At 44.8% G+C, this 71,611-nt stretch overlaps 1 protein-coding gene across 1 annotated transcript; it reads left to right on the top strand.

Moving 5' to 3' along the window:
- The first annotated feature begins 17,071 nt into the window (after nucleotides 1-17,071).
- On the top strand, nucleotides 17,072-67,825 carry Chd1l (chromodomain helicase DNA binding protein 1 like). Its single transcript, XM_041638077.1, has 23 exons — nucleotides 17,072-17,203; nucleotides 22,543-22,655; nucleotides 25,971-26,077; nucleotides 26,586-26,700; nucleotides 27,518-27,549; nucleotides 31,653-31,734; nucleotides 36,480-36,642; nucleotides 39,269-39,424; nucleotides 39,994-40,086; nucleotides 42,001-42,097; nucleotides 44,590-44,663; nucleotides 45,715-45,825; nucleotides 48,947-49,061; nucleotides 49,887-50,040; nucleotides 51,486-51,654; nucleotides 58,215-58,363; nucleotides 59,916-60,079; nucleotides 60,721-60,926; nucleotides 61,924-62,022; nucleotides 63,097-63,167; nucleotides 65,221-65,335; nucleotides 65,892-66,000; nucleotides 67,497-67,825. Exons 1-23 carry the CDS (start codon nucleotides 17,095-17,097, stop codon nucleotides 67,573-67,575), a joined length of 2,682 nt encoding a protein of 893 aa, XP_041494011.1. The 5' UTR covers nucleotides 17,072-17,094; the 3' UTR covers nucleotides 67,576-67,825.
- The last annotated feature ends 3,786 nt before the right edge of the window (nucleotides 67,826-71,611 follow it).

Genomic DNA, 71,611 nt, shown 5'->3' with positions numbered 1-71,611 from the left:
ACACATCTTTAATCCCAGGATTTGGGAGACAAGGGTCAGATGGATCTCTGTGAGTTCAAGACCGCCCTGGGCTATGCAAGATCAAAGCAGAAACAAATCCAGGTGTTGGAGGCTCACACCTTTAATTGCAGTACTAGGAAGTCACACGCCTTTAATCCCAGCACTAGAGAGAATATAAAACAGGAGGAGAGAGAGGCTTAGTCTGTTCAGACTGCGGCTGCCCAGCCTTGGTAGAGATCAAACTTCTCTAGTGGCTTGGCTGCTTTGCTTTTCTGGTTTTTGGGTTAAACCCCAATTTCTATCTCTGGTTTTTAATTATTTGTGCTACAGGATGCTCTGCTACTAGCTTTGTAGAGACAGGAAAGTTGTAGGAACCAAAGCAATGCAAAAGCCGGAACAAACCAGGGAACGCACCAGTCCTGTAGCTGCTGACAAAGAAGCGAGTCCCCAAGATGCTGACCGAGGCAGTAGTATGGTTTAAGTTTGAGAGAATGTAAGACTTTAAGACAATCCTGAAGCCATTTTTGACAATTCTAAATCCTCTCGGCCTCTGTGCCATAGCGCTTCCCCTGGGAACCAAGGACCTAACAGCTACACTCGCACGTACTCAGTTCCTGAACAATTACCCATATACGTATGCTTTGGTTCGGTCCCCTGGGAAACGGAGTCAAAATGACCTCTTACCTCATCTGATCTGGCAACAGCTCTCCAGTCAATTATTGGTAATAGCCCTTTCGAATAAGCCAATCAGAATAGTCAAAGGACAACCCCACTTGCTTCTGTGGCCCCTTTAAAAGTAGACTGTACCAGCTATTCGAGGTCCTTTGGCTTCCCGAATGCTGGGGGACCCTGTCATGACAGAATTAATAAAATCCTCATGCTTTTGCATCGGCTGTGGTGTGTGAGATGGTCTCTGGGGGTGACTCTTTCTCGGTGTTTGGACGCCAGAGTCCAACAAGAACAGTAGGACGATGACTGTATATACTCCTATAATTAAAAAGATAAACCCAAAGTATATGTAACAGGATCAATAAAGAGGCAGAGGGGCTGGAGGGAAAGCTCGGAGGTTAAGAGCACGTGCTGCTCTTGGCCTCTTCTGGCCTCCACTGATTCTAAGCGTGCATGTGATGCACATACACACATGCAGGCGAAACATTCATGCACATAAAAATAAAATAAAATAAAATAAAAAGAGGCAGAATATAAAAGTGACAGTTTTGCATGGTCCAGAGAATGATTTACGAAAGTGATACTTTTGTTTTTGGATGAGTGAATACGTCAAGTACAAAGTAAACCAAAGTCAAAGAACACATCATGAGAGGTGGATAAATAGAAAAACACCATCAAAGTGATTGCTCAAAATAGCTAACAGAACTCGACTGGCAAAAACCCACTGAGACAGCCAGCTGGAGCTGCCAACCGAGAGTTCACAGTGTTCCACGTGAGCCTTCCAGCGGAACACACAGCACCGTAGAGGCAACATTATTAAACTGGGTGCTCGCACCATCTAGAATAAACCAACTGGGGAAACTGAGGCAGTTAGCTGGAGCTTTTGATTGAAGTTTTTTTTTTCTAATGGATGAGTTTTCTTCAGTTGAACTTTTCATTTTATTTAAATATATTTTTATATTACGAGATAAACAGTAATAATCTTTATTGGAAATGGTTTTTACTTTTTCATGTTGTACAGTATGCATAGTTGCCTGTGAGGGGTGTGTGTTTGTGTGTGTGGGCGTGAATGCGGAGTGGGAGAGGTTGGTCAAGTTGCCTCTCCTGATTAATGCCAGAGGAACTGGAGCAGGACAGCAGGGGAGCAGGACAGCAGGGGACCACGGCAGCAGAGCACTTGGTTGTAATTAGCACGACAAGGCTCGTTTTTATTATTTCAGCTCCTTAGTTTACAGTTCGGCAGAGAAGCCTGCTTCACAGCCCAGCATGGTCAAGGTAATATAAAGCACAATGAAGTTATTTGTCTTCAAAGAAACGTGTGAGCTACGAGAACACCATTGACCCTAGATACTCTCCAGAAATTGAAGAAGGCCACAGGCATTCCTGTGTTCCTTCCCATATGTTGAGGACATTCCAAATTCCTTTCTTGAGAAATAGAAACATCAGACGATCCCATGCCCATGTCACAAATTCAGTATATCCTCACATAATTCAAATCCCAACAGTGGAGGCCTGAGGCTGATGCTGGGAAGCACCTTGTTCTCTCTCTACCTCAGGTAAGCCAGGGTTCGCTGGTATGGCTAGTGTTGCTAGCCAGCTTGCTCTGGGCAACCCATCTCTGCCTTCTGTGAATGGAACAACAGGCAGACCATCATGCCCACATGGTATTTACATGGTTTCCAATCCTCAGATTTTTTTTTTTTTGGCAAGGACTTAACCACTAAGCCATCTCCCCAGCACCTTTAAACTGTTTTCAAGTCGCGATGTCTTTATTTTGGAGCTGGGGTTTTTGTTATTGTTGTTGTTATTACTGTTTTGTTATAGAGTTAGGGGGAGCAGTCTGTGGTTACCCCCTTTATCACCATACAGCCACTTTCCTTTTGGAGTTAATTCTCTAAATCAGATAGAGCACCTCAAAAATTCAACAATACATGTACAGATAATCTTAATTTGCTACTTTGTGCCACTATGTAATTTCGACTCAACTTTTCTTTACAAAAAAATAAATAAAAATAAAACACAGCAAGTAAGCAAGGGAGATATTGAAGGGGTAAAATACTTTAAGTAAAGGTAAATTTTATATAATAAGATTCTTGTCCCAAAAAGTAAAAGCAAAAATGGCTCCCCCAAGATGTATAAAGGTAAGTAACAGAAAATCTGAGTTATGCAAGGTTTATAGAGGATGAGACTTAGAGAATATGTGGTTAATGATTAAAGGTTATTAAAATTCCTAAGGTTATATTGATCTATTCATGCTAACATTGACAAAAACTGACTTCAAAATATAAAAATGTATGTCCAATAAAGATAATCACTTGTGTTTTTGCTAACTTTTTTAGGTGTTTAACCACTTGAGAAAACAGTTTAACAACAACAAGAAAAAAAATCAAGTTTTATTTAAACGGAGCTTTATTTATGTATTACCCAAAAGTTAAAAGTACAAACTGTTAAAACCGTCAGAGCCTTTAGCTACTGTGGCTTAGAGGCTCTCACCGATGACAATAAATCACCGCAAGGATAGCCAATATGTTGATCCTTGACTCTGGGCCCCAAGACCCAGGGGACTATGGGACCTGTAGTAAGTCACTTGTTCTCCTGACCAGGAAGGCCATAGTCTCCAAAGACTGGACTGTGAACAGCACACATTCTACAGGGAGAAACGTCAACAGAGAGGGAAATGTTCCTAACTCATCTCCACAAACGATCCGGCTAAAACGAAAGTGCCTAAGAGTACTGAAGTACTGAAGAGTAGTCTCTGAAAGTCTCGATTAGCTTTGAAAAGGGGGATCTGTGGCCATCTATATGGTCTAACCCAAATAACCAAACAACATCTGTCCTTCAGAACCACTTTTAGCCATTTAAAAGCGGCAATCTGTCAAATTCCAGAAAGTTATTAACTGGGTTTACATGCCCAAAATGAAACCCTGTTCTCCAAAATCCACTGAAAACAACAACAACAAACAAACAAACAAACAAAAAAACCAACCTACTAAAACAATAAAGCAATTAAACAGATTAAACACACTTTCTCTTCAAAGGTCAGACTTCCCCAGATCTGCTTTGCTTGAAACCCTCTGTCAATCGGAAGCTCCAAATGCTCTGGTTCCTTTGGCTTCCTCAGTTGGTTTCTACCAAATGGCTTAATTTAAATCTAATACAGCACAGTCTTCCTGCTGCCTGCTCAACAAGCTCCTGCCAACACCAAAGGCCACAATTAGCACAATCACGGTCCCACACATGACACCAACACTCATGAAACTACGACTTTCTTTCATCTACACACCAACCTGAAAATGTAAGAAAATATGGGACCCGTTGACAATAGCAAGCAAAATTAAAACTTCCTCAGGACAGTCCAGAAAGAAATAGTCAAGAGCCATACAAAGAAAACAATAAACTCTGAAACTCATAGAACATGACTCCCAAACAAGGAATTTTGATGCTGAGAAAATGTTCAAGCCTTTTATTTTTCTAACATTATTTGGTAGCTGGGTGGTGGTGGCGCACGCCTTTAATCCCTGCACTCGGGAGGCAGAGGCAGGCGGATCTCTGTGAGTTCAAGGCCAGCCTGGTCTAGTTCCAGCTAGTTCCAGGACAGGAACCAAAAGCTACGGAGAAACCCTGTCTCGAAAAATTAAAAAAAAAAAAAAAGACATTATTTGGTAATATCAAGTTAGCCTCATCAAAATTCCAGCTGGATTTTTTTAAAACATACCTTGATGATTTATCAAATTTGTACTGAAGATTTGAGAAAAAAATGTATTCATTTTTTAAAAGAAAAAAAACTGAAAAAATAAATTCTCAAAACAAACCACACCATTATAATGCTTGAAGTGGTGTGCCACTGGGGAGAAAGTCAGACAGATAATAAAATTGTTAGTGACATACTCAAATATAAGGGAATTTAGTCAGCAGTAAAGGTGCTGTTTCAAATCCCCAAGATAAAAGATATCTGCTCCCTATTTGGGAAAATAAATTAAAGTTAGATTCTGACTTCATAAAGAATAAAAAACATACCCCAGAGACAAATATTTAAAAGAAACATAGATAAATAACTAATAAAATATTTAAAAGAAACATAGATAAATAACTAATAAAATATTTAAAAGAAACATAGATAAATAACTAATAAAATATTTAAAAGAAACATAGATAAATAACTAATAAAATATTTTAAAAAAACATAGGGGCTGGAGAGATGGCTCAGAGGTGAAGAGAACTGACTGCTGTTCCAGAGGTCCTGAGTTCAATTCTCAGCAACCACATGATTGCTCACACCCATCTATAATGAGATCTGGTGCCCAGAACACTATATACGTAAAATAAATAAATTAAAAAAAACATAGATAAATAACTAATAAAATATTTAAAAGAAACATAGATAAATAACTAATAAAATATTTAAAAGAAACATAGATAAATAACTAATAAAATACTGGTGTAATTGAAGAGCTTCTCTTACTAAAAAACAAAAATCCAAAACTATGAAAACAATTTTACACCTGGAAATTCAAACTTCTATAGACAAGGCATATTTAACAAGCTATAAATCAAACCAATATCATTATTTTCTACATGAAAAACATACTCATAACATATTCAACAAAAGATTCAGATCTAAAATATTTGATCTGTAACGAAAGAGTGCAACAGAAAAACCCAAGTATTTTTTTATTGAAAAAAGATTGGCCAACCAGTTTTTAAAATGATATTCAATTAGGTCAATAGCCAAAGAAATGTTAGATTATGAGATATTTTTCAGTCGTATGATTGGAAAACAAAAGATTGGTTCTATTTAGAAGCAGAGATGTGAGCACAGGCATGCTCACTCATTGTCAGTGGAGAGAAATCCTGTGCTTTCCTAGGGAACAACTTGCCAGCTTTGATCCACAGTGTAAGCTCCATTAGTCCATCAGTGCCCTTGAAAGATTCCTGCAGAAGCAGCTACACATATTCATGAGCAAAACTGTGCTTCTCAGCCTGCGAGTGAGCTACAGTTTCGGTGCAAACATAAGGCTATGTGGAATCTACCTTCAGGTAGATTTCAGGAGGTAAACATTTTTGCACTAATTTCATCACCTCTGAAGTGAGAAATAAGAGCTCATCAAGATGGCTCAGTAGATAAAGGCTCTCACTGTCAAGCCTGGCAACCTGAGTACAACCCCTGGGACCCACACGGTAGAAAGAGAGAACCAGTTCTTGCAGGTTGTCCTCTGACCTCTACAACATGCACCATGACGTGTGCAGGTGCACACAAAGCAAATAAATAAATAAATAAATGTAAAAACAAAACCAAACCTTATCAGTGAGGACTAGGATATTGCCTACTAGAAGCTAATACATGGGCTGGCACATAGTTTGGCATTAGTAGAGAAATTTTTGATTTGGTTCCACGCATATATTCAATATATGAAAGAACTGTATTATTGTGGGATACCCATAGTAACTACACACACACACACACACACACACACACACACACACCTTTTTAATGAGATAAACTGGCACATGAAAGATTTTTCTGCAATTAAACTACTCATATAAGTTTTTATCATAGGATACAAGTATTTGGAGGACTTCAAGACATTGATAGATGATTAGGTTCCCTCCTTTTTAAAAAATTTTTATTTTAAATTTTCTATTTATTTTTCATATCAACCATAGTTCACCCTCTGCTGTGGGACAATGATCTTGTATCCTGTCACTTGTGTTATTTTAATAAAACGCTGATTGGCCAGTAGTCAGGCAGGAAGTATAGGTGGGGCAACAAGAACAGGAGAATTCTGGGAAGAGGAAACGGTAAGTCTGCTGTCATCATCCAGACATAGAGAAAGCAAGATGAGAATGTCTTGTTGATAAAAGGTACCAAGCCATATGACTAACAAGACAAGAATTATGGGTTAATGTAAGTTTTATGAGTTAATAAGAAGTTTGAGCTAATATGCCAACCAGTTTATAATTAATGTAGACCTCTGTGTGTTTCTTTGGGACTGAACAGCTGCGGGCCAGGGTGGGGCAGAAATCTGTCAACAACCTCCATCCCCTTCTCCTGCTAACCTTCCCCCCACCCCCATTCATTCTTCAGAAAGGGCAAGGCCTCCTGTGGGGAGTCAATAAAGCATGGTATATCAAGTTGGGGGCAGGACCAATTCCCTCCCTTCTGCATCAAGGGTGAACAAGGCATTCCACCACAGGGAATGGGCTCCAGAAAGCCAAATGATACACCAGGGGTAGATCCTGGTTCTACTTCCAGGGACCCCACCAACAGACCAAGCCACAAAACTGTTACCCACATGCAGAAGGCCTAGTTTGGTCCTATGTAGCTTCCCCAGCTGAGGGCCCAGAGTCTATGAGCTCCTACTAGCTCGGATCAGCTGTCTCTGCGGGTTTCCCCATCATGATCTTGACCTCCACCCATACCCGCCCTGCCCTTTGTTCATATAATCCCTCTTCCCTGTCTTTGAACCGAGTCCTGTAGCCGACCCAGTGTGTGGCTGTGGATCTCTGTATTTGTATCCATCAGTCACTGGATGAAGCTTCTATGATGACAATTAGGGTGGTCACTAATTTGATTACAGGGAAAGGCCAGTTCAGGCACCCTCTACTCTATTGCTAGGAGTCTGAGCAGGGGTTATCCTTGTGGATTCCTGGGGATTTCCCTAGCACCAGGTCTCTCCCCTACTCTATAATGGTGCCTTCCATCAAGATAATGTTCATTACTCTCCCTCTCTGTCCCTCCCCCAACTTAACCATACCATTCCCTCTACTTGTCCACCCCTACCCCCAATTTATCCAGGAGAGTTCATCTATTTCTCCTTCTAGGATGATCCATAAATCCCTCTTAGGGTCCTCCTTGTTACTTAGCTTCTCTGGGACTGTGGACTGAAGCCTGGTTATCCTTTGCTTTACATCTAGTATTTACTTGTGAGTGAGTACATACCGTATTGGTCTTTCTGGGTCTAGGTTACCTCACTCAGGATAACTGTTTTCTAGTTCCATCCATTTGCCTGCAAATTTCATTATGTCATTGTTTTTCGTTTTTTTTTTTTTTTTAACAGCTGAGTAACAGGCCATTGTGAAAATGTACCACATTTTGTTTATGCGTTGTTCGGTTGAGGAACATCTAGGTTGTTTCCAGGTTCTGACTATTATGAATAATGCTGCTAAGAGCATAGTTGAGCAATTGTCCTTGTGGTATGATTGGGCATCCTTTGGGTATATGCCCAGGAATGGTAATCCTAGGTCTTGAGGTAGATTGATTCCCATTTTTCTGAGAAACCACCATACAGATTTCCAAAGTGCCTGTACAAATTCACACTCCCATCAGCAGTAGAGGAGTGTTCCTCTTACTCCATATCCTCTTCAACATAAACTGTCATTAGTGATCTTAGTCATTCTGACAGGAATAAGATGACATCTCAGAGTTGTTTTGATTTGTATTTCCCTGACGATTAAGGATGTTGAGTAATTTCTTAAAAGTCTTTCGGCCATTGAGATTCTTCTGTTGAGAATTCTCTGTTTAGATCTGTACCCCATTTTAAAATTAGATTATTTGGTATTTTGGTGCCTAGTTTCTTAAGTTCTTTATATAGTTTGGAGATCAGCCCTCTATCCGATGTGGGATTGGTAAAGACTTTTTCCCATTCTGTGGGCTGCCATTTTGTCTTTTTTTTACCATGTCCTTTGCTTTACAGAAGCTTTTCAGTTTCAGGAGGTCCCACTTGGGCACAGGAAGTTTTAACTAACAAAGCCCTTATCAGATTTAGGTAGTTTTCACAGCAGAGGGTAGGGATGATCTAAGCATATTCAAAACTTCAACTCATGCTGCATTCAGTATGGCTCCAGGGATGGACCTGAATGGGGACAATACAGGAATGAGGAAATGACAGACAAGTGGACACAGAAGAGCTGGATTTGAGTAACTGGGCTATCTCATGGAGAAACCACAGTATCAGAAACTCAGCGTGTTTATTATACAGAGTTGAATAGAGAGTTTCTTGCATACAGCGGCACAAGGAGGCAGGGCTCACGGTATGCAGCTGGATCAAGCAGATGGTGTAGCTAATCTTGGTAGGAACAGGCTATGTGCAGAGCAGTTGTCAGACCATGAATATCTAGAGGGAGAAAGCTACTGTGGACATTTTCTGCACACACTGCTAACATCTGCACATGGACCATAACGGAAGGTCTATCTTCCCATGGGTCTAAGGCTAGGAGCCCTTGATATGTGCCTATGCCAACAGCACACATTCACTCAGGACTTCACTCATTCACTTCATTCCTCTGCTGCCCCCACACAACATATTCGTCCATTTGCATTACAAAAAACAAATCTATGGGCTCTCCTCACTGGAAAACACTTGAGTAAGTCACAGGAGTAAGGACTTGAACACTCCATCATATTATAGAGAAGAATATGAATGCTGAAAATACGTAATAGGCAAAAAGGCCATGAAAAAAGAGAACTTACTATTTCTATGGACCTCCCCACAGCTAGTGAGGTGCCACTGAACCTCAACAATGTGGGATACCTGGTACTTGAAAATTGCCTGTATTCTGTCAATCATGTTTTGAATAAACGCTGATTGGCCAGGCAGGAAGTATAGGCGGGTCAACCAGACAGGAAGTAGAGGTGGGGCGATGAGAACAGGAATATTCTGGGAAGAAGGAAGCTCTTCCTGCACTCCTGCCCAGACCACCAAAGAAGCAGCATGTAATCTACCCGGCTGAGAAAGGCACCGAGCCATATGGCTAACATAGATAAGAATAATGGGTTAATATAAACTATAACAGCTAATAAGAAGCCTGAGCTAATGGGCCAATCAGTTTATAAGTAATGCAGACTCTCTGTGTGATTTTCTTTGGAGCTTAATGACTGCAGGAACCAGGCAGGACAGAAACCCCAACAAGACCGCTCCTCATGTTATAGATACTTTTTTTTTCTAGACAGGGTTTCGCTGTGTAGCCCTGGCTGTCCTGGAACTTGCTCTGTAGACCAGGTTGGCCTTGAATTCACAGGGATTCACCTGCCTCTGCCTCTCTGAGTGCTGGGATTAAAGGCATGCACCACCTACCGCCAGCGTGAGAGATAACTCTTGATTTCATTGTAGTCACTGGTGAAATTCAGGCACTGTGTGATTCTCAACTAAAGACATTGGGTCCTTCACAATACTCTTGGACACTCAAATTCACATTTAGTTTGTTTCTTCCTTTTTTTTTTTTTAAAAAAAAACTTAAGTAAGCATCTTTAATGGAAGTTTTATATGAGACACCTCTTCTGCATCTTCTCAATTGTTTCTCCCTTGTGTTTGTTTTTCTCCTTTCCTACAGTTGAGACTTGGCTTCCCTTCCAGGATCTTTTTTGCATTCTTTGTCCAGCTTTAGCCTGGTGCTAACCATTTTGCTGGGGTGGATGCCCACGTGGACAGTTGTGCTATTAACCTTTTCTCACTGCACTCACTCAGTATAGACGACGTATTTCTCACTGCACTCACTCAGTGTAGACGACGTATTTCTCACTGCACTCACTCAGTGTAGACGACGTATTTCTCACTGCACTCAGTGTAGATGACGTATTTCTCACTGCACTCAGTGTAGATGACGTATTTCTCACTGCACTCACTCAGTGTAGATGACGTATTTCTCACTGCACTCAGTGTAGATGACGTATTTCTCACTGCACTCAGTGTAGATGACGTATTTCTCACTGTACACTTGGACCACTTTGCCAACCTGCTGGCCTTTGTAGTTGGAAAACCTGAACTTCATCTTCCTTTCAAATGGGCAGAGATCAAAACACTGTATTTCTGCCTCGCCTCTCTGGAAAGAGGAGAAGACCGTGCACTGAAATGCTGTTTGAGGTTCTTGGTTCAGTCAGAAGTCACAAAGGGATTGAACTTCATTTTGGCCTCTGTGATCCAGTGAAGGCCACCGCGTTTAGTTTCTTATAAATCAACTTTGTAACTTATGTGATAGGTAACATTGTTTCTCCCCATCTGAAATGACTATGTCCCAAGTGCTTTCAGAGGCATTTCCTGAGCCTAAAACTGTCTGACTATAAAGATTCTAGCACAGGGAATTTTTAAATGTTTGTGAGAATGGAGAAGACCCTGGGCTCCACATTCCGCTTGTATCTTAGGAACGGGAGCACACGGGTACAAGGTGTCCAGTTTTCAAACCTAAGATGTAGACTTTATGGGGTAAACACGTAGGATACCTTTGGGCTCCTGCCAATAGGAAAAAGGAAAGGAAGGTTGGAACAATGCTTCGTGGTCTTGGTTAGAGAAACCAGTGTCCAAAGGCATTTAGGGACCATTTTGCTTTCGTTCAACCTTATTATTTAGACAACCTGCTCTTTGTGTGGAAATATATTTGAAAAGCTAAATTCCAAAGTCAACAAACTGAGACTCTTCAGAGTCACACAGACAGTTTACTGCTCTGTAGTGACCTGGACACGTGACATCGCATAGAACAAACCCAATGGCCAGGAATGAGAGTCAAAGACATTAAGTGCAAAAAGAGATCAGGCACTGCCATGGCAAATGAAAATCCCGAAGGAAAATCTCAGTTCAGAACCGCTGACAAGATCTGGGCTATTCTCATAAACAGTTACTTGGTGGCATTCCAGTGTTGGGCCCCTATAAAGAGGAGTACCAATTCTCTGAAATGACTGGGTTTTAACTTACTGTGTGCTCTTTTTCTGCAACACTGACCTTCCAGGCACGATTTGCCCAACTGGTACAATAGGGGCGTGAAGGTTGTGAACCAACTGATTGAGGACTGGATTTGAGGCCTGCTCTGCGGGAGGGAATTCACACTTGGTCAAAAGTCTGTGACTTGGGATCTCATAGACCCTAGGGGAAAATCTAGAATAATGTTGCCTTGCTAAATGGTTACATTGTTAAACTGCCTTCTAACCATCTATGTTTGGAGGTTAGTGTTCTCTCAACCTTGGCTAGAGAAGCTTCCCTCTGCAGGGCCAGCAGTCAAGGCAGAGACTCATATTCATAGTCAGAGTGTTGAGTGACTGCTGAGTACATTTGTATCACCATCTATCCACTGGTGAGGCTCAAGGGACATCACGGAAGAAGAGGTGGAAAGAATCTAAGGGCCCGAGGATGGGAAAGAGTGCTGTGTCATGCTGTCTTTTGGACATGGTATGGTTACCGCACTCAGGAGCTCACAGCAACTCTGGTTACATGAGTAAGACCAGCACCAGGTCTACGACAGGGTCACTACATCCCATCAGGCAGCACTAATGGGACTCAGTGGGTTTCAAAAAGGAGTATGGGAGGCAGGAGGGGGTGTCTTGTTGGTGTCTGGGAGGGGAGACGATTAAGATACACATTCTTACACATGTGTGAAACTGCCAATGGATAAATAAAAGACAGACTATTAAAATATATTGTATGTCTGCTGGTGTGGTGACCCACACCTGTAATTCATGAGGCAGGGGCAGGTGGGTCTCTGTGAGTTTGAGGCCAGCCTGGTCTGCATAGTGAGACCCAGGAAAACCAGGATCATGTACAGAGATGCTGTCTCAAAACAAACACCCCCCCCAATGTATTATATGTTATTTGATGCCAAAGATGTATAATAACTACATTAAAGTCTGAATGTAGTTTTTCCTTTTTTTTTTTTTTTTTTTTTTTGAGAAAGAAAACCGAAGTCTCTTTCTTTCTAGTTCACTGTAGGGTGCTGACATTATCTGAAGTCCAAACGTCTCTCTGTGGTTTGCAACCCTAACAGCCTCATGTCTGCCCCATCCTAAGTCCAAACTTCTCTCCGTGGTTGCAACCCTCACAGTCCCATGTCTGCCCCCTCTGGATACTGCCAGTGAACCCCTGTTACCCTCCAGAGCAAGGACAGAGAGGAGAGCAAACATGACCTGTGGGTGACCTGTGCTTGATCATGCTTGCTTTGGTAGCAGTGGCAAATGCTATGGTTATCAAAGGGGTGATTTTGTGACCATTAATCCCATTGAGTTGCTCGCCAGATGCTTGCCTTCCTCTGCGGAGGAAGAATTAAAATAAATATTATGGTTTCATAACCCGAGTACCAACCAGAAAAGCATTCGTTCCAGACTTTATCTGCGAGCTAAGGCTGACTCACTAGACTGATAACCCATTCTCTTAAGCTTTCTGCGCCTTAGCTGGCCTACTTAAGGTTTATCTTCTCTAATTCTCAAAGTCTTAATGAACACAGATCTTAAATGTGGAACTGCTTCCAGGCACCTGGCTCAAACATTGAACAAATACTGAGGGCTCATACTATAGGGGCAGGCACTGTCGCGTAACCATAATGCAAAAGTAACTAACAGGCTGGTCTGTTTCAATCATGCATGCCTTGGATAAGGGTCAGAACAAGGAACCTTGCGTTTCCATCACCTCAGACATCAGTGCTTTTCAGTTAGGGACATTCATAATTCTCTTGGTTGCTTCATCAGAAGTATTAATTTTTGTCAGGAACTGGTACTTTGTTGTGTAAAAGAACATTTAAGATTCCTCCTATGCCACTGTCCCCCTGTCCCTCCCTAACTGCCCTACCTCCATTCTCCATCCTCTCTCCATCTTTTCTCTACGTGATGGGTAGAATGAGACTCTCCCCCATAGGCTCATGGTTTTGAACACTTGGTTCCCAGCTGGTGGTGCTGTTTGGGGGAGGTTTAGGGGTTGGGGCCTTGTTGCAGGAAGTATGTCACCGAAAAGAGTTTTGAGAACTTAAAGACTCATTCTATTGCTCTCTTTTTGTGCTTGTGGTTCAAGATGTGAGCTCCACATGATGGTGGCGGACTCTCATCCCTCTGGAGACATAATCCCAAATAAACCTTCCCTTCCATAAGCTGTCTTGTCTTGGTGTCTTGCCACAGCAGCAGAAAGGTACTCAAAAGCCTCTAGTAGTCACTGTTCTGCTCTCTCTCTCCCCCTCTCTCTTTCATCAGCATGTTTAGTGTCTGATTCAGCTGAGAATGTCCAGTATTTGTCTTTCTGTGCCTGATTCATTTTATTTAAAGGACAGGATTTCATTCTTTTAATGACCGAGAGATAGCCCATCATGTGTGCGGTAGCACATGACTGCAATCCTGGCACTCAGAAAGCTGAAGAGGTAAGATCATGAGTTCAAAGCCAGCTTAGGCTACATAGTGAGTACACCCTAGGCTACACAGCAAGACTCTGTCTCAAAATGTGTACATATGTGTATGTATACAGATATCTTTAAGTTATACATGTATATAGACAATGCATGTATATATGCCATATTTTCTTTATGTATTTATCCATGGAAAGATACCTAGGCTGATTCCGTGTTTTGGCTATTGTGAAAAAAAAGCAGCTACAATAAACATGGGGGTGCAGATAACTGAAACTGATTCTCTCCTCTTTAGATATATAATTAGTAGGGGAACTGCTGGACCATATTGCTGTTCTATTTCTAGACCTATGAGGAACCCATCATTTTCATGATTGTGCTAATTTGTGTTCCCACCAATAGTGAATGGGAACCCCTCTAGCTTCATGCACTTCCAGCACACATGGGGACTCTTGACAGTCTCCAAACCCCTCATTTTTTCTTCTTTCCTTCACGTGACTTCTTGTGCCCTGTACTCAGACAGAGTCCCCAAAGCCAGCCTCCTTCATTGCATTTCTCTATCGGTGACTCCTACAGCCTTGGCCTGCTCAGTGTAGCGACTCCCTGCATCATGCTGACTAAACCACCATCCCCTGCCGAGGCTTCTGTAACAGCCTTTTGTCTCTCTGTTTCCACCCTGCCCTCTACAGAGTCATTTCATATAAGATCCCGAGAAAATCGCTCATGCGCACTTCCCAGTTATTTCTCTTAGCTGTGTCTTAAATGTCAGGCTCAATGTGTCAACGATCTACTTAGTTTAAAGCTAGCATCTTATCTCTGGATTATTTCAAGTTGGAAACAAATAAGAATGTTTTTAATTAAGTGGCAAGTGGTTGACAGTGTCACTTTAGCAGATTAGAATCTGGAGGATGAAGTCAGACAGGGAGGCCAGGTGCCAAGTCCTTCTAGAGGAGCCCCTGAAAGTCACACATCTGTCCCAAGGTGTTGAGGGAGCACTGACATAGAAAAGCTGTCCTACACACCCAGTCTAGCCCAACTGTGCCGTGTTGTTTGCTTTTGCCAAGCCTCGATCACTCTTTTTAAAATTATTTATTATTGAATCGAGGGAGGAACCACAGTGTGTGTGTGTGTGTGTGTTTGTAGGTCTGAAGCTAACCCACGAGAGTCAATTCTCTCCTTCCACTATGTGGGTTCCAGGGGTGGGGCAGGCCTTCAGGCATGGGTGGCAAGCCTCTTTACCCTCTGAGCCATCTCAGGGGCGCTACGTCGGACAACTAATTAAACCATGCTTAAGGCCAAAATAGGTGGCCTTTGACTTTCATCTTAAATCAATACTCCTCTCTCATCCCCAAATCTGAACTCTGTTCCTCATGAAGTCCCTTATGATTCATTTGCCCAAGAGAATGCTGTAAGAGAAATAAGATAATCCGGCCATATTTTTAAACATAATTTAAAACTCTGTTTAATCCCTGAAGATGTCTGTAAGCTAGAACTTCTGAGCAAAGTAACCCCGAAAGCCACACAAATCACAAATCACGCGGGTAGCTATTGTTGAGACACCCAGGCGAGTCTCTCCTCTTACCCAAGCTTAAGTATACACTATGTATAATCACTTTCTCAATATATCTCAAACTTGGCTTCACATAAGAAGCCAGCTCATGTGAGTGGAGAGTGTCTCAGGCTCCAGCTAGCATTGTCTGCTTGGACTGTCACTGAATTCTATTTCCCCAGCACGGGCGGAATCTGGTGCTTGACAGTCACCAGTGTTGGGTGAAATAACAAAGACGCTCACAAGCCAACCCCTTGGTGAACAGTTCAGCCAATCGGGCAACTTGGGGAGGCAAGAGAATGAATGGTCAGAGTGCTGCCATAGTCCTGATTCGGGGGGCTCTCAACAAACCAGGTCCAGCTGTTCACCTCCAAAAAAATCAAATGGAAAAATACAACAGCGAAGAAAGGAATTTGTTTAATACAGGCTCTACTGGAAAAGTGGGGCCAAGTGCGTTCAGCTTCACTGGTAAGGGACAGTTGGCACTCTATCTTCCTATAAGGGCACACTCTGCTTCGTATTGTAAAAAGGAGTCCGCATGTGCCCACCGAGAACACAGTCTTCATTTTGAGTTCATCTTTAACCCAGATGTAATCCAGGTGGTAACTTGATTCCAGAGGGACGCAGGAATTTGAGATCCCGTACAGGACACCGCCCCCTTGACCTGGTTGATAATAGCCTCAGGTTAGGCTCTGAGTGTTCCTGGAGACATGAGGTCAATTCCCTTAGCCTTTACAGGACTGGAACTACATCCGGAAACAGCTTTGGTCCTTCATAGGACGTGGCCAATAGTTTTACCACACACGGACATTCTGTCTGCAAGGCTACTCTTGGAATCTTGTTGGGGGGAAAGCTCTCTCACACCTTACTTGTGTATTTTTTTTTAAAAAAATATTTATTTCTTATTATGTATACAATATTCTGTCTATGTGTATGCCTTCAGGCCAGCAGAGGGCACCAGACCCCATTACAGATGGCTGTGAGCCACCATGTGGTTGCTGGGAATTGAACTCAGGACCTTTGGAAGAAGCAGGCAATGCTCTTAACCTCTGAGCCACCTCTCCAGCCCCTACTTATGTATTTTTTAAGACAAGGTTTTATGTATCCTAGGCTGATTTTGAACTTGCCCTGTTACTGGAGATGACCTTGTTCCTCCTGATCCCACCTCCCCAGTGCTAGGATTACAGGTGCCATTATGCCCAACTAATATGGCCCTGGGGATCAAACCCAGCGCTTGGTGCATTCGGGGCAAGCAGATGCTCACTGAGCTTTGGTAGCTATTATCTATTAACACATTCCTCCTATGTAGCTCAGGTTAGCCTGAACTCTCAATTCTCCTGCCTCACTCTTCCCTGTGTTAAGATTACAGGAATGCATCCTCAGGTTCTTTTCCTAAGTGTCTGGTCCCTAACATATCTTACGAGAGATAAAAGTTAGTCTTATGTTGGTGTTTTCAGTCCACCTTGTATTACTGGTTTTGGGGCATACACCCCTTAACAACACATGCAGAGCTGCTCAGAATCTGGCCCAAAGTTTAAAGGAGACAGATAAGAAATGAGGCGGAGGTGACCAAGCCTGGAGCCTGCTGTTAGCTACCCTAGGAGTCAGAGTTTTTAGCAATGACAGCCTCTGTGCCCTTAGTCACAGCGCACTGCTAGAGCCCTGGCCTTCCGCACCTGCGTGCTTCGGCGGCGTGGGAGCGCGCCCTCTGGCGGCGGCGGCGCGCTGCACTCGGCGCGCCCGCGCGCGGGAGGAAGGCGCGGGGCCGGGGCGGAGCCTCTCTGGGGATGGAGGGGGACTTGCCGCGCTTCCTACGGGCGCTGCCAGCCGAGAGCGGACCCGAGGCGGTGCGGACGCGGGTGCAGGAGCAGGACTTACAGCAGTGGGGCCTGACGGGTGAGCGGCCGGCGAGGCCGGGGACGGGCGGGAGCCGGGAAAACGCCGGGAGGCGCAGGCCCACGCGGGGACCGGCCCAGCAGCCTGGAACGTCCCGGCCGCTCTAACTCCTCCCAGTTCGCGGTTTCCCCGCCAACTGTGCATGCGCACTCACTTGTTGCAGCTCCATAATTAACTCTCAGAGCTGTGTAGGACGCCGAGCCTCCTAAAGTTTGTCCTGTCGTTCCCTCCAGTGTGTTCGTGTTAAGCCCGCTTGTCCTTACGAGCCCCATGTGTTCGGAGTCCAGCTGTGTAGGCTCCGGGTGTGCAGACCCCAGTTGGACCCGGAGCCCCTCTTCCCAGGGCTCCCACTCTGTTCCGCGCCCCCAGCATCCTTTCCTGGGAATGTGTGCTGGCTTAACGGAAAGTCAGAACGGCTCATCAGTCGTCACACTGTGGCCATTATTTATTTCTGTCGAGAGCAGAGCGAACTGTGAGCTGTAGGGTGCAGAGAAGCAAAATTAATACCGGTCCTCGGACCCAGTCTCTTAACTAGCGGACAAGTGCTTTTGAAAGTTATAAAGAAGCATTGACTTAACTTATTCGGTGTGCCAAGTACCACGAACATGTGAAGGGCTTGTTCTGGAAAAGCTACAGAAGGACCCTTTCTGCCAGGCGGTGGCGCACGCCTCAATCACTCGTGTGTCAGAGACTAGCCGATCTCAGTCGGGGCCAGCCTGGTCTACAGAGCGAGTTCCTGGGCAGCCAGTACTGTATAATAGACCCTGTCTTAAAAAATAAAATAAAATAAAAAGTGCCTTTCCTTCGGCTTAGAGGAAGGACAGGTGCAGATGATGAGGAGGTGGAAGAGAAAGGTGATTCCTGGAGTCCTGCATACCAGGCAGGCAGTTCATATCAGTGTTTTTCTTTTATAGTCAACTTTTAAATTTTTATTTTTGAGATTATAAATATAACAAATCTCCCCCACTCCCCCCCCCCAACGCTCCCATAAACCCTTCCTTGCTCTCTTTTAAATTCGTGGCCTCTTTTTCCCACTTAATTGTTATTTTATGCATATACATATGTATACATATAAATTCCTAAGTGTAACTTGTCTGTTTAATGTCACTTGTATGTATGTTTTCAGGGCTGACCGTGTGGCAGTGGACAACCAATTGGAGAAGACCACTTATTTTGCTCTAGCTCTCTTCAGTAGCCTAAAGTGTTTTTGTGTGGCGTTGAGGCCTCGTGGGCTTCTCTTTGTCCATTTTGGCCTGTTCATTGGTATCATTCTCATGTTTAGGCAGTCATTTTGGTGAGACTATGGCTGTAACTTCTGGTGTTACTAGGAGACCCAATTTCACAGCAAAGTCCCCGATCCACTGGCTCTAAAAATCTTTCTTCCCCCATGTTCACCATGTTCTCTGAGCCTTAGGTGTGGGAGCGTTTTGTAGATGTATTTATTGGGACTGGGTTCTATAAATCTGCAGTTTGATTGGTTCTGTATTGGTCCCAAGTCTGTTGCAAAGAGAAGTGTCCTTGACAAGGGATGAGGACTGTTCTTACCTGTGGTTAGAAGGATAAATGTTGATAGATCATTAGGGATTATGCTGGCTTAGTACATTAGTGGGTGTACATTCTCCTCCAGTAACCATGACTTCACTATCAGTGAGTAGTTATCTTGGATTCCAGGACCAGGCATGGTCGCTCTCTTGTTGAGCAGATCTTAAGTCCAGTAAGAGAGCTGCTGGTTACCACCCAGGTATGCATGCCATTACTGTGCCTCCTGATGGCATGCTGATTGTTGGTTTGGCTCATCGGCAGCATAGCTGGGTAAGACTGTTGGTTGCCTCCGACCTTTGGAAGCTTGCGTGATGCCTTCTGGTATACCATGAGAGCTAAGGGAGAGGGCATTCAGATCAGTTCCAGCCCAGGGGTGTCTGGGCCCTGTTTCTGAAGTGCGGGCAGCCAGGGAAACAGCAGTGAGCTGTATGTTTTGGGAATCTCCTGGACATCCCTGACCAACAACTAAAAAGAGGGCTTCTCATGTCTGATTTTGGAGTTTTTGTTAGGTGGTCTTGGCTCTGAGAAGGAGCATTGTCAGCCCAGAAGAGGTTTGTTAAAGCTATATATAATTAATGTGTATTATAGGTTTGTTTTGTTTTTAGAGAGTTAATAGTATGATTCTTTGTGGCTTTTTCAGATATCTGTTGACTGAGGTTTCTGTCCCTCCTGATCCCAAAGAAACACACAGAGACTTACATTAATAATAAACTGGTTGGCCTTTTAGCTCAGGTTTCTTGTTCTTATAACTTACATTAGCCCATAATTCTTGTTTGTGTTAGCCACGTGGCTTGGTACCTTTTATCAGCGAGGCAGTCTAATCTTGCTTCCTCTGTGTCTGGATGACAACTGCAGACTGAGCCTTTCCTCTTTCCAGAATTCTCCTGTTCTCTTTGTCCCGCTTCTACTTCTTGCCTGGGTACTGGCCAATCATCATTTTTATTAAACCAGTACAACTTGTAAAACTTTACAGGGTATAAGACCATTGTCCCACAGAAGATACCCTTATTGTTTTTTTCCCTCCTCTCTCCTTCTAAGTAGTTATTAGCCAGGTTTCCTGTACCAGACTTGGTTTTTCTCTGGTTGAGCAGGTCTTTCCTTCCCACTGCCCTGGCAAGACTTCCTTTCCTGTTACCTTTCCTCCATTTTGTATCTAATTTAAATCTGGCTTTGTGAACTGGTCTTTGTGTGTTCAGCATATCTTGATTCTTGATTAATGTTGTCTGTGTGCCTATTTGCTTGCCAGTGGCCTTCAGAATGTTACTTTACCTCTTCTCTCTCTCTCTCTCTCTCTCTCTCTCTCTCTCTCTCTCTCTCTCTCTCTTTTTGTATGAGTACTGTGCATGTCTGCCTGCAGGCCAGAGAGGCATCAGATCTCATTACAGATGGTTGTAAGTCACCTTGTGGTTACTGAGACTTGAACTCAGGACCTCTGGAAGAGTAGCCAGTGCTCTTGACCGCTGAGCTATCTCTCCAGCCCATGGGAATGATACTTTAAATTATGCGGAAGGCCCAGAAATAGGTGCAGATCAAATCAGGCTGCATTTAACACATCAGGAGGGGCATATATGTGTAGGTGCATTCTTGGTAAAAGGAAGTGAGCAGACAAGAAGTTGCAGGTTTGAATGCATGGGATAGAACACCAAATGCAGAAGCATGTGTTGGGGTGTGTGCTTATGAATGCTTAGCACAGGTAAAGAAGGAAATAGATAGATAGAGCCAGTACTGAATATTAAAACTTATAGTTGCTCTTTCTGTTTGCCAGAATAAATGCAATATTCTAAGTTGTCAATCCATTGAGAACATTCAGGCCTTTCCTTCCAGTATGAGTTCATGAAATAATTTATGCTCACGAAAAAGAAATTTTACTTTACAATCCTTCCAATACACCCTCTGTCTTGCCAGTATCTGGTCCTATATGCCCATGTTTAGGGAGGTCCATAACTGGGGTTCCATATGGATATGTTATTGAAACCATAATTTTGAATAATTTCATATATTGATCCATAGTTTAGGCAGCCCTTCTTTGCTATTAGATTATTTTTAATTTTTGCTTTCATAAGTAACACTTATTTTTTATAGCTGTGGATTTAATATTGTATTAGATTTATTATTTTATGTGTATGCATGTTTTGTCTCCTTATATGTCTGCAGTTGTGTTCCTGGCATCCATGGCAGTCAGAAGAGGACATTGGATCCCCTGGGACTGGAGTTACAGATAGTTGTGAGCCACCTGTGGGTGCTGGGAAACCCAGGTTCTCTGTAAAAGCAGCAAATGTTCTTACCCCCTGAGCCAGCTCTCCAGGCCACAACGTGGTTGCCTAAGTACTCTAGATAGTGTATCTACAATACAGAAGGCAAAATGTTTATATATTTCCATATATTGAGCATCAGTTTCCAGTTTGAGAATATAAAATGGCTATTTTATTGTTCACTAGAATTTTGTTTGGTTATGTTTGCTTATTCATCTTTGGGTTCAAAAGGCACCTTAGGAACTTTTTTGGTGTGATAACTATCCTGGAACTCACTCTGTAGACCTGGCTGGCCTTGAACTCAGAGATCTGCCTGTCTCTCCCTCCTGTCATTTGGTTGGCTGGTTGTTCTGTCACTTTGGTTCTCTGCCTAAGACACCCAGACCATAAAGGTTAGAAAACAATGTATTTCCCGATTCCTGTGGTTTTGCTATGACCTAGCTGTAGGAAGGCAAGCATGTGATTTGGCGCAGGACAGCCACAGGACAGCTTGGAGTGGCATGCCTTGATATGTGCTCCAGGCAGTGGTTTGTTTCCCCTCCAGCTTGCTTCCTTAAAGGGGCACCTCTCTCTCTCCTTATGTTCTGCTCCTGTAACCCACCTATTTTGCCCACCCAGCCCCCCATTTGGGAACCCCCTACCCCTGAGCTATAAAAACCTTGTCTTCCTCACATCCAGTGCTGACCTCTTGAACCCCACTGTAGGGGAGACAGCTCATGTACACAAATTAAAAAACTTGATTTAATTAATAATTTGGCCATGATGATTTGGATCAGTGTTCCTTCTCCTCCCGTCTTTGAGATTAGCGGGGAGGTGAGAGCCGTTGTCGACCAAGAGGGGCAGCCTGGGCCAAGAGACAGATCACGAGAGTAGATGAAACAACCACGTAAACCAAATGGCTGCATAATATAGGAAAGGGTGGCCGGGGGAAGGGCAGCCAAGCCCTGTGCGGGAGAAATTTAGGGTAGGGGTGGAGTATGCCAGCCAGGAGGACCCTGGAACAGGTAGGACTGAGGATCGCAGGGAGAAGTTGTCACCAGTGTCTGCTTCCATGTGTTAAATAGCAGCAGCTCAGCCCTTTGTCCCAGGTTTGAGACCTAACACTACCCAAACAGTTATCTCTTGCTGGGGACCAAGTGTTCGAATACATGGGCCATGGAGGACATGTCTCATCCAGACACTGTGGATACTCCTTCTGTAGCACTGTTCCATGTTGAAGCATGGTCTAAAGTCGTCCTGACCGCATCTTTCCTTAGCATGCACAGTCCGTGTGCCGGTTGTTTTAGTAACGCTTACTCCCAGGAGTGAATAACGGTGGGAAACTTTAGCAACAGAAGACCTCTGTCAGGTGTATCAGGTGACAATGACAGCGTGCTTTAGGAGTTTGAACAAATGATAGCTGGCCACCGAGTCTGCATCAAAAATAGCTGGGAAGTGAGCCAGTGCTTACGGGTCGGGTTTGGAGCGTGGGAGTTGAGGCCGTCTTAGAACATGGAGCCTGCTGCAAGTTCTGTTCCTTGGACCACGTCTGTCTTTCTTTTCTAGGGATTCATCTGCGCTCTTATCAACTGGAAGGAGTCAATTGGCTAGCCCAGTGCTTCCAGTGCCAAAATGGCTGTATCCTGGGAGACGAGATGGGCCTGGGGAAGACCTGCCAGGTACGCCACCATGAGGGGAGCAGAGTTCACCTCCACGGCATTCATGGCTGTCTTTACCCGCTCATCGCAGCATGTGTGCCTGACCAGGGTGTGAAGTACATAAAGCAACATGATGAGAGTTGCCTTTTCTATTTCGGGTTTTTAAAAATTGTGCCACCACGCACGCCTTTAATCCTAGCACTCGGGAGGCAGAGGCAGGCGGATCTCTGTGAGTTCGAGGCCAGCCTGGTCTACAAGAGCTAGTTCCAGGACAGGCTCCAAAACCACAGAGAAACCCTGTCTCGAAAAACCAAAAAAAAAAAAAAATTGTGCCACCACCATTGTTTGGCCTGTTTTGTTGTTTTATTTACTTATTTTTTTTTAAACGTGTCTGGGAGAAGGCGTGCTTAATTATGAGAACAGTTAAAGGGCCTGGTTCAGGGCTTTTCTCCATAGAAAAGAAATTTGCCTGCCCTGGCGTCAAGTTGACTTCGACTTCCTTAGCAGTACTTTATGTGGTACCTGCTTTCTGGGTCTCTGTCGGGATAGCATAGGGTGAATGTGGGACCTGTGGTTTCAGATTCACTCAGCCAACTGATCGAAACCTGGAGAGTCAGAATGGTGGGGTATTGTTAGGCAGCTGGAGTATTGATATTGACACTTTTGTCTGGATGATCACAGCAAAACTGCCATGGGTTGACATGTCATCTGTGGGTTTGGGTCAATAGGGAGTCCAGTTACATCATGTCTCATGGTTAATTACACGGGTTTACTAATCTATAGAATATTAAAGTCAACGTAGTCAGTATACACAGCACAGGCAAGCCAATTAAAAACCAGGGTGATAGGCATTTCCGAGTCTGGAGAGGTTTCACAAGTGACCACAGGGAACAGAAGCTAACCGCCCCCTTCTAAGACTCATGCTGTTTGTACCAACCTCGGTCTGAAGCTGTGCAGAGCCCAGCCTGGTCTTAGGTTGGAGACTACCTCACTTGAGCAGGCACACTTTGCTCATCCATCCAGGTCTTACTCAGAGAGCAGCGTGACCTCTGGAGAGGGTATCCTGGCTGCCGTTAGGACCCAAACTTAATAGACTTTTTTTTTTAAAAATATTTATTTATTTATTATGTATACAATATTCTGTCTGTGTGTATGCCTGCAGGCCAGAAGAGGGCACCAGACCCCATTACAGATGGTTGTGAGCCACCATATGGTTGCTGGGAATTGAACTCAGGACCTTTGGAAGAGCAGGCAATGCTCTTAACCTCTGAGCCATCTCTCCAGCCCCCCTTAATAGACTCTTGTGTCAGTGCAGAACCTCCCATGTGCCACCTGTCTCAGTCATTGTCCTCCTGACCTCACCCAGAATGAATCCTACTTGTCTCTGCCTTTCAGTCTTTAGCTTCCCCCAAATGTGCCACCTCCATGGTAAAGGTTTGTTTAGAATTTATGCATCTATATCATGAAGATGATATGGTCTGGCGTGCCCTCGTCGTATTTCTTTGTGGTGTTCACACAGGGTTAGTGCCAACCTCACAGAACGAGTCAGAGTGTGTTCAGTTTTCTGGAAGGATTTATGTAGAACACGTGGTCTTTCTTCATTTAGTGCTTCTCAGAACCCAGCTGGGACTCCAGACATTTTGTTGCCCTCTCTGCTGTGTGGCGATAGACATGAGCTTTCTCAAGTGGCATCTTGAAGGCAGCTGAAGGAAGCAGCTGTGACACAACCCAGTCACCCAGAGAAGCTTGCCCTGTGCAGTGTGTGCTGGGAGGTCCAATTGCACAAATAATTTTAGCAGGAAGTTATTCTACTATAAACCCATCTATTTTACAAACCAGCTACCAGCTGTCTCTCTTCAGGGCTTTCCGGCCATAGTCATAAACAGCAGTGCGCATGCACTGCAGACAGTCTGAGTTTTGTCAGTTTGATAGTGCCATCGTAACTTTGCATTTTGTGTTGTGCAATTATCCCAACTTAAATGTTTTATAGGTGAAAGACCCTTCTTGTGCTTTTGTAAATTAATCTTGATAAAATATTTTGGCATGTCGCTTTCTCAGGGTTTTGGTTTATGTTTATGACTGTCTCTCCCTCACCCCATAGAAATACCTCCGCATTTGGACACAGCATCTCCTCGTGTCTTTATTTTTACCGTGCAATGGATCACCTTTCAGCAGTGTATACAGACGTGTCCTGAAGGAAGTCTTTGGGCTTACAGAGACTTCCATTTTATCCATAACTTACTGGGATTTCCCTACTATAATATGTGTTCCAGTGTCGGACCCCATGTGGGTCCAACACAGATTCCCTAACTGGACTGGAACGGAGTCGCAAGGAATAATCCGACACAATTCACACGGTCATCATGGAAGGGCAAGATCTCTCTCCAAAGAGCTCTCATTTATTCTCCAAACAGCTTATATATCCTCACATCAATAGAGCGGGAACACATTAGGCTGTCTCTTAGGCAACCAGGTGCCTCGGGCTCAGGTCACATCTGCATCTAGCAGTCAGGTAGGCCGTGAATTAGCATCTCTATAAGACATCTTCCAAATTACAAAGGGAGGAAGCACCGAACCTCGAAACTCATAAGCCATCAGCTTTAGCCAACATCTCTTCTCAGGTGATCTACATTCTAACAAAAGAAACTAGGAGCAGCACATCCTGGCTATTGTTAGGCAGAGACAGCTTGTCTGCAGAGTTCTGGGATCAGCTCAGACCGGGCTAATGGCTCTTGTGCCATACTGAGAAATATGGGCCTACATTCCAGGAAAGCATGTTTTCTCTGCTGTTATAAAACTGGGCCTCAGAGAATGTCCAGCCAAAAGAACAGACTTCAAGTACACGTAGAAGGGAGGGAAGGTGTAGGGAAAGAGGGGAGGGGCTTAGGAAGGAGGATCCATCCTCATCGGGTGAACCCAGCCAGCACAGACAGTCACTACGTGTGGGCCATTCTTACAGTCATGTCCTGGTACTACTGGCATTTTATTTTAGAGGGTTGCTGGGCTGACCTTGTCCACCAGGAGCCGTGTTTCCCTTGATTTCTATTCTTCCCTGGCTTTTTTCTTTGCATTAGAGGTTCAGTTACATAAATATTGATCCTCACAGCTTACTAACTACTTAAGTAACTCAATGCCTAAACTCCCCTTGGCAGGTTTCCTGAGGCTTCCTTGATTCTCCCAAGGAGAAGCATATTCCTTAAGGTGGAAAAGATTATACACAATTTCACTGTAAAACAAGTTGCATGTAGGTGTGTGTGCGCGTGTGGGTTTGCGCGCATGCGTGGTGATCTTTCATGAGGAAATGGATCAGAATGGACGTCCTTTGCTGTGTTCCAGACCATTGCTTTCCTCGTTTACTTGGTGGGAAGACTGGACGACGAAGGGCCGTTTCTGATTCTTTGTCCCTTGTCTGTTTTGAGCAACTGGAAAGAAGAGCTGGAGAGGTAAAGAATAAATTAGATGAAATTTTATTCATTGCATTCCTTAAGAAAATGTGATAGAATAATAGTGTCTTACACAATTAATGAGTTTATTCTAGAAAGGCCTGAATTGAAGCAAGGTAGGTAGACACTGGGCACCCAGCACAGGAGGGTCCAGGTGTTACCGTTACTGTTTGACAGTTTAAAGTTGGTGTTCATTTTTAGTGAAGTTTGGTGAACTGAAGGGGAGCCGTCCTTCCCATATTGATGTTGGAGGTGGCTGATGTGGGAGGTTTCTTTTCTGAAGTCAGCACAAGGCCTTTTGATCTCACTCTAATGTGTGAACATTTCTGTCAGGGCCTTTCCTGAGGCTTAGCAGTGACTAGGTGTGATTGGGAGTCCCCAGGGCTCTCTGGTGCATGGCCGCCCAGGGTCTGCTCTTGGCCTATCTCGTGATGTGTGGTTTTCCAGGAAACCTGCCCTGTCCCGAGGCTCTAGCATTTGCTCTGTTCATCTCTTTTCTTTGCCCCAGATTTGCTCCAGGTCTGTCCTGTGTGACATACGTGGGTGACAAGGAGGAAAGAACCCACCTTCAGCAAGACCTACAACAGGAGTCTCGATTTCACGTGCTGCTGACTACCTATGAGGTAACCGTCTGCTTCTCTAGCAAGAACTCCTGACCTGGGCGGAAGAAGTTGTTAAAGCCACTACAGTTCTGTTTAAAGAGAGTGTACTTTTGGGGGTCTGGAGGGAGGGAAGTGACTCTCCTTTTCCTTTTTACATCACATCCTCAGAGAGGCTTTGTGACTGTAGAAGTAAAGGATTATGGGACTTCATGTGGGTTAGTTTCCTTCCCTCTCATTCCCACTGCTTCATGGGGAGGGGCCTCGGAAGTGATGCCTGAGCTGCCTCTTGGTTGATGAACAGAGGTGGTGAGGGAAAGGGGTTCTCTTTTGGTAACTGGAGCACAGGAATGGAGGACACTTAATGTCTTAGTTAGGGTTTCCCTTGCTGTGATCAACACCATGACCAAAGCAGCATGGGGAGGAAAGGGTTTATTTCATCTTACCCTTCCAGGTAATGGTCCATCACTGAGGAAAGTCAGGGCAGGAACTCAAGGCAGGAGCTGATGTAGAGACTGTGGAGAGGGCTGTTTTCTGGCTTGCTCAGAACCCAGGACCACCAGCCCAGGGATGGCTCTACCCACCATGAGCTAGCCTCATCCCCATCAATCATCAATCAAGGAGACGCCCCACAGACCTGCCCACAGGCCTCTCTGCTGGGGGTTCTGTAAGCAAGACCTTCCCCTTAGCCAGACTCCCTTTCCTTTGGACTTAGGAGGCTCAGAGCTTTGTGTCAGAGGTGAAGGAAAGGCAGGACCAACCACTGCAATCGGAGACAGTAACCACAGGAAGTAGCTTGTCAGCACTGCGATTTGTTAACTTCTTGTCCTTACTTTTTCAGATTTGCTTGAAGGATGCCTCATTTCTGAAATCGTGAGTAGGTTGAGCTGCCCCAGGGACTGCTGCATGAGCCGTAAAGTCTTGTGTTCCGTTCATACTGTGGTCGCCTGCCCCTCTCTGCATTTGTCTAACTTTGGAGTATTGGTGACTAATGTAGATGTTAGGACTTCTGATGAGTGTCTTGTTTCATTCAAGTGAGCAATATTATCTTTTTTTTTTTTTTTTTTTTTTTTTTTTTGGTTTTTCGAGACAGGGTTTTCTCTGTGGCTTTGGAGCCTGTCCTGGAACTAGCTCTTGTAGACCAGGCTGGTCTCGAACTCACAGATATCCGCCTGCCTCTGCCTCCCGAGTGCTGGGATTAAAGGCGTGCGCCACCATCGCCCGGCGAGCAATATTATCTTTTCCTCAAGAGGAATGCATGTCTTTCTCTCTTTTCCTGTCTATTTTAATATAATTTTATTTGGTGGAGGGTACTAGAGATTAAAGCCAGGGATTTGCACACTCTAGGCAAGTGTTCTGCTTGTGAGTTCCTAGTGTCCTAGCCATTTTCTTTTTATAAGTGGTTTGTCTGCCTGCTCGCCTGCCCTCGCCGTGTGTGTGTGTGTGTGTGTGTGTGTGTGTGTATGTGTGTGTATGTCTGTGTGTCTGCCTGTGTGTGCAAGCTGACTTTCTATCTCCCACTGTTTCATTGGCTTTCTCCTGTCTGCCATTGTGTGGCTTACTCCAGACCAGCTGACCCTCGAGGGTCTGTCCAGTTCTTGTCTCTGTGTCCTATGTTGCCGGAGGAGTGCTGGGACCACAAATGCACTCCCATATTGGCTTTTCCCATGGGTTGCAGGGATCCAGCTCAGGCCCCCAGGCTCGCTCATCCATTGCTTTCACCGGCTGCATCAGCTCCCTCCCCTCCTCAGTGTGTGCTCATCTGTCGGAAAGAGACTGAGAATGCCCAGCAATGCCAGGAAAACTGGTTACAGAGCAAACCTACAAAGACAAAGTCCAGTTCGGGAATGAGAAATGTCCCAAGGGGCTGAAGGGGTGGTTCAGTGGTCAGAGCGCTTGCTGCCTTTTAGCAGATCTGAAAGAGCACTCACAGGACCGGCTCCCAACCACGTGTGACTCTAATGCCACCTGCAGGCGAATTCAATGCATCTGGCATCTGCAGGCACCTGTACTCATGTGCACATGCATGTAATTAAAAAAGCTCCTGAACTTTGTCCTCTGACCTCCACAGGTGCACCATGGTGTGCATTTGCCTGCACATTGTCTCTCTCTCTTGCACATACACCTCTTCTGTGTCCTCTCTCTCTTCCTGTCTCACTGTCTCGCATGTGCTTGTACACACACACACACACACACACACACTCACGATACAAATTTAAGAGCTCATCAAGACCCTCCAAAGTGTGTGCCCTCTGCTTTGCAGATAAAGAAGATGAAGCTTAGGTAACCCACAGAGGCTCCAGTGCTGTGATAAGCACATGCCAAAAGGCAACCTGGAAAGGAAAGGGCTTATTTCGTCTTACGGCTTACAGTTCATCACAGAGGGAAACCACGGCAGGAGCTCGAAGCAGATATCATTGAGGAACTCTGCTTACTGGCCTGTTCTTCTTGACTTCTTCAGTGACTTTTTCTAATACAGCAGGCCTAGGGATGACACCACTCACCGTGGGCTGGGCCCTCCGTTATCAGTTAGCAATTAAGAAGATGCCTTGCAGACATGCATGCCCACAGTCCATTCTGATGGAGGATACCGCCTTGCAGACATGCATGCCCACAGTCCAGTCTGGTGGAGGATACTGCCTTGCAGACATGCATGCCCGCAGTCCAGTCTGGTGGAGGATACCACCTTGCAGACATGCATGCCCGCAGTCCAGTCTGATGGAGGATACCGCAGTTGAGGTTCCCTCTTCCTGGATGCATGAGTCGGCAACCAAGATTAGCTCTATAGCTAATGTTAATAAATGGCAAAGCAGGCCTCCTAAGTCAGCATTGGTGCTAGCCAGCCTCTTTTTAAGTACTGGAATGTCACATTTCTAGGGAGAAATACTGCCTTTCTATCTGAGGTAATCGGTTCTAAGCATACTGGCAGGAGGATTTAAGAACCCAAATAACCAAGGAGCATTTATAATGCTGACTCGGTATGAGTCCCATGACATAGACGTATTCTTTCACGGTTAGCTAAGATTCTGTCTCCAATTGCTGTGCCGTCCTTACTGAGGATGGCAGGGGAATGTAATGTCTGTACTGAAGAGATGCATTGTGGATATTTTAGACTATGCATGCTAGCGGTATAAACAGCCCGGAATCTTTTGGATTACAGACTCACAAAGTCTCTTCGGGGGGCCTCTTAAGAGCATCCTTTGATGATGATTTGACCTAGTGTATTTAATTTGTCCACATTCACCTTCTTGTAGCCTTGTTTCGTTTAATAAGTATTTTTGGATATTTGCATATATAAACATGTCTCCTTCAGGGAACCGGGCCACCTGTTTGTGGTAACCTTCTCTCATGACTGCTGCCCCACTGTGGAGACCTCTACATGTTATCAGTCTTACGTGCATCTGCTCCTGGTACCCTGGATTCCTTGTGCTCTCCCTGGGCTCCTTGTCCTACCCCCATCTGCAGACCTCCGTGATCCTCCTTGTTGACATGGCTCTTCTTGTCTTCTCTTTTTGTACCTTAGGAGAAGACTTCCTTTTCTTAAGTCAGCCTCTGCATAACGTCTTTCTCTGAGTTCAGAGGAATTTTCTTTCCACCCCATGGTTTCTTTTTCTGTCTGTCTGAGATAGAATCTTCTATATAGACCAAGACAGAAGATCTGAGTTCTATCCCAGAACCCACCTGGGAAAGAAAAGAATCAACTTTTGCAAGTCATCCTCTGACCACACACTGTGGCACACACGTCCCTACCCCATAAATATAAAAAATTAAAATATAATGTAATATCCTAGGATGATTACTAGTAAAACTAACAGTCTTAATATGTTCTACGTTTTACCTTATTTTTTTGTAATTTTCAAGAACATACAATATTTATAATTTGTTTGTTGTTTGTTTTGAGACAGTGTTTTGCATGTAGCCCTGGCTGACCTTGCCGTGTAACTAAGGCTGCCCTCAAAGGTGGTGTCCCTTTACCTCTGCCTCCCAAGTGCTATGAGTTCAGTTGTGTTCCCTCACACCCAGCCATCATTTGTGTTACAGTGACCGTATATGCCTTTTTATATAGTCATGTTTTATTGCCTATTATTAGATATTTAAGTTATTTTCAATTTTTGTTGTTTTTAAGTAATACATCCTAGAACATATTCACATATATCCTAGAACACACACACACACACACACACACACACACACGCTTACCATATTTGGGGAGGATTGTAACAGGTTCTCAAAAGTACCTGTTAAAAATGTGCTTCTATAGCCAAAGTGTAAAATTGGTTTATGCTGATGACATAACACTTAGGAGATTGAGGCAGGAGGATTGCAAATTTGAGGCCTGCTTGAGCGGCATAATAAGGCATAGGCAGTATAGAAATATATGTATGTGTATATCTGTATGTACTTTCATGACTGAAACTGGTAACTTGCTCTTGCTAGCCTAGCTACTGTCCAACAGATCACATTCTGAGGTCACTGCGGACCTCGGTGTCACCAAGGGGGAGACACTGGGCCTGGGCCTGTTCTGCACTTCTTACTTAAACCCGCTTCTTTTTCCGCTGGGGCGCAGCTGTCTCGACTCCCGTTTCTGCTTTTGTGAGCCTGACCAGATCACCTAACCTTTCCAAGTCTTCATCTCCCTATTAGCCCGATCCTGTCTATCCATCCTGTTCTTTTGGACTAAACACACAGAGCTACCAGTTCAGTACCTGGCACATGGTTATAAATGTTTCTCCTTTCTCTCTGGCTTTGGCTCCTCCCTCCCTCCCATCTTTTATGTCTTGGGGGAAAGCCCCTTGTGTGCACCCACTCCCGCAGCTGTTGTCCGTGCACAGGGCTGTGTCTCAGTGGGGAGGTGATTCAGGCGTGCTTCTAAGGCCAGGCCTGTGGTTAGTCTAACAGGAGCTGTGGCTTCATAACGAGGTGGTTGGGAGACGCGAATGAGTTGCACGAAGCTAAAAGTGGATTTTCTCTCGCAGCTTCTCTTGGAGTGTTCTGGCTGTGGACGAAGCTCATAGATTGAAAAACCAGAGCTCCCTGCTGCACAGGACACTTTCAGAGGTAAATCCGCAGGGTAGCCTGGGCTTTTGTCTAATTGCTTGCTGTTGGAGATCATCTTTACAGAGTGGTTTTAGTTTTACAAAAGAATTGAGCAGAAGGTACAGAGTGGCCCCTTGTCCCCACTATATCTTCCTTGTTGACCAGCACCCATCAGAGCAGTGAATTTGTCACAGGTGTCGGAACACTGTCGACATTGTCGCTCAGAAGCTGTAGCTGGCAGATTCACTTTTGATGCTGTAGACACTGCTTGGTTGGGAGAAATACGTAATGACATCTGCCCACCACTCCGGTGTCACGTGTAGTGATTTCACTGCCCTGACAATGCTCAGGAGCCCCTCTTACTCATCCCTCCCTTTAAAAACGTTAGCCAAGGCAGTGTGGTGCACGCACGTAATCCCGTAATCCCGGTACCCAGGTGGCGGAGGAGGCTGCGCATTCAGAGCCTTTTACAAGATACTTTAGGCCTGAATAGCAGAGATTTAATTGAAACTTTTCTTTTTAGTGAGATTGCTGCAGGGCTAAGTGAACATTCATGGGAGGCCACCAGAAAGTATGTACTGTCTTTTGTCTTATCCTTCGTAAGATAATGTTTGTTAAAATCTGGTTATCAAATGCGACCCCACCCCAGTAAAGTGCATTGTACTTTTGGTAATGTTTCAGTTTCCTTTGGATTGGCTTGGACCTCTTTACGGAGATAACCTCATTATAGATCAATGTGGTAGCAGGTAGATTGGGCATATTGTGCCTCTCCCCAGTTCACCTATGCAGCTCGCATGAAGACCAGCTGCAAACCATTGAGTGTCACCGTCATCCTCCTGGTCTTTGTCTCTTGTAAATATGATATGTTGTCCTCATCCTCTCTTGGCCTCTCTCGCTATTCTGAAAACATAAGAATGATTTTCTGGTTTTTTGTTTGTTTTGTTTTGGGTTGTTTTTTCTAAGATACGATAAGTGGACTGTCTTCCTCCTGGTTGAAAGGCTTGTTCATTCAAGAGACTGCACATCAGTTTTGTGGTGATTAAGTTTGGTCCCATCCCATAATAAATCCCTTACATCTAGAGGACATTTGAAAGGAGACCCTTGATCTGAGTTCTGTAGTTACTGGCCTGGAAGTTGCAGCTTTGGGAGGTGAAGGCAGATACATTCTCTGTAGATTCCTGCGCCCTCATAGGGCATCCTCTTGCTTTTTGGTGCCATCACCTTCTCTTCGGGACCCTTACTAGTATCTCCTTCCCAGGAGGCTTTTTTTTTTTTTATATTACTCCACTGGTGCTACTTTAGGGCAATACCACAGGCTGGGTCATACTGAACAGATGTTTGTTAACCTCAGCTCTGAAGGCTGGAAACCAGGTCAAGGTTGTAGGGACTGTGTGGTGGCAGAAGGGCAATAGAAAGAAGAGAAAGCTCGCTCATTGAATCTTTTAAAAGGCCCTTGATCCCCCTCAAAAGTGGCCTCATTACCTCTTGGAGGGACACCTCCTGATACTTGGCATGTTGGCAACACCTGTGCTTTGGAGGGAGCACATTCAAGCCATAGCAGTGGTCATATCTAGGTATCTCTCCTTGTAAGAGAGTTCTTAATAAACTCACATGCAAATTACTGATGTACATTGAGAGGAGAAACAGATACTGTAAAGGGACCCTAGGCTTGTGGGTTTGAAACGGGGAGCCTGAGGTTTTTTTTTTTTTTTTTTTTGGTTTTTCGAGATAGGGTTTCTCTGTGGCTTTGAGCCTGAGTTTTATAACCATCTTCAGAGCCTGCACATACTTTTCATCAGGAAGCCCAGGCTCAGAGGATGGAGCGAGGAGACTTCTCTGGACAGGTCAGCATTCCTTTCTAGGCGAGGTTTGAAGTACAGATCATTAACATTTATTTAGGTGGGCAGTGGTAGCGCAGGTCTTTAATCCCGGCACCTGGAAGGCAGAGGCAGGTAGATCTCTGTGCATTTGAGACCATCCTGGTCTACAGAGTGAATTCCAGGACAGTGAGACATGCCTCTCCTCCCCAGCCCCAAAAGAAAGCAAAAAGTCCAACAATCAAACAAAACCATTTATTTTTAGACTGCACAGTGGGAAGGGGGATTCTTTCTGTTTTTCCCCTTAATATTGTTTATGAAAGTTGAAAGTGACCTAAATATGAGAATGGAGAGTCGGTGCTGGGATTTATGTTTCATACCCACAGTGCATTTACAACCAAAGCTGCCATAAAAAGTTATGTGGAAGAATGTTTAATATTTAATAAGGAATGTGCTTATACAATATTTTATACACGGAACTTATAAAGTACTATAAAGACAGATTGTCTCTGATTTTTTTTCAGCTCTTAAGTTTTGATGCCAAACTTTGAATCAGAAACTCAACTCATATCCTAGGAAAGCTAAATATTGTGACTAGTAGTCACCTTTGTAGCCTTCTGTTCTTTGACCACTTCGGCTCTTCGCTGAAATACACTTGAAAGATTCTGGTTACTGAACTAAAAGGACTCAGTCCATGTAGTTGAAGCACTTCAGAAATGTTGAGAGGAGCAGTGGGCTTTGTTCCCGGCACCTGGCCACCTGGCCGCCCGGCTCCCACATGGCTAGCTTATGCCCTGAAATAATTACATGGAAACTGTATTCTTTTAAACACTGCCTGGCCCATTAGTTCCAGCCTCTTATTGGCTAGCTCTTACATATTGATCTAACCCATTTCTAATATTCTGTGTAGCCCCACAAGGTGGCTTACCAGAGAAGATCTTAACCTGCATCTGTGTCTGGTGGAAGAATCATGGCGACTGCCTGACTCAGCTTCTTTCTCCCAGCATTCTGTTCTGTTTACTCCACTCACCTTGGCCTATCAAATAGGCCAAGGCAATTTCTTTATTAATTAACCAATGAAAGCAACAGATTAGAAAGAAATCACTCCTACATCACAGAAACATTGTCCAGCAGGCAGAGCAGGCACAAATGGGTAGATAATGAATGAGCATTTCAGGAGGAGCAAAAGGAGATGGCTGGAACTGTTGCAATCAGTTTCATCGGTTGTATCACATTGCCCTTTCGTCCTGCAAAAGCAGTGTGTTGTCTGATGATCCCTCCCCAGCCAAAAGATAAGCAAAGACATTGCACCACTCCTGCATTAGTCCTCTCTGTAATGCTCACTGTATTTTTTATTTAAAATAACATACATATGTGGTATATGGCTCTTCTGTTTTCTTAAATTAATCTTGATGGTTATTGTTATGTCAGTTCAGAGGTCGATCATCCTTGATCTAATTTTTTAAAAAGATTTTTAATTTTTTTTTATTTATTATGTATACAGTATTCTGTCTGTGTGTATGCCTGCAGGCCAGAAGAGGGCACCAGACCTCATTACGGATGGTTGTGAGCCACCATGTGGTTGCTGGGTATTGAACTCAGGACCTTTGGAAGAGCAGGTAGTGCTCTTAACTGCTGAGCCATCTTTCCAGCCCCTCCTTGATCTAATTAATATCTCTTTCTTAAGTCAGGGTTTCTTTATGTATCGCAGGCTATCCTAGAACTTGCTCAATAGTTTGAGGCTATCCTCAAACTCAGAAATATGACTGCCCCTTTCTCCTGAGTGCTGTGATTAAAGGCATGTTCCACCATCCAGATCTAATATTTCTTGATAATGTTGTTCTTTTTTTTTGAGCAAAGCAAAAAGACTAAGAAAAATGAGAAAGAACTCCGAAGAGTACGAGGTGTCTCAAGGGAGGAGTAATCTTTTGTTACTGTTCTCCTTAACTTTTAAATTTCATTACTAATTACTAGTATGTAATCACTGATAAAGGAAATTCCTTATTTGTAGCATGAAGGGCTGGCTTGGCTTGTTGGGGTTTCTGTCCCGCCCAGTACTCCACAGCCGGCAAACCACAAAGAAAATCACACAGAGATCTCCATAAGTTATAAAACTGATTGGCCCATTAGCTCAGGTTACTTATTAGCTTATGTAGCTGATATTAATCCATTATTCTTATCTATGTTAGCCATGTGGCTCAGTACCTTTCACAGCGGGGCAGATCACATGTTGCTTCTTCAGAGTCTGGGCAGGAATGGAAGGAATGGGCTTCCTCCTCTCCAGCATTCTCCTGTTCTCATTGCCCCCCCACCTCTACTTCCTGTGTGGTTGACCCGCCTATACTTCCTGCCTGGCCAATCAGTGTTTTATTAAAATACATGATTGACAGAATACAGACAATTCTCCCGCACCACTTGTTTTTGGATTTCTCATTTGTTTCTGAAAGTTTAAAGAAGTCTCTTCTGTTTGGAGCTGTCATGTGGCACAGAGTCCAGAAGCATCCAGAAGTCTTGGTACGCCATCAAGTTTTGCAAAAGGCACTGTTTTGGTATTGATCTTGTTCTTTACCTGTAGTGGAGCATTAACATTTTGCTTCCTCAGCTCCATGTGTACATACGTCCTTGTCTCAGTTGCTTTGGTAGCTTCCCCATGTGAGGTGCATCCTGTAATTTAACTTTCCAAGGTTGAATAGCGGGAAAGGATTGACGGCTCTGTAACACTTGCTCGGGAAGTGATGTGGCCTGCATCCTTACAGCACTGTCTTCTTGGAGGACCCTTTTCTGCTCCTTACAGCTGAACCAAGAGTCGTTTTCCTTCATCAAGTAAAACACACAGCCTGCACCCGAGCCTCCCGGTGTTCTGTGCTGTGGCCATGTTGCTCTTTGTTGGGCAACCCAGTCTTTCCTCCCGTGGTGGCAGACTTCTGATCTTGTTGGTCTGTGTTTAAGTTCTCAGTGGTCTTCCGTCTCCTGCTCACCGGAACACCCATCCAGAACAGCCTCCAGGAGCTCTACTCCCTCCTCAGTGTCGTGGAGCCTGATCTCTTCTGCAGGGAGCAGGTGGAAGACTTTGTCCAGCGGTACCAGGACATTGAGAAAGAGTCCAAATCAGGCAGGTTCCTCTCTTCCTGATCATCCCCAGGAGGGCGTGGCACAGAAACTGCCTTCGTGTCTAACAGACATAGATAGAGGAGATGACCACAAGACCAGGGAGCTAAGGAACCAGAAGCCAAAGGGCCAGTGCTAGGTGCCTCATTGGCTTTGCTTGTCTGCCTGTGCTCTGCCGTCTGGACTTAGAGTTCATTCTGGAAGAGGTAGGAGGGTGCTCACTACAGGCCCCGCTGTCAGTGTTCCGTGGCACGGGTGCCTCTTTTAAATCGTGCGCCAAAGCCAAGAGTTTAACAGAGATGGGATGGAGACGTGTGTGTGTGTGTGTGTGTGTGTGTGTGTGTGTGGCGGGCAGGGAGGGCTTCATCATCCTTTATGGCGGTGGCAGCTTTCTCTTGTACCTTTGCCCCTCTGTCTCTCAGAATTATCTGAATATCTGGATATTTCTGATATTACCCTAGGATGCTTATACGGTGTTTTTATTTTGTATGTATTGGGTAAGAATGAGTTGGAAGAGGTTTCCCAGTAGAACACCCTAGGCTAAAGATTTCTCCCACAGAACTCCCATGGTTAGAGTTGCTAGGTAAGTTTCAGATATCCAGGCAAGTATTACATAAACATACTGTATGATAATATTGTTCGTTGTTACGTGGAATTCCAGTTCAGCTGGCTACTTGTTTTGCGTGTTTTATTTTCTGTGTCTGGCAGTCTTAAAATATAGTGTAATTCTGATTTAGGATGGTTTTAGAAGTTCCATATACCTGGTGAGGGAACAAGCGATTTGATGTCAAAAGAGCCAAATTTGAATGCTGACAGCCTTGGTGGTCAGCTCTGTGGCTTATGTCCGAGGCTTGACTCGTGCGCTGCACCTGACTTTGCTATTGCAATGGGCAGTTACACCTTTCTAAGCCGCATTGCTGAGCAATAAGAATAAGTGCAAAATCACTCCGGGATTAGGAGAGCCTCCGAGAAACAGGACTGTTAGTAAGAAGAGAGTTTGTTAAGTGTCCCTGGTTCCTGGGTTCAGAGCTGTGACAGGTGGAGAGGGAAGAACAAGTGACTTGGCTGAAATGCACATTCAGAGAAAATGTGTGTGAACTTTGACCTGCTCTTGACACCTAGCGTTTGCACAGTTATGAGGTGCAGTGCAGTGTTTCAAATTGAGTCTTAATTGCATTGGGTAATGATCAGCTCAGGTAGTTGGCATATTGTCAGTTGAACTTTTATCATTTCTTGACGATGAGCGCTTTCAAATGCTTTTTCTCTACCAGAGCACACTGCAAATGTGCACGAAGTTGTCAAAGAAGAAAATCAGTAAAGGCTTATTTTGAGCTATACAGCACAGTATTATTATTAAATATATATGTATATGTAAGTGCTCAGTATTGGTAGTTGTTAGGGAAATGTGAATCAAAGCCACAGTGAGGACTGGAAGTTGGACTCTGGGTAAAATCACTCACTGCTCTTTCAGAGGACCTGGGTTGGGTTCCCAGCACCCACATAGCAGCTCGCAGCATCTATAGCTCCCGTTCCAGGGAAACCTGCTGCTCTCATCCAACCTCTGTATGTATTTCACACATGGTGTCGTTAAAGACACGCCAGCAAAACACTAATACACGTAATAGTAAATAAATGCATGTAAAAATATAAAAAAGACAATGAGGTACTATTCACCCCAGTGGGATGGCTATTATTTAAAAGACCCCTCCCCCAAAACCCCTACAAATGCCAGCAAGGATGTGGAGAAAGGGAACCCCACTGATGATGGGGTGAATATAAACTAGTGTAAACAATACAGTACCAAGGTACCTCAGAAACCTAAAAATGCAACTGCCATTCAGTATAGCAGTCCAAATTGGGTCCAAAGGAAACTAAACCATACCCACGTCACTCTCTTCATAGTAGCCAAGGCAGAACTAACTGTCTACCATAGATGACTAGATAAAGATCACAAGGCACAAAGCTGTAAGGTACTGCCTAGCGGTTAAAGCCCGTGAAGGTTCTCTTTCCCTCGGGGAGGTGATGTAAGATTGCCTCTTGTCCTGCTGGGCAGCATCAGCACTCACAGGTTTCCAGGCAGCCATGAGAGTGAGACTTGACAGTGCCCTGTGCTGCCAGACCTGCTTGAATAGAGCGGCCAGTGAATGATAAGAATTAGTCAGCTTTTGAGTGATATCGTTTATATTTAATCTCTCTCTCTCTGTGTATGTACTATAGCACATGTGTGGAGGTCAGAGGACAACTCGTGGGAGTCGGTTTTCTCCTCCTACTGTGTAGGTTCTAGGGATCAAGCTCTCTTACCACACGTGACAGCAAACACCTTTGCCCATTGACTGGCTTGCTGGCTCTCAGCACTGTATTTATTTATTTTATTTTAGTAAGTTGGGTTTATTTTGCCCCACTGAAGACTAGTGAAGTGTTCAGAGCATTTTTAAGGTAGACTAGGATAAGCCATGATGTTTGGTAGATTAAGTATGTTAAACACATTTTTCAACTTGGGAGGAATTAGCAGGGACCTAAGCCCTGCTGTGCGTCCAGGAGTGTCTGGAATATGAAAGATCACTGTCCCGACTCAGAATTCAGATTGCTGAATACCTCGATTGCAAACTCCAGTTTTTCTTCTTATGCAGCAAGTGAGCTACACAGACTCTTGCAGCCATTTCTCCTAAGACGGGTGAAAGCCCAGGTAGCCACGGAGCTTCCCAAGAAGACAGAGGTGGTGATATACCATGGCATGTCAGCACTACAGAAGAAGTACTACAAGGCCATCTTGATGAAAGACCTAGGTATGGGGATGCGTCTGTTCGGAAGCCGAATGAGTGTGGTTTTCACGTAGGAAGTGTGCAATAATCAGGCGCTCTCCCCTCTACAGCAAGGAGGGAGTGGAGATGCTGGGTGATTCTCAGGTCTACCGCAGTGGGTGTGGCAGTGTCTCAGACTCTGGCCCCATTCCCCTTGCTGCCTTGAAGCAAGCACTTCTAAGTGCCCTAGTCCTGCCCTCTATCTTTCCGGCCCATTGGAGACTTAACGAGCTGCAAAATGCTGTTGGCTCAGATTCACTGAGAAGGGAGAGGCAACAGCATGATCTCTTGATTCCCATTTTATAGTTGTCCCTTGCCTCTGTATCAGTTACAGTGGGAAGATCAGATGTCTGAAAAAAGGATACTTAAGTTCACTACATCCAACTTATGGTTTATTCTTCCTTCTTAAAAGAAAGAGATGGCTAAGCAGTTTCACACAGGTGTCCAGTTTAGTCTGAGCAGTTACACAGGGTTTGAGGTCCCGTGTGAGGCTCTGGACTTGGGAGGGTGGGTTGCTCTGTAATCCATCTTTCTTGTGGTCTTTACGATTTCAGATGCATTTGAGAATGAGACGGCAAAGAAAGTCAAGCTGCAGAACATCCTCACACAGCTTCGGAAGTGCGTGGACCACCCGTATCTGTTCGATGGTGAGAGTTGCGGGGCTCTGCCCTGCCACGTTACCGCTTTGCTTACGGTCCGTGGCCCAAACCACGGTGAGGCATGCCCTCCACCCTTGTTCAATCCACTCAGATCATGTTTTTCTTTTCCTTTTCAACTCCAAGTTCCAGTCATAGATCCTGCGTTGTGTTTGCCCCATCTCTTTGTTCTCCCGGAAGGTGGACATGTTCTTAAGGTTTTTTTTTTTTTTTTTTTTTTTTTTTGTTTTTCGAGACAGGGTTTCTCTGTGGTTTTGGAGCCTGTCCTGGAACTAGCTCTTGTAGACCAGGCTGGCCTCGAACTCACAGAGATCCGCCTGCCTCTGCCTCCCGAGTGCTGGGAATAAAGGCGTGCACCACCACCGCCCGGCTCTTAAGGTTTTTTTCACTGACTCATTTTTCTCAATGCATTGACAGTTTTGGAGACTCGAAACCAGTGGCTCTACAGGTCGCCATCATGGTTTATCTGAGTGTTTCCTCACAGTTCATGTCTCCTTGTCTTGAGCCCACTCAGTCAGCCCTTCTTCACCACATTATGGGTGTACCGGACATCTCTGTGCTGGTGGTTGTCTAGTGTCATGGTCCAGTCAGTCCCTCAGAGACTGTGGCTAGGGTGTCATTGCTTTCTGAAACACTCTTGGTCTCCATGGAGCACTTCATCTTGCCTGCCTGCCTCAGCTGTCCCCCTGCACTGCCTGTGTCCTACTGACGTCCGTGTTTCTCACCACATCTGCCCCCTGGACTGCCTGCATCCTACTGATGTCCGTGTTTCTCACCACATCTGCCCCCTGGACTGCCTGCGTCCTACTAACGTCCGTGTTTCTCACCACATCTGTCGCCCTGAACTGCCCATGTCTTACTGACATTGTGTTTCTAAGTGCCACCTTAGGCCTCCACCTGTAGATTAGATTTTAATTTTTTTTTTTTTGATTTTTCGAGACAGGGTTTCTCTGTAGCTTTTGGTTCCTGTCCTGGAACTAGCTCTTGTAGACTAGGCTGGCCTCGAACTCCCAGAGATCCGCCTGTCTCTGCCTCCCAAGTGCTAGGATTAAAGGCGTGAGCCACCACTGCCCGGCCTAGATTTTAATTTTCATTTAAGCTGGGACCTTTATTTAAATTTTTTTCTTTCTTTCCTTTTCTTCCTTCTTTTTTCTCTCTTCAATTTTTCCTCCCCCTCCCCCTCTCTGTTTTGAAGTAGGTCTCACTGTGTAGTTTAGCTTGGCCTGAAGCTTAATCTAAGTCCTGACTAGCCTCAACATCCTGAATATTCAGTCCGCTTGACTCTGCGTTAGAAGTGCTGTATTAAAGGCCTGAGCCAGCACACCCACCAAAGCTGGAAGCCCAGGGATAATCCTAGGACTTCTGGGCACGTAGTCCCTATCGTAGGAAGGCCTAGTGTAGAGGTTTGTTGCAGTCAGGTAGGGTCCCTAATGCTGCCGCTGTTTAAACAATTCACAGACTCTTAATCCAATGCACATTTGGCTTTTGTTTGTTGTAATGGATGGGAACTTGTAGATTTTAAAAGCAGCTCTCAGGTAATGTAATACTGACCGCTGCCCCATACCTCGGAATGTATATGCCATCTCTGAACTGTTTTTGATTCACTTCTCTAGAGAGCCTGGACTCTAGTTTAGGTTTCTTGCCTATAACATCAAAGTTGGTTTGCACCGTAGATAAGCTTTTTTTTTTTCCTTTGAGGTATGTTTGCCTTTGTGATTGGTGTGAAGAAGTACTGAGGTTATCATACAAACAGATAATCATAAAATTCCTCAGCCACAGTTGAGCCTTGGCACATCCAGTGTAGGGAGTGTGGGGTGCTTTGCCGGCGGCCGACAATCAGCGTTTCTCCTCGGGGAATCTGCTCCAGTGTTGCACGTTAGTGGAAGTGGGTTCTTTCTTCCCTAGGTGTGGAACCAGAGCCCTTTGAAGTTGGAGAGCACCTGATTGAGGCCAGTGGGAAGCTTCATCTGCTGGACAGACTGCTGGCATTTCTCTACTCCGGGTAGGCAGTGGGTTCACACCACTCTGAGCCAGTAACCATTGAAACCCAAGTGCTGAAGAACTGACAGATTTCTCGAGAAGGACCCAAGTTTTCTTTCCTAATCAACCTTGATTAAGGTTCCACCTTCCATGGAAGGATGCTCCTGGCTCCTGCTGTCCCATCCCCCACTTACCCCCCATGGTCATCCTTTTGTTTGGATTCCTATAGCTGTCAGTGTCCTCCTCTGATGTGCTGTCTGACTCATCAATATTTGGTCACCTTATCACTCCAGCCTTGTCTGTTTCACCAGAACAGAGATGGCGCTGATCTTTCCCTCCACAATTGCCCGTTGGCAGCCTGTGTTGAATCAGTATCTATCATAGGGGCTCAGTTAATATTCCTTCTTGTTAACCTGTGGGTCTTGGTCTAACCTCAAGAGGATCTAAGGGGACATTTTTCCAAAGACACTGAATTAGGCAACAAAAGATCTTGTGTAGTAGTGTTTGGCTGATTCCTCCATGAAAAAGGGGGACTCTAGACAAACCCCAGATTCTTGAGGATTTCAGTTCATCCCTTTCAGACCCATCCCAGATATGGCCTGAGATTTAGCAAAATTGCCCACTAGGAATATGCAGGATTAGTAATTGCATGTTAAATGATTATATGCCGTGCGGTATCTTATTGGTTAGAGTCAATAATGTATATCTATTTGTTGTACCCAAGGAATTTCTGAATTCTTTATGCCTGATTTTTTTCTTTCCATGGACCCAGAAAGGTTATATGTCCAAGGTCACTACATGGCAGAGGTGAGATTAGAACCCCCCTTCCCTCACACACACATGCACACATTTGGGGCTGAGTCTTCCAGGAGTTCTCTTTAACTGTTGCTCTGAAGCACATAGAGACCAGGTTAGTTCTCTCGGCGAGAATTTTGTTTTGATGGCATTGTGCTTTATTCATGATGTTTTAAAGTCTTGCCCAATTAAAAGGCTTGACTTCGTTCATTCTTTGTCATTGTTCTATTCGTTATTGTTGTTTTGAGATGGTAGCTCACTGTGTAGCTCTAGGTGGCCTGGAGCTGTCAAGTACATACCGTGTAGACCCTGTTGGCCTTGAACTTGAAATGGTCCTGCTGCCTCTGTCTGCCAAATGCTGGGGTTTCAGGCATGAGCAACTACAACCACACCCTTGTTTGTTTTTAGAAGGGGTACAATTTTTTTTTTTTTTTTTTTTTGATTTTTGAGACAGGGTTTCTCTGTAGCTTTTTGGTTCCTGTCCTGGAACTAGCTCTTGTAGACCTAGACCAGGCTGGCCTCGAACTCACAGAGATCCGCCTGCCTCTGCCTCCCGAGTGCTGGGATTAATGGCGTGTGCCACCACCGCCCGGCTTGAAGGGGTATAATTTTGATTTTATTTTTTATGCATGTGGGGTGTGCATATGTGTGTGTGTATGAGACACACACACATTCGGAAGTACATTTATACATACATACATACATACATACATACATACTGAGGCCAGAGGATAACTGGGCTGTCACTGGTCTGTAGCTCGCTCACCAGTTAGGCGAGACTAGCTGTGCAGCAGGCCTAGGGATGCTCCTGTCCCTGCCTCCTAGAGCTGAGATGCTGTGCATGCCACCACACCCAACATTTTTTAACGTGGGTTTGAGATCAAGCTCAGGCCCTCATCCTTGTGAGGCAAGCAAGCACTAAACTGGCTGAGACGCACAGGCCCCAACCCCCCGGCCCTTCACTTCATGAATGTCAGTGTCAATATACCATGTATGGGCAGTACCCACAGAGGCCAGAAGAGGGCATTGGATGCCCAGAATTGGAGTTACTGCTAGTTATGAGCTTCCAGTTAGGTTCTTAGAATGGAACCCAGCACTCTGAACTGCCCAGCCATTTCTCCACCCCTCGCTTCATTCGTAATCTGTCATCTTATGTTGTCCCTCTTCTTTCATCATGTATCTTGGGAAGTGAGATGCCATTCGTCCCTTTCTAAAGTAATGCGTTTCTGAATTTTCAACCAAAGTAGCTGTAAATAATAGTAACTTTCTCCCCAAGTAAGATTAGGGATAAGCAGCTGACTGTGGCCATCAAGGTCTTGAGAGGTGTATGTGTGTGTTTGAATTTTGCATTTTACTCTTTATACGTGTGTGTTTATCTTGCTTTTGGCATGAATGCTTGTACTTGAACGCATTGACTTTCAGTGTGTGCTCTGGCCTTTCTGGAGCTTCCCGTAGCCTGTGTGATTGACAAACACCCCTGGGATTTCTCCACTGTAGTTTAAGAACTGCCACTTTGAAAGGGACAGCGCCAGGTTTACTTGCATTCTTTACATAAAATACTTACGAGTTTCTGAGGAAATCTTTAAATTATATTTCTACTTTAGTATTTCATTTATTTATAAACTTGGATTCTTTTTTTTTTTCAAAAGAATTTTGCTTGAGGGAAATATACCTTCAATATTTCCAGAATTGTCACTCTCTCCTTTCTTTCCTTACCAGGGGCCATCGGGTTTTACTTTTTTCCCAAATGACCCACATGTTGGATATTCTGCAAGACTACATGGATTACAGAGGTGACGCCCCTTGTGCACCACATCTCCTGACTCATTTGTAGCTATACCAGTCACGTATGTAACATATGTGACAGTCATATGAGGTGTGGTGCTTACAGAGGAAAAGGAAGACGAGACATGGAGAGTGGAGTGAAAACTGGCAGCGTGGAGAGATGTATGAGCAGACACAAGCAGCCACATTCCCGCTGGCTGTGAGGTTTCTGATTATGGCACTGGGGCAAATACCATGGAAACGTTATCTGTATAACAGACATATTTCAGTGACAACTTCCCAGTCATGAAACATTTGCCTCAGCACCCGACCCCTTGCTCAGACTCGCTGGACAGATGAAAGAGTAGAAAACCCACAATCAAATGGCAGAGAGGCTGGGCCGGTCGTTTCCATTAACAATAAGGAGTGGGGTTATTATATGAGCACTTTGCTTAATATTGCCGTACAGCGCATGTGAGATTTTGGAAAAACCTGTGTCTTTGGTTGCTCTCAAGGCCCCTGGAGACGTGCCAGCTCCCGACCTTGTGGTTTAAGTTAGTCCAGACTGGGCCTCAGAGCTATACTTAATGCTCCTCAAATGCTGTGGGAAACCTAGGCCAGGGCTCCCTTGCAGGGCTCTTGGAGCACAAGAAGAGTTCAAGTTGAGAGCTCTCTTTGGGTCTGGAGCATGATGACAGGTGGGAGACCCTCCAGCTCCAGAGAAAGGCAAACACCAGGCCACCAGACACCCTCCTCACCAGCTTCCATACTTTTGCTTGCTTCTCATTGAATGCAGTTTGCCATGGAGCCGGCTTTCAGGATTGCTCGGGAATGGTTCAGAACTATGTACTAAACACCACTTCAGCTGCACTTAAGAGTAAAAATGTGTTAATGCCTTCTTTTATAAAATGATAGCATTGCCCCCCTATAAATTTAGACTTTTCCCCCATGGAAATTATTAGAAGTGGGAATTCTGCCTGTGTATGAAAAGGGTAAGGCTGATGTCTGCTTTTGGACTAATTTTCCCCCCCAGAATCCTTGAAAAAGAATTAAGGTTGTCCATTTTCTCCTTTCTTCAAGGCTACAGCTATGAGCGTGTGGATGGCTCTGTGAGAGGAGAAGAGAGGCACCTGGCCATTAAGAACTTTGGAAAACAGCCCATTTTTGTTTTTCTGCTGAGCACCCGGGCAGGTAGGCCGCATGGGTTCTGATGAAAGCAGGCAACGATCCGGGAGAACGTTTACACCCCGACCATTAGTGCGTTTCCCTAATTCTCTAAAAGACAAGGTTATCAGCAAGGAGTTAAAAGGAGGGGATTGAGGCCATCGCCATGGTTGGTTAAGAGGCTGGACTTCTGAAAGCGTGGTGACCGTTTTATGGCTCCTACCATCTCATCAAGGAACTCCAGCTGAAGTCTTGAGTTCTTAGAAACGATCCTAACCTGCTTTGGCTCCTGGCCTGCAATGTCCGGAGAGAGTTCCATAGGAAGTTTTATTTATACTTAGGGAGTGCAGCTCTTCCCCCAACTGTGATTTGGGGAATGAGATAGCTTCTCTGCTAGTTACCTTCCTTTAGAAATACTTCTCTAACCCAGAACACGCTTAGTGAGTATTTAATTGCTTTAAAATGTGATTATTGTAAAATTGCCAGCTACTTAGAGTTTGACAATGTCTATATATAACTTCAGTCATAAATATTATCTCACATTTGGGATATGTTATTAAGAGGGTGATTTGTTTTATGCATTATTAAACAATTTAACATTAGCTTCTGGAAACATTTCTTTTTTTTTTTTTAGATTCTGGATCATCCTTAAATCACTTTTTAAACCATTGGCTAGTCTTATTAATTTATTTCTTTAAGAAAACTTTTAATTTATGTGCATATGCCTGTTTTGTTTCTATTTGTAACATAAACATGCAGTTGTCCTTGGAGGCAAGAAGAGGGTATTTAATCTCCTGGATAGAGTTGTAGGCCATTGTGAACCACCAGATAGGGGTTTTGGGAACCAAATCCACGTTCTCATGCTTTTACCCACCTCTCCAGTTCCTCATTATCTTATTTCTTATAAATTGAAATCCTCCTGAAGCAGACAGGGTGAATACAGAGATGTGTGTTCCCCTATTAAAGAGAGATCAGCATCTCCATGGAAAGGGTTCTGTCTTATTAGGAAGCATTCACCGAATGATTAGTATGATAAGGGTGAATAAAAGAAGCTCTAGATGTAATCCTAGGTAAGGGGATTATTCTGTCAGCGTCTGCCTTATCTGTCTAATAAAGATAATAATGCATGATGTAATCAGCCTCTCAGCCCTTCGCTCATGTCATCCTCTCTCTCCTGTAGTCTTAGACAAAGCATAGGGTTAGGTCAGGTAGCCTCGGAAGAACAGTCAGTTTTATCTGTGATACTTTAAAGATTTCATCATTTCCCGACTCAGAGGACAGTCTTTTGTTTGAAATGTCTAACATTAAGAAGGACGAGCCGTCCGCATTTTAGTTAATTTCCCTGGAGGACTCAGGGCAGATCCTGGAGGAGCAGAAGCACTGGGCACTGCCTTTTCCAGAAGCTTGCTGTTGTGGCTCGCAGGCCGCTGTGTGTTCCTCAGGTCTGCAGCACTTCGATTTGTTTAGCAGTTCGCCCTGTGTCCAAAAGTTTCTGTGAATGAATCATATCACCACCAGGGGGCAATGATAGCTCATGAATATGTCTCAAGCAGTTATGAGCAGAGCTTATTAAAAAGATACCACTCATGGGCCTGAGTGTAGCTCACACACGTGCCTGTGTAGCATGTACAAGGTCCTGGGCCCCTTCCCTGGTCCTGCAAAGAAAGTGGGATCACCCTTTGGACAGAGCCGCCTTTCAACATCGTGTGACTCCTAACCCCCAGGCCACAAGGGCAGGGTCGGGGTGGGGTGGGGGAGATGCTGCAAATTTTTGAAGTGAAACAGGCACCTGGCAGGTGTTAGAGTGTAGTGAACAAACAGGCGCTGGAGCTGGTGTGGTGGAACAGCCTGCCGTACTGGCTGTCAGGAAGAGTAGTGTTAAGGACTGCTCCAGCCCAGCAGTTGGAGGTCAGTCATCCTGGGCCACACAGTAGGACCCTGTCTTGAACAAAAAAAAGAAGGAAGGAAGGAAGGAAAAGAAAAACTATAACAGCAACCACAAAAGCCCAGGAAATGTAGCTAACAGGTTTAAGAACCAGACATGGACATGGGAGTCTGAACCTTAGCTCCTTTACCTTCTAGCTGTGCAATTTCAAATGACATCTCTGTATTTCCATCTCAGTATCAGCAAAAGAGGTGAAAATGAATAGTTAGTGCCCATAAGTTTGTTGCGTAGGGCATAAGAGTTGATTTTCGTTAAATGCTCAGAACCTCGCTTGCAACTGGCAGGTAAAGCTTAAATGTATTAGCCCTGATAGGTAACCTAGCCCCGCTCAGTAATCAGTCATTATCAGCTCTTTATTCCAGATTTAATTTTAAATATTCCTGCTTGTCTTGAGAGCCAGCTGGGCATCAGGAGTCCTTCTGAGAAGTAACCTTTAATTTAAGCTCCTAGGACAAGCCCTGTCAGGCCCCCTTGTTTCAGCAGCGATCTCTAATGACCCTGGCAAGAACCAGTCCGTTTTATATTAGTTTTTACATTAATCAAAGAAAAGACTGTAATTTGCCTTCATGGTTCTTTTAATTCCCGAAACCCATGGTCGCACCTCTCCCCTTTTCTTGTAGCACTAAAGAAAACCTAGAAAATTGCTGCAGGAGGTGGTTTGGTTTTCTCACGCCGTGCCTGGTGGGTATGGATGCAGTTACAGGCGCTTGGCTAAGGCTTTCTTCAGAGCAGGGGAGGCAGTCTCCTGTTCTGCCCTCCTCCATCAGCATGTCAGCGATCTTGCAACCTAGCCTGGTCTGCAAGTGTGAGTCAGGGCTCTTCCCTTACAAACACCCTCACAGATTGTCCCATGCTCACCGTCCTTTTCTGAAGGAGCGTGCACCCTTTTCCTTGTAGACTGTCCTAGGCTAATGTAGTCCAGTGTTTTAGGTCTGGGAGAACTGAAACTGCTTCACGCTCCTGACTTGAGCATCTTCCTTTGCTGCTTGTCCCTACTTCCCCGTTCTATTCTGTATGATGATTACATTGTCCCAAGTCAGGCAGTAGGAGGCTGAGGGAGCAGGTGTGACCATGCTGGGCTCTGGAGTTGTGGACGAGTGATGTTTGACTAACTTCAGTTGTTAGTGTTACCCTGTCTGGACCGTCTTTATTCTCCAGACTCTTGTGTGTGTTTCGGGTGACTCTCCCTTGCCTTATTTCCAGGTGGAGTGGGCATGAACTTAACGGCAGCAGACACCGTTATTTTTGTTGACAGTGATTTTAACCCTCAGAATGACCTGCAGGCGGCTGCCAGAGCTCACCGAATTGGCCAGAACAAGTGAGTGGGTTCAGCGTCAGTGATTTCCACTTCCTTGGTTTGCTAGACACTCCTGGCTTGGGAAGAAGGGAGGAACGTAGTCCTGGTGACAGCACCAAACAGGAACTGAGAGACCCCAGTACGAGCCCGGCTTTGCTGTTGGCTTCTGCAGCAGCATTAGTGGGTGGCACCATAGTCCAGACTTGTTTTGTTGGACAAAAAGCCAAATTATGAAAGGGTTAGAAGGAATCTTTAGAAGCTATTTAATTCAGTGAGCTAGAACCCACCTCACTAAACAAAACAAACAAACAAACAGCAACAACAACAACAAAAACCGATCAACACCAATAAGAAATGAGCTCAGTGGTGTTTTTGTAGATTTGTCTCATATTGCTTTGTTTGGATTTTTTTTTTTTTATCTTTTGGTCTTTTGCTTGTATATTATGTTTCCAATGTTTTTTTTTAATGAGTTTTATTTGTGTGTGTATGTTTCTTGTGTTTGTTCTTTTTTGTTTTTCTGTTTGTTTTATTAAGCAAGAAGGCCTGGAGTTGGAGGGGTAGGAAGGGCCTGGGAGGAGAAACAGTGGTCAGAATATATTATATGAATTGCCCCTGGGCCACTTGATGTTACAGAAATTTACCAAAAATTATGTGCTCACCTTGGGCCTGAGGATGACACGTGCCTACAAGGTTTTCCTTGGCACAGATGACACAGTTTAGGTCACCTCCGCATCCTTTCGTTCATATCTGGAAGGCCGGATCAGTCTCCAGCTGTGCTCACTGGTGCGTCCTTTCCTGAGGTCACACGCACTCATCACCCTCTGCTGTCACTTGACTGGCACACAGGTCTGTTAAAGTCATCCGTCTGATCGGCCGGGACACTGTAGAAGAAATCGTGTACAGGAAAGCAGCCTCCAAACTGCAGCTTACCAACATGGTCATGGGAGGGGGTCATTTCACCCTAGGAGCTGCGAGACCGTCCGCTGAGGCCGACTTCCAGGTTAGGATCTCTTCTTACCCATAGGCTCATCATGACTCGTTCCTGCGTTGGTGCCTGCTATGTGCAGGGGACTTCAGGAGTCAAAAATAGGCTTGATAGGTACAGAGTAAAGGGAACAGGTGCTGTCTGTCTGTCTTGGATTTAAATCTGAGCCTCATTACTCCATCACTTCAGAGGTCTTTCTTTGCTTAAAACAAGGGTTCCATTAGTTTTATGTCTGAGGATGCTGAAAACAATTAGAGAATTAAAAAACAAACTAAGGTCATCATAGCAGTTGATTCTGTGCCTTTGTCTTGGTTTCTTTTCTTCTTGCTTTGAAAAATACCAGACAAAATCAACTGGAGAACGGGTGTGTTTTAGCACGCAGCTCAAACCCAGCATGTTTGGGAAGTCAGATCCACAGGAGCCTGAAGCAGCTGGTGACATCATATCCACAGTAAAAAGGCAGGGAGCCAGGAATATTCGGGCACAGCTTACTTTCTTTTTTTCACACAGTGCAGGATCCATACTCAGGAAGTAGCATCCCCACTTCCGTGCCGCCTTCCCATCTCAATCACCCTAATCAGCGTGAGTTTCTCGTGTGCCTGGAGGCGTGTGTCCAGATGCTCTCCTCCAGTGTGGGCAGACCCTTATCACAAACTCTTGGCTTTCTTTGGGCTTTGGTACCAAATGCAAAGTCAGTTGCATTGGTTATATATAGCAATGTTAAATATAAACATACCCAGCTGTTGGTGCTTCAGCGAGCTATGTAAGGAGTTTTGACACTGTTAACAGCCTACCTTAAAGGTTTCCAAGTTCTGAAGGAGACTATCTAGAGTCCAATCCAAAAGAGCAAGATACAAGTGAACCTGAGCTATTGTGTGAGCATTTGCAGGGTTGGGAGCTGCAGGTGAGCGCTAGGAAATACCACCTGAGCCTTCTGTGCCTCCCATCATCACAACTAGGGGATGAGAGGCTCAGGGAGGCAGCGGAAGTCTCTGGGGAGTGCTGGTCTTTGCCAGAGTGGCGTCCATGGGATGCTGCGGTGGGAAAGCAGATTGCCAGAGGAGCCAGCCAGTGCTGAGAGAGTTGGGAAACAGCTGTGTCCGACTGCTCTTGCTACTCCTGGAAAGCCTGTGATGATGAGTTGGTGAGAAGTGCTATAGGAAATACTTGAAATTACCATTACTCTTAGCAAAAAAATAAAAATAAAAATCAGACACTTATCCGTATTGTATTGTTGCTGAGATTGTCAGAGTCAATAACTGTGATAATCCTTTATCCCCATCTGCTTACCCATCATTTTGCTGTTAAAAGCTTGCTTGCTGTCAGCTGTGATAGACAGCAAATACTGGGTGTCTGTCAGAGAAGGAACGTCTGAGCCATTAGCAAGTCTCCCACATCACCTTGTTTTTTTTTCTTTTTCTTCATCAGAACTAATTGGACTTTTGTTTTCTCCATTCAAGTTAAGTGAGATACTTAAATTCGGCTTGGATAAACTGCTGTCCTCTGAGGGGAGCAGTGTGGATGAAGTAGACTTGGAATCCATCCTGGGAGAAACCAGAGATGGGCAGTGGGTCCCTGATGCTTTGCCTGCCGCAGCAGAAGGAGGAAACAGAGAACAAGAGGAAGGAAGTGAGTTGGGAACCAGATCTTACCATCTGTGATCCATTTTGGGTTGATTTTTTTTTTTTTTTTTTTTTTTTGTGCAGGGGGAGCAATGTGGGTCTCATTTTATTCTGCTACCTGTGGGAATCTGTTTTCCCAGCACTCTTCATTAAATAGACTGGTTTTATTTTTTGTTGTTTTGCCCAAAGTGTGTTTTTGACCTCTGTAAGAATAAGGTACCTTTAACTGTTCGGGTTTCTTTCTGGGATGTCTTTTGTGTTCTGTGTGTCCACACAAGTGCCATGTTGTTTTTGTATCTATGGCTCTGCAGTATAATTTGAATTTGAGTATTTTGACACCTTTGGCATTTTTTCTGCTATGCTAAGGGTTGCGTTAGCTATCTGGGGTCTGTATGCTTCCATATAAGTAAGAAATGTCGTTGGAATTTTGATGGGATTTTAGTGAACACATCAATTGCTAATGTAGCCATTTTTACAATATTAATTCTACCAATCCATGAGTATAAGAGGTCTCCCTCCATCTTACAGAGTTTCTTGAATTTCATTCCTTAGTGTCTTTCACCTTTTCGTTGGATTTGTTTTCCTGGTTTCCATGCATTTGTGTGGTTTATTTTTCTGGCTATTGAGTTCTGTCTTTATCATACTGTGCTATGATCTGATAAGATACAAGATATTATTTTTATTCTTTTGCATTTGGCAAGATTTGGTTTGTGAACTGGGTGTAGTGGTGTATATCTTTAATCCCAGCACTTGGAAGGCAGAAGCAGGTGGATTTCTGAGTTAGAGGTCCGCCTGGGCTATGTAGGAAGACCTTGTCTCAAACAAGCAAACAAGCTGGGAGATTTGATGTATGGCCCGGGATATGTCTGTTTTAGAGATTGCCCCATGGGCTGCTGAGACATGTGTATCCTGTTCCTGTCGGATGGAGTATTCCATGTGTTCTGTGGAATAGTTTAACTCTGAGGTGTCCGTTGTTTTTTTCGTTTGGATGACCTCTCTCGAGATGCGAGTAGGTTAATATCTGACCTTTTATGTCGGGCTGTATTTGTTTTACTAATTTGGGAGCCCCAATATATAATATAATATGTAGTGACCTTCTTTCCTCACTAATCTTGGTATGGGGTCATCTTTAATCAGACATGAAAACACCCATAGCACCTTGCTTTGTTTGTTTCCTTTGATTCTTAGATTGTGGTTGTCTACCAGCCTAGTGTATTTCTTGGAGACAATGGATAGTTAATTTTTTAAATTTGAATTTATTTGCCAGCTAGCTAATCTGTGATTCATTTGTTGAGTTCATTTGCATTTAAGGTTGTTGAGATATTTACTACTGGCAGTTTTGGTTGTTATCTGTTCTTTACTGTGCCTGTTAGTGTTGGGAGTTTACTCGATTACTGTGTTGGGCATGAGGGATTCCTTTCTAGTTCTCCCTTCTTTAGCCATTCTTCTCAGGACTTTCACTCTTGTCCTTTCATGACTGAGTCTTTCCCTTTCTCTTCTGTGTATAGTATTCCTGTAAGTACCTTCTGCGGTGCCAGATCGGTGGTCATGACCTGCCTTAGTTTGTGCTTGCCTTGAAATGTCCTCCAGCCCTCCCGCACCACGTCTGTATGTGTGCATGTGTGTGGTGTTATGTGCATGTGTGTATGTGGGTGTATAGATGCATGCGTGGATGCTAGAAGAAGGTATTAAGTGTCTCCCTGTTTCACCCTCATCCTTATTCCTTCAAGGCAGGGTCTCTCCCTGAACGCGGAGCCCCCTTTTTCGTCTAGGTTGGCAGCCAGCAAGATCCAGCCATTCTCTTCTCTCTGTCCCCAACAGTACTAAGGTTACAGGCATGCAGGGGATCATGCCCAGCTTGCTCATGAGTGCTGGGATCCCAACTTAGATTTCCCATGCTTGAACCTAGTGTTTCTTTTTAAAGGTTTGCTTATAATTTTATCTCACGTGTTTGGGTGTGTGTACCACATGCTGTGGAAGTCAGAAAAGGGCATCGGGAGTTAGAGATGGTTGTGAGCTGCCGTGCGGGTGCTGGGGATCCATCTTGGGTCTTCTGGAAGAACAGCAACTGCTTTTAACCCCACAGCCATCTCTCCAGCCCCTTATGTAGTGTTTATTGATCTTGTCTGCCATCTTTGATATTCTTTCTGTTTATTTTGGTTCTGCTGTGTTTTTGTTTGATAAATTGAAATTTTCATTTTCAATATTTCTATATTGTTTCCTTTTTCAAAATTTCTTTCCAAATTTTTTTTGAGCCATATTGCTGCTTTTCTCATCCGTTAAAGCTTTCCCTCTGTTGCTGACTTTCCTCCAGGTCTTGAACGCATCTATTTGTTCTTAACCTCTTTCAGGTCACAGAAAACCTTTGCAGTCTTGGTCTGGTGTTTGCCTTAGTTCGGTGGCTGAGCTGTGACTGTTGGGAGAGTCATGTTGCCTTGCTTGCCCATGTCTCTCATTTCTGCGTCCAGATCTCTCACCAAAGCCTGCCTTTGGATTTGAGGCTCGTGAGGACTGTGGTCTTGTCCTGAGTGTCCGCTAGTTCACCTTCATGAAGAGGTTTCTGCCCTCTCCCACCCCCACTCCCACCTGCTGGGGGACCTGCCACACTGAGGTGGCCTGCCGTCCTTCGCTCTTCTCTGCTAGGCCTGCACTTCATAAGTTTCCAGAGCTCCTCCTCCTCTATTTCTGTCTTTGGGATAAAGTCTTTCCCCTTCCTGTGACCGCAACACAGAGGCAGCCTCTAGTCTGCCATCTTATCCCAGAGTGAACAGCTTACCTCTGAGTGTTTTAAAGATTTATTTGTTTTTATTGTATGTGTGTGAGTGTCTTGCCTGCATGTCTATCTGTGCACCACATGCATGCAATGCCTGAGGAGGTCACAAGATCCCCCGGAACTGGAGTTAGGGACAGTTGTCAGCTTCTGCGTGGATGTTGGGAACTGAAGAAGGTCCTGCAGTTCTTTAGTGCCGAGCTGTTGCCCCACCCGGAACGGTTTACATTTTAAACCCAGCATATATGATAAACAGTGCAGGTTGTTTTGTGCATTTGACATGTGTGTAGATGTTCCCCTCCCCCCTGGATTTGGTCAATGCTCTGAGGTTTTGAATTTGAAATGTTTGTTTGTGGTCTTGTGTATCCCAGGCTTGGCCTCAGATTCACCATCGAAGCCAAGGATGATTGGCTTTGAAATTCTGATCCTCCACATCTGCTGCCAGAGCTGGGATTAGAGGCATGCGCCACCGTGCTGTTCTGTGGGGCACTAGGAACGAGGTGCAGGGCTTTGTGCCAGCTGAGCCACACCCACAGCCCACTGGAGTGTTTTTGTGTGGAGAATGTGCCCCGTGTCTCATGGCGATTGTCAATGATTGCTTTCCTATCCCAGCAGCCGCAGGAAGTCGGTGATTCTAGCTCACCTGCCTTCTGCCTGAGAAATGGTACATTCTGTTTTGGGTGGCAGGTGGGCTGGGCACGACGTCTGCTTTTGGCATTCACTTTCGTTTATCCAGAAGCGGGTTTCCCATCACCTGCTTACTCTTTCCCTTTGCCCTGTGGTGAGAAGGGGAAAGTTACCCCACATCCCCAGCACAAACACACAGAGCACGGTGTCTTCCAAAATATCTGGCTACATCTTCTTTCTGGTCCTTTCTCTTCCTTAGTAGTCATTGCTCTGGTGCCCCCCGTTCTCAGCCCATCCTCACTGCCTGCTTGCCTGTTCGGTGTTCATCTGGCCTTCTAGTAGTGTGGGCATTGGTGCTGACCCCACTGGTCCGGATGCCCCTTTCTCTGTTCACTTGCAAATGGGAGTTTATAGTATTTCCTGACTTCATTTTGTAATAGGCATGGACCGGCGAGATGTTTATGGGATGTGTGGAGAAACCGGAATTCGGACAGCTGGCCATTTCAGGTGCTCTGACGTCTGCCGTGTTTTATCTTTAAGTCCCTGCATGATAGCAGCGCATTCATGGTCTTCAAGATGCTCTCCGGTCTCTGTTTGAATTGTATGCTGCTGTCGTTTCAGGGGCATAATAGTGCCCCCGATTCTTCTTTGAGAATATTTGTTATACATTTAGAATGAATATTACAGGAAGGGCTTTTGAAAAGATTCCCTGACCCCAATATTGCTTCTTTTTCTTCCAGGTTTTTTTTTTTTTTTTTTGAATCTTTTGTTCTCATTGTTAGTTTTCTAGAAATGCCTGGTGTCCCGAGGCTAACAAGCAGCAATGCTGTGAGCAGATAGGTGGAGAGGTGCTCCAGGGCCTCATTCCAGCGTTAAGCCTGGTGAGCCAGATTTTGCCCTGAGGGAACCTTCCTACAGACTCCTGTTTGAGGTCTTTAATTGGCCAGTGTCAGAGACAAATTCTCCCCTACCGTCCATGGGAGAGTGAGGGGTTGAAATAAGCTCAGTGGTTTCAGCTGAAGAGGAGGGAGTAGCAGAGGTTGTGTTTCCAGCATTTGGTGGCACATATTCTCTGAGGTCTCCGCCTGTGGTGCTCTGCCCTGTGAGTCCCAAGCGTTGGCCAAGAGGGTCTGTTCTCATGGGTAATTTGGCTGAGCACCCGGGCCCGCTCCCATGGCCCTGTTTATCTGTTGTTCCTCCAGCCACTGTATGTTCTGGGGAGGGTGCTGACCCTTTCCACGTCCTCTTGCCTCATCTGTCTTTCTTAAAACCCGTTTCTGTCAGCGAGGGTTTCAGGCGAGGGGGGCGTAGATGCACGTGGCCATATTTTTAAGTTATATTTGATTACCTTAAATACCAAAGCTTACATCCATTTCTCCACTCACTTAGATTAATTCCAGCTTATTTTTTTTCAACATTTGCCAGAACAAAATAAAACTGCAATGTTTTCAGAAAGATCATTACACTTCTAAGTCAACCCGACTGCTAAGAAAATTATGTATTTTTAGACAGGCCAACTGCCAGGAGAAAAGAAAAAAAAATCCCCCATAGGATTAACATTTGGAAACTTGTCTTTGATGAACGGGTCTAGCCTCCCTGTGTGCTAGGTGACTGAACAGACAGGGGTTTTGTGAGGGTCTAGGCAGTGATTCTTAACATTCCTAATGCTGCAGTCCTTCAGTACAGTTCCTCACGTAGTGGTGACCCCCAACCATTGCTACATCATAACTGGTTTTGCTACTGTTGTGAATTGTAATGTAAATATCTGATATGGAGGATATCTGATATGCAACCCCTGGGGATCGCCACCTACAGGTTGAGGACCACTGGTGTGGGGTGTGGTTTCAGCCTCTTGGCTGCGGTATGAGGGTGCACGATTTAAAACAGCATCCATGGGTTTGAAAGACTGGCCATTAGCGCAGACGCAGTGCAAACCCAAACACGACTGGTTTATCTTGAGTGCCAGGGTTTTTGAAAGGCACATTTCTGTTAGAAGTTAGAATTTCGTGGTGTATGTAGCTACATATGTTGATGGTGTTTTGACACTTCTCAGATCTTTATTTTCTTTTCCACTTGTTGATAGAGCGGCTCATTGGAAGCCCCCTGCTGATTTAATTAGCAAATGCCAATTAGAATTACAGCTGGGTAGAGTTTGGTACAAGTGTGAAGCAATTGATCTCTTGGGAATGAAAATGTTTTGCTTTCATACTCTCCAGGGAAAACATACTTATAGCTGACTTCACAGTGCTCTGAAAACACATTACATGGTAATGTGTGCTGCTAGGCTCACTTCAGCTTTTGGCCGTTCTCATCTGTTTGTGGCTGCTAACCATGGATGGTTCTCGCTGGATTCCTGGTCTTAACTGTCACCACCCTCACCGAGCCTTTGTCTATCTGCACATGGCCTTAGAAATGTATGCTGTACCGTGCCAGTGCTGTGCTGGGTGACTCACAACCGCGTGCAGCTTCAGCTCTGGGGTGTTTGACACCCTCTTCTAGCACCCCCAGACCCTGTACTCATTTGTACAACCCCTCCCACACGGATACACACAATTAAAAATAAAAATAAAATCTTAAGAAACAAAACAATGAGATCTCACAGAGGCCAGAGTCCTCCTTCACCCTTCAGCTGTGGGAGCTGAGGAGCGCCTCCATCCCTGTGCATGCTCGGTTAGCCAGGGTGCAGGGGAGAGGCAGGAAGGTGCAGCGTGGGAGCTTCAGCGCTGCAAATGCAGGGATCATCTGTGATGCTTCATTTTCTCACACGCTGCACCATTTGTTTCTGTAATATAGAAAAGCAGGGAACGGTCTGAATATTAAATGCGCGCTTGGCATTAAGAAGTGGGATTTATTACAGAATCTTCAAGTCAGTGAGATTCATGCTGAGGAGCCGAGTCGGGTGAATGAGTGAGTGGCTGGAGATTCAGCAGGGTGAAGGAATTCTCCAGTCATTGGTCATCAAGGATGGACCGACTGGGTTATGAACCATGTTCTGTTCTACAAAAAGAGGAATACTGGACTCCTATGTAGAACTTAAAGATGTTCATGACATGTAATAGGCTGGTCTTGGCTCATTTTTAGAATATGGGCCATTTACTTGTTCACCTGCTTTGAATAGCATTGATCCACTTCCCTGTCTGACATTTCTTTCTTTGGTTTTGTGTTCTTAGAAAACCATATGTACTTGTTTGAAGGTAAAGATTATTCTAAAGAGCCCAGTAAGGAAGACAGAAAGTCATTTGAACAGCTGGTGAATCTTCAGAAAACTCTTCTAGAGAAAACGAGTCATGGGGGCCGGTCGCTCCGCAATAAAGACAGCGTAAGCGACATTGTTTTTCTATAAAACCATAAACTCTGGGGCCACATTGTTCTCTGTGGATGGGTTGTTAAGAAACAGGAGTGTGTTGACTGAATATAATAAGTGACTGACTTTTGTATAAAAACGGAAATGTTCTAAAAGCATTGGTTAAGCCTGGGAGGGCTGAGAGATGGCACACTGCTTAGGAGCCCTTATGGTTCTCAGGAGGCCCCAGGTTCCCAGCACCTACATGGCGGCCTACATTCTTGTGTAACCCCAGTTCTGGGGGATCCAACACTGTCTTCTGGACTCCATAGACTCCTGCACACACACACACACACACACACACACATACACACATACACATGCACGCGCACACACACACGTATGTATATATGCAAGTAAAGCACCTATACACATAAAATACAAAATAAATCTTTTTTTTTTTTTTGAGACAGGGTTTCTCTGTAGCTTTGGAGCCTGTCCTGGAACTAGCTCTTGTAGACCAGGCTGGCCTTGAACTCAGAGAGATCCACCTGCCTCTGCCTCCCAAATGCTGGGATTAAAGGTGTGTACCACCACCGCCCAGCTAAAATAAATCTCTAAAAGACATTAAGGACTGACAAGATGTTTCAGTTGGGAAAGCACTTGCTATGCAAGCCTGACAACCTGAGTTTGATTCCTAGAACCTGTGGTAGAAGGGCAGAACTGACTCCCAATGGTTGTCCTCTGACCCCCTCACTTAAGCCATGACTGTTTCTCTCTCTCTGTCCCTCCCTCCCTCTCTCTCTCTCTGTCTCTCTCTCTCTCACACAAACAAATGACAAATAAAATAAAAACTTATCTAAAAACATTAAAAATTGAGCATAGTGGTACAAGCCTATAATCCCAGCACTTGGAACTGGAGGCAGGAGGATCAGGAGTTCAAGACTAGACTAGCTCCATAACAAGTTCAAGGCTAGCCTGGGATACATGAGACTCTGTCTCCAAACTTATATCAAGAAGTGAATATGTGACTTCATGCAAGGAAAAGCAGCTCGCGGTCCTCTTGAGCCACCCCTGTAGGGATCACGTTGTTACAATAAAATAGCACATCTGCTATTGGCATTCATGATAGTTAAGAGGATGGCAGTCACAAATGTCACATGATGTTCCAGTGCCTGGCACTTCATGTATGTTCTCTAGAGCCGTCGCTGGGTCTGAGCTGCTGAAACTGACCTGTTTCAAGGGGAATCGTGTGATGCATTTGTAGACAGAGTTGTGTTAAAACTGTTTAAACTAAAACCGGCTTCCTACAGACTATGACTTCAAGAAAGGAAGGTTAGCTGGAAGTACTTGTTCCTCATGAAATGACTGACTGCCTCAGCAATGCATTGACTGAGTTTAGTGGCCATGGTGCCTATGAGGGGTCATGTGAACCTGTAAATTACAGCGACATACTGTCAGTGCCCACCACACAGGCAGTGTGGAGATGTTTTGTTCCCCTTGCTTCTGCACAGAGTGCTTCAGAGGAAGCTTGCAGAGAAGCAGGCAGGCCCTGACCTTGCTGACTGTGAGTCTTTGCCTTCCTAAGGTTCTTATCCCAGGCCTGACAGAAGGGCCCATCAAAAGGAAGAAGATCCTGAGCCCAGAAGAGCTGGAAGAGAGACGGAAGAAAAGACAGGAAGCAGCAGCCAAGAGGAAGAGACTAATGGAGGAGAGGAAGAAGGAAAAAGAGGAGGCTGAGCACAGGAAGAAGTGTGTCAACAGTATACCAGGCTGGGGTCCCTGCTGCTGGTGGGGCGTCTTGTGTAGTGAGCCCACAGCGGACATGGTTTTAAAGCCAGAAACCCGTGACCACTCAGCAGTTCTTATGTAGTCAGAGTGTATTTGTAAAGATTAAATTTTTACATTTAGTCCTCTGTGCCAAGGTAATGGTGCATTGCGTTAAACAAGAATTTAATTACTTACCTATTTGTTTGTGTGTGCTGCAAACTACGGCACACACACATGGAGAGGTCAGAGGAGAACTTGCAGGAGCCCCTTCTCCCTCCTCACCCTATGGGTTCCTGGGATTGAACTCAGGTTCTCGGGCCCTGAGGCAAGCACTTTTACCTGCTGAGCCCTCTCGCTGGCCCTGGACTGGGAATTTGGAAAGGTTTTGTTGTAGCTGTGTGTTGAGGAATCATTTAGTTGATCAGCCCCTTCCAGCTGTGTTCTTACAAACAGGCTCCTGGTAAGCTTAGCAGGGTAGCAGTTAGGCCAGTCACGCTTGTTTACACTTAAGTAGAAAACTTGGGTGGGGGCTGGGAGATGCCGTTCACAGTGCCACTTGTCACTGCCTGTGAATAGATGGCCCCAAAGGGTCATTAATTGCTTCCCTTTCTGGTCTGGTGAAGGATGGCCTGGTGGGAATCCAACAGTTACCAGTCCCCCTGCCTGCCCTCGGAGGACAGCGAGCCTGAGGACCTTGAGGACGGAGAAGATGAGACTTCTGGCGAGCTGGATGATGAAGACCTAGACTCAACCTCCATCAAGTATGTTAGCGGTGACGTCACCCACCCACAGGCTGGCACGGAGGATGCTGTCATTGTGCACTGTGTAGGTACGAAAGTGGGACCCTGGGAGGGCAAGGTCAGACGTGACCTAAGAGTGATGACCCCAGGGCAGCATTGTATGGTCAAGGGGCGTGGCTTTTAGCTGTGAGACTTGACTCTGTCCTTTACTGGCTTGAGTTATCCAACCTCTTTGGGCCGAAACTTCCTTACTCCATATGGGCTCTTGGTGTCAGCTTTATCCTCTGCAGAGTATATTTAAGAGGGTAAAATGAGGTGACGTTTGGAAAATAAATACATTCTCTGTGGAAAAGCAAACTTCCAAGTGTGTCCCCGCTTGTGATCATCACACTAACTCCCCTGGAATCCTCTTTCGTCAGCAGCCGTGTGAGTGCCCTGCAGACGTCTGCTCCTCAGGGTGCTCTTCCCGGTCCCTAGGCAAAGCCTCTTCATCGCTTCTATCTTATCCTGTCCCGTTCTCCTTCACCGTGCATTTTGTCACCTGACACAATAACATATATTTGTTTATTTGACTATCTCAGTGCATTACAAAATTAGCTTCCTGGAGCAGAGACTTTTGTTATTGTTGCTTACTGGTATAAGCCTGGTGCTTAGAGCAGTACTTGACATGTAAGATGCATGAGCCAATATGTGTAGAATAAATGAGTATAAATACAAGGTTTAACCGGCTGTGCTGGTTCCAGCTTGAATTGAGTCCTACGTTTCCTCCTCCTCACTGTGTACGGGTGTGTGTGCTTAGGCCTTCTGGCACCCACTCCACTGCGTCCGTCTCCTCTGTAATCTCTGCCCCGTGTCTCACCTCCAGTAGGTCTAGACACGCCGGAGCTTCTGTTCTCACAGAATGCTTCATTTCTGAGATTCCTATTCCGACTCTTTCTGACACAATGGCCAAGTACACCTTCTGGAATATTTCTAGGAGATTAGATAGATTTCCTTCTCTAAGAAGTCATTCCCCCACAAGCCTGTCTTGTGTGCCTTTGGACTAGACTTGCCTCCTGTCAACCAAAGCTTTCTCTCTCTCATCAGATGATTCTGGCCGCTGGGGCAGAGGAGGCTTGTTCACGGCTCTGGAGGCACGATCAGCCGAACCAAGAAAAATCTATGAGCTGGCTGGGAAAATGAAAGGTAAGAAGCGAAGAGACGAGAGGGTCAAGGACAGCATAGGACAGTAGAGGACTCTCAAAATCCTGTGTCTGATGGGTTAGCAAGCCCTGCAGGATAGAGAAGAGCTGGCTGAGGCCTGGCTTCTGCTGTCATCAGTGTAACTCTGAGGCAGATCTCCCTTGGTGTCCATAGTCCGCATGCATAATTTGTGGCTGACATTTTCCCCACCTTCTTTGGGGCTGTAATAAGGAAAGTGGGTTCAAGTTGTCTCTTTGTCACACTCACCATTCCCAGCACCTGATGACTAGAGAGGATCTAGGCAGTTCCTGCACAGCCCCAGACAGCCCAGGGTGGAGCCGTTGTCCCAGGGGAAGAGGGAAGTTAAGCTTAAAAGAAAGTTTGGCCACATCATGAGACATCCGGGAATAGTCTTCTGGATTGGGAGAACAGTGCAGCAGGACCGGGTGTTTTAGGATGCCTTAAAAGATTAGGGCACAGGAGATATTTATCATTTTTGTTTTTTATCATTTTTGTTTGAACAAAAAAATTCAAATTGCTCTGTGAAGCCCAGCACTAAATCGGCCCATTTGTCTAGAGCATCAGCTTGATTTGATTTGGTGGTGGGGAGATATACGGATAGAAACAGTAGAGTGCAGCGTGTGAGTGATTTAAGACAAACAGGAGACTCCTAAGGAAGCTCCAGCTCAGAGCGCAGCACCGCGATGCCACAGGGGTACTAGGCTGGTAACGTGTGAGGACCACTGAGTTCAGAAAATGCAGGAAGGCCGTAGATGAGTCCCGGGCCAAGATGAGGACAGGTTGGGAGACGGAAAACAGCCATGAGAAATTCAGAGGGCGAGGGAGTGCTAAACCCGATTGGAACAAGCCATGGTGGCCCACACCTAAAGTCCTGACATTGGGGGAGGAAGACAGGAGGATTGCTGCAAGTTCAGGATAGCTACAGAGTGAAATCATATTTCAAAAGGCAAGAAAATAGCAAAAATGCAATTGGATTTAGACAATGAACACATAAGGAAGATTGAGAATAGCCCTTCGGTGAAGTTAATGATCCTTTGTCTCAATTTAAAACCTCAGACTTGAGTTTGGGAGGTGTCCTTTTGTTTCCCATTGATGATAAAGAATCAAGAGAGAAAGGACAAGATTTGGTAAGTAAAAACCTGTCACCTATCAGAACGAAAGCTTCCCTTGAAAGCCCCGTCCACCCCTCAGGTGCTCGCTGCCCAGTCTTTGTCTTAGCGCAGTTAGGGCTGCCACACCTGTGCCGCAAACGTTGCAAGTCTTGCTAGAGACTTCATGACCACAAGGGGCAACAGTAGGTTTGGCTTCTGTAAGTGGCTTTTCTTCTCAGCTTGTGCATGACCAGCCACCCTCTCTCCATGTCCTCACAGTCTGTCATCTGGGGGTGCACATCCTTGATGTCTTTCTTTGTCTGTGTGTGTGTGTGTGTGTGTGTGTGTATGTGTGTGTGTGTGTGTGTGTATGTGTGTATGTGTGTGTGTATGTGTGTGTGTGTGTGTGCACCCATGCAAGTGCATGTGTGTGTATGTGTGTGTATGTGTATGTGTGTGTGTATGTGTGTGTGTGTGTATGTGTGTATGTGTGTGTGCACCCATGCAAGTGCATGTGGAAGCCGGAGATCAACCTCTGCCACCCCCGCCTTGTTCGCTTCAGACTGGATCTCTGCCCTGGATCTCACCAGTAAGCCCTGGGATCCAACTATCTTCAGCGCCCCTATTTGGGATCGCAAGTGCATGCCACTACACCCAGCTTTTTATGTGGGTTTGGGTCTGTGTACTTGAACCCAAGCACTTTCTGTCCTGAGCCATCTTCCTTGTCTTTCAAGGAAGTTTTCCTCCACCTCCAAAGTTTCCTCTTAAAAGTACGAGTATAAGCTTGGATTAGTACCCAACCTCATTTTAACTTAATCTCATAAAGACCGTCCATATGTAGTCACAACTTAGGTTCCAAGGGTTTGGCATTTCAACATAGCAGTTGGGGAAGGGACATGATCCATCCTTAACAGACAGGTAGGTCAGGCCACTTCTGCAGGGCTTTTCCAGTGCCTCAAACACTACCTTGCGCTTTCCCTGGCCTAAACAGTAGGCCCTTCATGGACAGGCATAAGTTTTTAATCATTTGTGTCAATTTAATTTTTATACATTCTTACTTTATTTTGTGCTGTGCGAGTGTGCTTGCCTGTACGTGTGTGTTGGGTGAGAGGACTTGCAGGTGTCTGTTCTCTCTTTCCTCCATGGGGGTCCTGGAGATCCAACTCGGAGTGTAGGCTTGGCAGCCAGCCCCCTCTGTTTCTTTTTATCATTAGTACTCCACACGGTGCTGGCTCATAGAATATGCCCAAAAACATTTTCTGAGTAGAATAAGAAAATATGATGCAAGATTCTGGAGCTTCATCATTTGTGTTTATATGAAAATTTGTGTGAAGGATTATACTTTCTAGCCGGCAGAATGCAGGAAGCAACCCACACCTCCCCTGCTTTGCATCTTAAAGATTTCCTGCGTGCCTGTCGTTTGGAGTATCTGTAGTGAGTTTTATTTTTTACCACATCCACCTGATTGTCTCTGAGGCCCAAACCCATATTTGATTTTGAGCCAGATCATTGCTGACTTAGAAAAAGCGTTAGAAAGTGAGGCTGAGAGAAGCTCGCACTCAAAGACCTGGTGGTCTGTGTGGCTAACACTGAAGTGTTTTCTGCTTCCTCACTCCGTGATTCCTAAGACATTGCACAGAGTGTCTGTGCATAAGGAACAGAGTCGAGTGACTCTGGAGGCTGCGAGTGTGGCAGTGTCAGGACACTTGCTTAGCTTGCACTGGGTCCTAGGTTTGATCCCCAGGGCTGCTAAAGAAAGCGGGGTGCTCGCAGTGTACAGCAGCATGCCTGGGTGGGATCCCATTGCTTTGACCTCAGCAGTTTCCTCGAGGACCTGTGGGAGACTTGGGGACACTGTCTTCATAGGCCGTTAGGATGGGATGACTCTTGGCCTGGGAGTGTGGAGTTGCTGAGCACCAGCTAGAGGGCTGGAATGTGGGACGCCTGTCATCATATCAGCTGAGATTCGGAACAGTCCTCTTTTCCCTGGAGAGCATCTAGGAAAGTCTAGGTCTCCCTGGCCCGCTCACTTGCTGGCAGTGTGACTGGCCTTGTACCATGCCAGTTCTTTACCGGTTGTTCTTTCTAGTTGGCCTTGATTGTGGCTCAGCACCGCGATAGCTCCAATGTCCTGTCTGGCATTAAGATGGTGGCCCTAGAAGATGGCCTCAAGAAGTTATTTTTAGCAGCAAAGAAAAAGAAAGGTGAGCCCTTCCTTCTGTGCCCAGGATGAGAAAAATTTCTGTTCAGATGTGTGCTGTGACTTTTGAAGGGAGGCAGTAAATGCCAAGAGTCCCCTTGGTTTGCGTGGTAAAAGCGGGCCTCGCCCACATCACTTTGTGCCCACGTAGCCTTTTCCTTATGTACTGTGCCTATCCAATGGGCATCGCTCTCATCGTACAGATTCAGAGGCGTTCCTCGGCTTCCCTGTCACACACTGTAACTGACGGTTCTTTTCTGCAAGACTTTAGTCTGTCCAAGCCTGATGTACCTCAGTGTTTGTGGAATTTCTTGACTTTTTGGAGACTTTATGCTTGTTTTAATTTATGATTCACCCACCAGTCACAATCTGTCCATCATCATATCTGCTCACTTCTAGAACCCGTGGGCTCTTGTCTCCCACAGAAAAGCTTACTTTTCCCTCGTTTGTTTCCTCCCCTGAACGTTTTTGACATTGTAATTATATACTTTGCATGAAGACATCAATAATTATTCTCTTCTGTATGTAATTTTCACTGATTATCATAATCTTTTCAATAGCAAGTGTTCATCTTCCACGCATCGGACACGCCACAAAGGGTTTTAACTGGTACGGGACTGAAAGACTTATTCGGAAACATTTGGCTGCACGAGGCATCCCAACTTATATGTATCCTTTGTGATCTGAATAGTGTGCTCGCCAACAGAGGAGGAGAACTGTGTGTGTTTCCTGACACTGCTCTTAGTCCGAGGCTAAGTCTTGTGTTGTGTTCCTCTCTGACACAACTAAGAATCACTTTCTAGCTTGTATATTCCAGAGATGCCTAGAAGTAGATTAAGATAAGGCTCAGCAGACAAAGATGCTCACTGCCAAGACTGATGGCCTGAGCTCAGTCCCCAGAATCCACATGGTGGAAGGAGAGAACCGACTCCTGCAAGTTATCTTCTGACCTGCACGTGCGGACACATGCACACATACACACGCCAGCACGTGCGCATGTGCGCCCACACACACATAAATGAATATACTTAATAAGAATTTACCATTAAAAAGGGATATATGAGAGCTGGGTGTGATGGCGCATACCTTTAATCCTAGCGCTCATGAGGCAGAGGCAGGTGGGTCTCTGAGTCCTAGGCCAGCCTGATTTACAGAGTAAGTTCCAGGACAGCCAGGCTACACAGAGAAACCCTGTCTTGAAACCACTCCTCCCTGCAAAAAAAGAAAGACAGGCTGGGCATGGTGGCGCACGCCTTTAATCCCAGTACTTGGCAGGCAGAGACAGGTGGGTCTCTCTGAATCCCAGGTCAGCCTGATCTACAGAGTGAGTTCCAGGACAGCCATTTCAGAGAAACCCTGTCTTGAACAATAGATGGTGATGGTGATGATGACAAAGATAAAAGGGTAGCAAGGAAGAGCTCACTGAACAACTGCCGTTTGATAACATATCGTCTTGCCTCTTCTCTCAAGACCCTTCAGGTCTGTGGTGGAGGCCGGGCTCTAAGAACTTCATTCTGTTCACTACAATAGGTTAACTTAAACAAGTGAATTTTTTTTTTTATTTTAGAGCCTTTTTGAGGTATTCTTCTTTGTGTTTTGTTTAAATTATGGGTTGTGGGGATTGACCCTGGGTCCCAGAGATGCTGGGACAGCACACTCCACTGGGCTCCCCCTGCTCCCTTGTGGAGCACACTTCAGAGACACTGAACCCACTGTGAGCCTAATTTACATTACATTTACATTTACATTTGCTGGACTGATTTTTTTTTTTCAAGACCTGGCTCTATAAATCAGCATTTTTGAGCTGTAACTGCACCTAGAATGGCTAGGAGCAGTGATGTAACCTCCAGGCTCTATGTACAGAAGCTGCATCTTTTTACCTCAGTCCTCACTGAACTATGTGCACCCCATGTGGTCTCTGAAGCATTTATGGCCCTGTAAAGCTTTAATAGAGAAGTCACATTTTATGTGCTTGCATAATGTCAAGAATTTTAGTACATCACATAACAATGACAGTCACACGTTCTAACAATAGTAGAAGTCTTTCTAATGTGAAGAAAGGCTGTTAAGATGTAGGACCTGTAGAGTGTTTTGCAGTGCTTACCTGAAAACCAGAATTGGTAAAGTTAAGAGTGATGAGCTGTCTTCCTTAAGCATCTTTGCAGATACTACTTTCCTAGAAGTAAGGCTGCTGCCTGCCATTCACAGTCTGCATCCCCCTCCGCAGCACCGCTGGTTCCTTAGCAACCAGCCCAGCATCAGCATTGGATCCAGTTTTCAGCTACTGGCTAGAAAATCCATGCCCCAGAGTGACTGTTAGTTTTCAGGGAAAACGCCGCCTTTGGCTGGAACCTCAGGGATAGTCTTCATGGAATTTGAATTTTGTTCCCCTGGAATTGTTACTGTGATACAGTCCTTGTAATATGGAAATGCATAGCTTATCTGGGGAAGCCCTCTGACTTCAGATTGTATAGCTTTGTATAAAAATAAATTTTCTGTCATTAATAGTTCCATTGTTTGTTTGTTTCCCCCTGAGTCTGGTTTTCTGACCCACCACCAGGCTGATTTACAGAAGGAAGGACTGGCTGTGTGATTAAGGAGCACTCAGTGATGACAGGACAGGGAGGCCCTGGGGGAAGAAGCCATCTCAGTCAGCTCCTGCCTTCAAAGATAGCACTGGGGCGGAGGACAGGCTCCTCATCCACACCAAAGGGATTCCCCTGCCCTTCTTTACGCAGTCTAGGGATCTTGAAGAAAGCCTAAGAAGCTGGAGAGATGGCCGGGTGATTAAGAACACTGACTACTCTTTCAGAAGACTGGGGCTTCATTCCCAGAATCTACCTGATAATCTCATATTTGTCTGTAACTCCAGTTCCAGGGGATCCAATTCCCTTTTCTGATCTCCTTGGGCACCAAGCATATGTGAGGCATGTGTAGACACATATTCAGGCAAAATATCCATACACATAAAACAACAATTGTAAAAGTAGCGTAAGTTAAGGCAATTACTAAAGGAGTGCCGCACACAGAAGAAAAGGACAGTTTCATGCATGAGAACATAGAAAAGAGTATACATCACATGAGAAGAATGACCAGAAGACAGATGGGAAGAAATCACATCCAACACAGCCAATGAGAAAGCCCCCAGCACTAGCAGGAGCAGAACTACCAATAAGCCAGAAAACCTGAACAAGCAACATGAGGACCATCAGTTATCACAATCCTCTCTCAGTTGTGACCTTGAATACAAATACCCTTAACCCACAAAAGACACTGACTGGATGGGAAAAACTAAATCCAACGACTCCATCCTCAAGGCTAAACTTAGAAAATACACAAATACTTAGAGATTGAACAATACGCTTTTGAATGAAGAGTGGGTTGTTGAAGAAATTGAGAGAATTCTGAAAATCAAACGAACACACGATCTACCAGAACTTCTGGGATGTAGCCAAGTCAGTCCCAAGAGAGAAGTTTATGGCTATGAGATGATCAGAGAGATTTCAAACAACCTAGTGATAGACCTCAGGCTCTAGTAACGATTACTGCAGAAATGAATGAAACAGAATAAATGCATTAGAATTAACCAAAGAGCTGTTTCTTTGAAAATTAAATGAGTGACAGACTCAGAGCTAAACTAACCCAAAGAAAGAGGAGACCAAAATGAATAAATTTAGAGCTGAAAGGGGAATTGTGGGCTTGGGAAATGGCTTGGTGAGCGCTTGTTTCCAAGCGTGAGAACCTGAGCTCAGATCCTCAGCAGCCAGGTAGGATGGCAGACACAGCTGAACATGCCAGTACCTGGGGTGTGGAGACAAGCAGATCCAGAGAGCTCACAGGACAGCCCATCTAGCTCAGAATGCTTAGCATCAATGAGAAATCCTGTCTCAGTAGCTACTCAGTGCCCTGCTCTGACCTTCATGTGCGCATACACACACCTTTACACTCACACACTTTGCTAAGATTCCTTCCCAGGGGAGAGTAAACAATGTCTAACCTTCCCCCTAAGGTTCCAGTAACAAACAGGTACAATTACATTCTAGGAAGCTAGTGAGTCTATGGGTTTATAGGGCATAGGAATATACCTAACCAAGGCAGGGAAATACCCCTATAATGAGAACATTAAGACACTGAAAAAAGAAAGTGAAGGAGGCACTAGATCAGTGGTTTTCAACACGGGGGTCACAGCCCCTTTAGGGATTGCATATTAAATATCTTGCATATCAGATATTTTCTTTATGATGCATAATAATCGCAAAATTACAGTTAGGCAGTAGTAGTGAAATAATTTTATGGTTGGGGGTCACCACGGCATGAGGAACTGTATTAACTGCAGCATTAGGAAGATGGAGAACACTGCTCTAGACCATGCAAAGAACTTCCATGCTCCTGGGTTGGCAGAATTAGCATTGTGAAAATGGCTCTACTACCCAAACTTATCTATAGATTCAATGCAATCCTTACCAAAATCTAATGGCATTCCTCACAACATTAGAGAAAACCGTTCTAGAATTCTTATGGAACTAGAGCCATACCAATCTTGGGTAGAAAGAACAGTGCCAAAGGTGTCATAAGAACTGATGTCAGACTGGACTTAGCAGGTTGGTGTGACTCGTGTGTTTAATCCCAGTACTTAGGAGGCAGAGGCAGACAATGTGTGAGTCTACCGGCTACATAACAAGTTCCAGGCCAACCAGGGCTGCCTAGTAAGACCATGTCTCAAAAGCAAACAACAAAACCATGCTACAGAGTCATAGTATAGAGAAAATATAGTGCTGGAATAGTGCAGACATGTATAACTTGTTGAATGGAACATAATCAAGACAATAAATACCCAGAAAGAACCGACATAGCTATGGCCACCTAATTTTTGACAAAATTGCCAAAACATGCTGGAAACAAGACAGCCTATTAAATAAATGGCGCTTGCAAGACTGTATTTACACACGCAGAAAAGTGAGTTTGTATTCATATCTCACCTTTAAGAAAGTCAGTTCAAATGAACAAAGGAGCTTGATTTAAAACTATAAATGCTGAGCCAGGCATGATGGTGCACGCCTTTGGCAGGAGGATCTCTGTGAGCTCTAGGCCAACCTGGTCTACAAAGCGAGTTCGAGTTCCAGGACAGCTAGGGCTATTTCACAGAGAAACCCTGCCTCAAAAACAAAACAAAACAAACAACCTGTCAATGCTGAAATAACTAGAGGAAAATAGGAGAAACACACGGGCAAAAACTTTGAGCTTTTGAATCCAGTGCACAGGATTGACAGATGGGATTACATGATGTTAAAATGTTTCTACAGAGTGAGGCAAACTATTAGCAGAGCAAACAGCCTACAGAATGGAAAACATATCTTTTCCAGGTATACTTAAGATGGTGCTAATATCTAAAACAACTAAGAGCAACAAAATTAAACCCCAAAATGCCAATCAGGAAATGGGACAAGGAGCTGAAGGGATAGGTTCACAAGAGCTACAAACAGCCGGTAAGTATTTTTAATGTAGTCAACATCCTTAGCCACCAGGAAATTGCAAGCTAAAACTGTGTTGAGGGGGCTGGGAAGGTGGCTCAGTAAATACAGTGCTTGACACCCAAGCACAAGGACCTAAATTCAATCCTCAGGACAACACCAAACCAAACCAAACAAACAAATCAGGTGTGTCATATGCTTAGAACCCAAGTACTGGAAATGTAGAGACAGTAGGATCTCCTTGGAACTTGCTGGCCTCCAGCCTAACATAATTGTTAGATCCAGACCAATGAGAGACCCTGTCTCAGAACAACAACAAAACTCTTAGGCCAATCAGAATGGCTAGCACCACAAAACCAGTTGACAATAACACTAATGAGGATGTGGGGAAAGAGGAACACACTTATTCACTGTTTATGGGAGCATAAACTGGTACCACAACTAAGAAACCAGTGTGAAGAATTATCAAAAGTAAAATGGAAAGACCCAGCTATACCCTTCTGGACGTAGACTTAAAATCCTCTGTATCCTACCCCCAGGGACACTTTTCATGTGTGTTGCTACTCAACCACAATAGTTAGAAAAGGAGATCAGCCTAGATGTCCATCAACCGATGAATGGATAGTAAAAATGTAGTGTACGTAGACACAGTGGAATTTGATTCATGAAAAATGAGCTTTGCAAGAAAATGGATGTGACAGAAATATATTAAATGAAGTAGCGTAGGCTCAGAAAGAAAGATAAAACATGTTACTTCTCATATGGATCCGGTCTTCTAATGTGTATATATGTGTACGTATGTGGGATTG

This window comes from Microtus oregoni, unplaced genomic scaffold (genome assembly GCF_018167655.1).
Source record: "Microtus oregoni isolate MIOR12 unplaced genomic scaffold, Mior012 000054F_ref0000373, whole genome shotgun sequence".
Classification (NCBI taxonomy): domain Eukaryota; kingdom Metazoa; phylum Chordata; class Mammalia; order Rodentia; family Cricetidae; genus Microtus; species Microtus oregoni.
The sequence above is the reverse complement of the archived record's forward strand: the minus strand, read 5'-3'. Positions and strand labels throughout refer to the sequence as shown.

What these genes read in the sequence shown, in the direction of transcription:
- Chd1l (XM_041638077.1), top strand. Translation starts at nt 17,095, where the DNA reads ATGGAGGGGGACTTGCCGCGCTTCCTACGGGCGCTGCCAGCCGAGAGC. An exon ending in ACAGCAGTGGGGCCTGACGG is followed by an intron (nt 17,204 to 22,542) that starts GTGAGCGGCCGG and finishes TTTCTTTTCTAG; the next exon opens with GGATTCATCTGCGCTCTTAT. An exon ending in CAGAGAACAAGAGGAAGGAA is followed by an intron (nt 51,655 to 58,214) that starts GTGAGTTGGGAA and finishes TTGTGTTCTTAG; the next exon opens with AAAACCATATGTACTTGTTT.